The sequence below is a fragment of the Neomonachus schauinslandi genome, chromosome 7 (assembly GCF_002201575.2).
Source record: "Neomonachus schauinslandi chromosome 7, ASM220157v2, whole genome shotgun sequence".
Classification (NCBI taxonomy): domain Eukaryota; kingdom Metazoa; phylum Chordata; class Mammalia; order Carnivora; family Phocidae; genus Neomonachus; species Neomonachus schauinslandi.
The window spans coordinates 93334810-93406898 of record NC_058409.1 but is presented as its reverse complement, the minus strand read 5'-3'; the positions used below and the strand labels follow the sequence as shown (position 1 = coordinate 93406898).

Genomic DNA, 72089 nt, shown 5'->3' with positions numbered 1-72089 from the left:
CCCTCTTGTTTCTCACGTTATAGCCATAAGACATTGTTACCTGAGCCCTTCAGTGACTATGTGGAGCAAACCTCCAATGGATCTTCAATGGACATGAAAAGTAAGCAAGAGGGCACCTGGGTGGCTCAGTCAGTTAAGTGTCTGCCTTAGGCTCAGGTCATAATCCTAGGGTCCTGAGATCGAATCCCATGTCAGGCTCCCTGCTCAGCAGGAGACTGCTTCTCCCTCTCCTCCCCACTCATGCTCTCTCTCTCTCCTTCGCTTATCTCTGTCGCTATCTCTGTCTGTCTGTCTCTCTCTCTCAAATAAATAAAATCCTTTTTAAAAAGCAAGAAATAAACATAGTTACACTAATCCATTGAGATTTGGCGGTCACATTGCTGCATAATAGCCCAGCCCATCTTGATCAAATACAGCTATGGCTGTCCCTGGGGATGGAGATGCAAATCTCTGGAGTCACCTTTGGAAGTGGACCATGGTTTTTAGAAAACAGGTTGGGGAAGCCATTCATGCATGACTGTTTAAATACTAATGAGACTGGGAATGAGGTTACACAGCCTTCCAGCTTGTTTTACCTTAATCATGGCTAGTCATTTGTTAGGCAATTTTCTGGAATGGTGTATGAGAGAAATAGAGCAAAATTGCTCATATATCTTTTTAAGTCTTTAAGTAGGGCTGGTGTACTCCATGTTAACTATTAAAGCCCCGTCACAGATGTAATTATGAACGTGACTATAAGAAGTATCTTATGGAATAATAAGTCAACTGTAAACACAAGTTTAAAGTGGCTGTAGTTGTTCTTATTGGCTGTCAGAGAGAAATGTCTGGATCATAATGACAAATTACCTGGAGCTCCTGGGTGGCTCAGTAGGTTAAGCGTCTGCCTTTGGCTCAGCTCATGATCCTGGGGTCCTGGGATTGAGCCTCGCATCGGGCTCCCTGCTCAGCGGGGAGCCTGCTTCTCCCTCCCACTCCCCCTGCTTCTCCCTCTCTCTCTTTCTCTCTCTGTCAAATAAATAAATAAATAATCTTTAAAAATATAATGACAAATTATCACTTTAGGAAGCATTTTGAGTAGGTAGGACCCACTGCTCATGAAACTTTGGGAATGAGACAGATTTCAATGTTACCAGTGGCTCCAGATGAAAATTTTAGTGGAAGAGTTTTTTGACACCTTAAGATGCCAATACTTGGCATGAGTCCTTGCCTCGGTAGCATTCTAGGCTCATGCACAGGTAGAACATGTTCAACTGGACTGGAAGTCTTGCTGGTTGATGGGTGCTCCCAGGCCATAGCATCTCAACAGACAGGCTATAAAAAAATGGCTTTGCCAGGTAGGAATCAAAGCCAGGAGACAGAAAAGTTCTCTGGGAGTCATCAAACCCTATTCTGGGTAAGGATGCCTCTGGTGAAAAGCAAAATTTGAAAACTAAGTTTTTAGCAGTCCTAAGGCTGTCACCAGCAGTGGGACAGAGACCTAAGAAAGCTGCCAAGGTTTGCATACATAAAGGAGGGTGGCTCTGGAACCCTTAGCAGATTGTTGAAAATGACAGCAGTAACATAATGAAACTGATGGGGGATGGGGGAGGGGGAGAAGATATCTGGAGAAATTGTCTGCTAGAGTGTAGTAGAGGCTGCCTCAAGCCCTGGTATGAAATCTAGTGAGAAGAGTGGGCCACCAAAACCTCACCACCAGTGAGGTAGCCCACTGCTATTGCCAGTTGACAGAAATTACTCCCAAAGAACGACTCTAAATTCATGAAGATGTGGCTCATTAGATTTAGAGTTTGAAATCACTAACCACCCCTCCCAGCAGATTCCATGAAATAAATCACATGGAAATGCATGACATTCTTGAATATGTCAGTTCTGAAATGAACCGCAAGTGCACTGGGAAAGCCACCTCAGTCCATTTAAAACAGGCTAGGAACAGGGGCCTGAGAGATACTTACTTGTATTGTGGTGAAGGAATGTTAATAATAGCATAACAGAAAGTGATAAGACAAAGGTTGGAAAGTGTCAGTAGCTGTGCCCTCAAAGGCTTATACCTGCAATATTGTACAGAATTATCTAAACTAACTTAGGTAAAAGTTGGATCTCTTGGTGTTGGATATGGATCCTCTTCAGTGGTCTGGAGGCATAATGGAGAGGGTTCGTTGTGGAGGATTGTGCTTTAATACCCTGAATAAAAACAACGAAGGAATAAACTATTCAAATACAACTGCAGACCTCCATGATACTGTCTACTAGAGTGAAAAATACTGAGGAGAGGGTTCCTGGGTGGCTCAGTCGGTTAAGCATCTGCCTTCAGCTCAGGTCATGATCTCAGGGTCCTGGGATCGAGCCCTGTATCGGGCTCCCTGCTCAGCGGGAAGCCTGCTTCTCCCTCTTCCTCTGCCCCTCTCCCAACTCATGCACGCCTGCTCTCTCTCTCTCTCTCACAAATAAATAAATAAATAAATCTTAAAGAAAAAAAAAGAATAAGGAGAGTTTTGTATTGCTAGGTTGAATACCCGTATTACAGGTATTGTTAGTGTATTTATGGTATGACTTTCTTTCCCGATATAATAAGCTATTTTCCCCCCCGATGTAATAAGCTTTATGAGCTCATGCACATTTTCTAAGTTACAAAGTTCTGGTTGTACATGGGATGGAGTAGCCAAGTGAAGCATGCACTGTTGGTGCCTTATCCAATATCCCTTGGGCCCAGCTCTGAGTTCATCTGCAGCTGTGATAAACAGATTCCACCATGAGAGCATCTCCCTCCCCCAAGTGCCTGCCTCTCTGCCTTATGGCTTTCTGCAGCATCAGAGGAGTTTCCTGAGCCACACACGGGAGCAACTCAAAGGGCAAGAGAGTTAATGCCCCCGAAACAACTCCCAACAATAGAGAAAGGGGGAATGGTGAATTAATGCCCTAGTGTCCCAGCCTGTGGTAGAACAATTCTGAGATGCCCTCCACACAGTTTCATAGAGGGTGCTCAGGACATTTGAGCCCTCATCTCCCACTGTGGTAATCTTCTAATTAATGTACCCTATCTTAGCCTTTCTATCTTCCTGTCTCATTTCCCCATCCCCTATGTGTGCTTCCTGGGATCACCTCTCAAAAAAACCACCTGGACCCATGTTCTTCTCTGAGGGTCTGTCCTCCAGATAAATAGAAACAACAGGATAAATAGATTGATCTGTATCTGTACCTAGATCTATATCCACATCTACATCTATATATATATAGAGAGAGATTACAAGGAAATTGTTCATACAATAATAGAGACTGGTGAGTTCAAAATCTGTAGAGCCAATGTTGCAGTTTAAGTCTGTAGCCAGGCAGCTGCTATAGAACCAGGAAGTCAATGTGCCAGTTCAAAGGCTGTCAGGCAGGAGAATTCTCTCTTACTCTTAGAAAGGTCAGCCCTTTGTTCTATTTAGGCCTCCAACGGATTGAATAAGGCCCACCCACATTATCGGGGGCAGACTGTTTTATGTAGTTTAGTTGGTAAAATGTTAATTTCATCCCAAAACACGCTCACAGACAGACCAGGATAAGTTTGGCCAAACAACCAGGCACTCCATGGTCCAGTCAAGTTGATCCATAAAATTAACCATTACAGGGTCTGATCTGGGGGAAATCCAAACCAAGGCACCAAGGGTAGTTCATCATTTTGGACAACACTCCTCAATTTGTAATGAGAGCAGAAATTTTTTTTTTAAAGATTTTATTTATTTATTTATTTGACAGAGAGAGACAGCGCGAGAGAGGAAACATAAGCAGGGGGAGTGGGAGAGGGAGAAGCAGGCTTCCCGCTGAGCAGGGAGCCCAATGTGGGGCTCGATCCCAGGACCCTGAGATCATGACCTGAGCCGAAGGTAGATGCTTAACGACTGAGCCACCCAGGTGCCCCGAGAGCAGAAATTTCTAAGGAGAATGTTTTATAACAATCATCCACCTCAGGAATTGTACATTGCACTCTTTAACTGCTTGTCCACATTCCAACACATAAGCTTATGGCCCCTATTAAGGAGGCATTTCGGCCCTCTGAGAAAACCACACCTGGTGTTGCTGTCTGTGAATTTGAAACAGGAAGAGTTCTGGTCCAGGATGAAATAAAAGCTTTGGTGGGTGCACATTCAGTACACCCTGCCTCACATTTGCCCTGCTCTTCAGGTACGTTTTGTCTTTCTCTGGAGCAGGCACTTTGTTCCACTAATAAGGAGGTCCACAGGTTGCTTATATCACCCACATACACCACCTTCCCCCGCTCATGGGCGGGTCCCAAGCCAATCACAGTAGCTAAAATGTCCCATTTGGTGTCGCTGTCCAAGGTTCTGATTGAATGCTCAAGCCTCCACATTATATCCGTTTTTCTGTCCTTTTGTGCTGTCCAGTGTTTTTTTTTAAATGCTCAAAAGATGCTGCAGACTGAAAGAGCAGGGTTTTTTGAAACATAGACTAGAATTCAGGAATAAACATGAGATTTTGGCTCCTGCTGAGGTGTGCTACAGGATTTAGGGCTCGAGCCCATGTGTTCCCATTTACACTGAAGAATCAACAATTTCTTGCTGTTGCATATTCCCAGAACAAATTCTGGGATTTAGCACAGTTGATGGAAGAAAGCAGAGCTAAATAGAGAACAACCAGGGCTGCACCTTGTAGAGTATTAACCAAAAAGGGGAGGCACGGGGGTGCCTGGTGGCTCAGTTAAGCATCTACCTTTGGCTCAGGTCATGATCCCGGGGTCCTGGAATCAAACCCTGTGTCAGGATCCCTGCTCATCAGGGAGTCTGCTTCTCCCTCTTCCTCTGCCCCCTCCCCACTCCCCCCCCTCACCCCCACTTGTGCACTCGCTCGCATGCTCTCTCAAACAAACAATTTTTTTTTAAGGGGAGGCACTATACTTTGGCAGTCTCTGGCTTGGAATTTTCCTCTTTCTGACTTCTTACATCCAGTTCATCAGAAAGCCCTGTGACTTCTGTCTTCTAAATATTTCCCTTGGATTGGTTGGTCTACTTCATCTCACCTCTGCCACTTCTCCGAAAATGATCATTATCACTACCATTGTCACCACTCCTGTTCTAGCAGTTCTAATTATCATCATTGGTGGGACTCCTGGGTGGCTGAGTCAGTTAAGCGTCTGCCTTCGGCTCAGGTCCTGATCCCGGGGTCCTGGGATCGAGCCCCACATGGGGCTCCCTGCTCGGCGGGAAGCCTGCTTCTCCCTCTCCCACTCCCCCTGCTTGTGTTCCCTCTCTCGCTGTGTCTCTCTCTGTCAAATAAATAAATAAAATCTTAAGAAAAAAAAAGAATATGTGTACCAATTTGCATTCTCATCAACATTGTATAAGGGTGCAGGAGCCACTCTTGCACGAGTGGCAAAAGTTCCAAGAGGCAGTACATTTACTTAAACAAAAATTGGTGCATTTTATTGTGTGTAAACTATACCTCAACAAAAGACCAAAGGAAATACATTAAAAAAAAAAAAAAACAGTAATTATCATGCGCCATGGCTGGAATAAGTGTATGTAGCACTTTAAAACAAACTTCTGAGGTAGGTTCTGTTTTACAGATGGGATGTTGAAACTCAGTTCAAAAAACTTGCCCAAGTTGAAACAAGAATTTCAGAGAGGGTCAGGTAACTTCCTAAGACCACACAGCGAGCAAGTGGCACAGCAAGGACTAAAGCCGTTGCTCTCATCCTCATCTGCAGCGGAGACGCTTCCTTCTCAGCGCCCCAGGAGAAGTGCAAAGGGTCCCTAAGAAAGCAGGAGGTGAGGAAGGGGAAGAGTTAAAAGGAAGCAGGTTGCGTCTGCTCGCGGGTTAGAAGGGGGGCTTCCGGAGCTGCAGGGTCCCGAAGCGGGTATGATGTAATCACGCCGGTCTCTGCGTCAAAGGGCGGCTCCAGGGCTGCGGGCACTGCGGTAAAGCTGTTCCCGACCGCCGCACACCTTGTCCCGGTCTCCTGCTGTGGCTGGCCAGGCCAGCAGCATCCGCTGTCGCCATTGTTCCACGCCAGGACTGCCATCCAGAACCACCTGTGACTCCTGACAACTCCAAGCCACTAGTAACCCCTGACAGCCGCCACCAGTTATCTGCGACACCTTTACAATCACCGCTAGCCACCCACCCGGGTGCCCAGGGCGCGCCATGAAGTCTGCCTCAAGCTCTCGCGGGGGTGGGTCGGGTGGCCGTGGGGGTGGCAGCTGGGGCGGCGGGTGGGGCGGGGGGCGGGGGGGCGGAGGCAAGGGAGGAGGAGGCGATGGCGGCCCTGGGGGCAAGGGCGGCTTTGGGGCGCGGGCGCGTGGCTTCGGCGGCGGCCGGGGCCGGGGGCGCGGAGGGGGGGACAGTAGGGACCGTGGTGGCAGCGGGCAGCGGCGCGGCGGTGTGGGCAAAAACAAAAACCGCCGCAGGAAGGGCGCCAATGCTGTGTCGGTGGAGCCACACAGGCATGAGGGTGTCTTCATCTACCGTGGAGCGGAAGACGCGCTGGTAACGCTGAATATGGTGCCAGGCCACTCGGTGTATGGCGAGCGGCGGGTCACTGTGACCGAGGGCGGTGTGAAACAAGAGTACCGCACATGGAACCCCTTCCGCTCCAAGCTGGCAGCGGCCATCCTGGGCGGGGTCGACCAGATCCACATCAAGCCCAAGTCCAAAGTGCTGTACCTGGGCGCTGCCTCAGGGACCACTGTCTCTCATGTCTCCGACATCATCGGCCCGGACGGCCTGGTCTACGCAGTTGAATTCTCCCACCGCGCTGGCCGTGATCTGGTTAACGTGGCCAAGAAGCGAACCAACATCATCCCGGTTCTCGAAGATGCCCGGCACCCGCTCAAGTACCGCATGCTTATAGGGATGGTGGATGTGATCTTTGCGGATGTGGCCCAGCCTGACCAGTCCCGGATAGTAGCTCTGAATGCCCACACCTTCCTGCGCAACGGGGGCCACTTTCTCATTTCCATCAAGGCCAACTGCATCGACTCCACTGCATCTGCTGAGGCAGTGTTTGCTTCTGAGGTGAGGAAGTTGCAGCAGGAGAACTTAAAGCCTCAAGAGCAACTGACCCTGGAGCCCTATGAGCGGGACCACGCTGTGGTCGTGGGGGTCTACCGGCCCCTTCCCAAGAGCGGCGGCAAGTAGCACCCAGCAAGGGCTGTCCCTGGGCTCTCCCCAATCTGTGCTGTGTTCAGTATAACTGTGTATGTGTTTTCTTTGTGTGTTGTTTTTCTTTTGTCTATTAAATGGCATAAAGAAACAGTACCCAGGTGTATTAGTGAGGCCAGTTTTCCTGCAATAACAGTCAATCCCTAAATCTCCAAATCTTCAAATCCCTAAAAGAGCTAAAACAGCTGGTGATAGGAACCCATCAAGGAACAGCATGGGAGTTGTGCTTACTCTAATGACTTAGGGCCCTAATGTCCCAGGGCTCCTCCTCACACAAGCTTTCTCATCACAGGGGCAGGGGGAAGAGAGCTGGGGCATTGCTAATGAGCCTGAAAAGTCCCCCTTGGAATTGAGGGAGCACTTGGGTTTACATTGGCTAAGTCACATGACCGAGCCTGACTCCAGGGAGTGGCACTGGGTATTGACAATAGTGTAGTGTAACACACCCGATCTGTCTGACTCTAAGCCCGAGTTCTGGTAAATATATATATTTAATACTTTATTCTTCATCTAAGCCCTTTTGCATCCCCTAGTACTTATTCACCACACCCGCTGGAATGGCTTTGTTAACCATTTCCCTTTTACATGCAAAGCAACAGGGCTTCTGAAGGTAAACTGGTTGCCCAAGTTTGCATAACCAGTTAGGAGACAGAATTTAAATCCCAATCTTTTGGGCTCTAAATCCACAGCTATTTCCTCTACACCAGTGGAATCATACCTCTCCCCTACATGGCCCACATTGGACAGACTGCAAGTCCCCACGTGTAGACACACACAAAACAGAGTTCTGTGGTTTCATTGTGTTCTTTCACCTCCCTGTGCTGCCCTTAGATTTCAAAATAACAAAATAAGGCAGGGGGGTAGGATGCAGGTGTACTTTGCAACGTGTCCCCACTGCCAGGCATAACATACCCAAGATGGTATCACCAAGTGTGTGAGAAACAACCAGAAAAATGACTTCAGAAAGTATCTGTTTCTGAAGGGCATTTCCTGCAGACCCTGAGTTGCTGGACTCATTACATTCAATTCTGACTCTCTAAACCAGCCCAAAGGGAGTGGGAGAGTAAGCAATCCCAGGGGAGCTGGGAATGTTCCAAAACCAGGCCTTTAAGAAGACATTTATTCATTCACTCACACATTAAAAAAAAAAAAAAAAAATCCCCATTGCCAAGGTCATTGATATTGAGTCTGGGGATGATTGCTCCCTAATGCATTATTTGGAGAATGGTTCTGCCTTCCTAAAGATGTGCTGGGGTTGATATTGCAGTTAGTCTGCATTTTCTGAGAGGATATTTCCTGAACAAAATACAATAAATCAGATTTTTTAAGAGGCATCTATCCCTCCACCCCTCCCCTCACTCGCCACCACACCACACAAACGCTATATGCAAGGTGAGAACTACCGCTCAGGTTTGTTGGCCAGACGGACTCAGGAAGAATAGGGTGAATGGAATAAATGCCTATAAAAACCCCAACCAGCCATTTCCAAAAAGAATGTGAAATCTTCATTACAATCCTGCAAAGCAAGGTTCATTATTTCCATTTAACAGATGAGAAAACTGCAGTTCAGGAAGATGTTAATAACTTGCTTATGATCCTCCAGTAGGGTTCACAGCCAGAAGTCAAACCCACAGGAATCTGACTTCAAAATCTGTGGCCCTTCCATGGAGGTCTATACTGGCTCCTTTGCTTTGAAAACCCTTTCTTCAATCCTAGGCTTATTAACTTGATGCTGGGATGAATCCCTGAGGCTGGGGATGGACTCCCAGGAAACTTCCAGAATGTGACAGGATCCAGCCCTTCTCAGAGTCAGCTCAGCCTCAAAAAGGAGCACTTGGTTCTTTACAGGGAAAACCCCGTCTCCTTCCTTGGCATGAGAACTCCCACATATGCCCACAGGGACAATTTATAGTCCATGTCTGAAGCTGCTTGAAGTGGGAACATTAATGGAGAAATGACGCAAAACAACCTCCTAAAGAGTATCTCTGAGTAGTGGATGGGTTCCTGGGCCAATGAACAACACGGTAAGTACCAAAAGAAATATGGGAATAAGACTGAGGGAATAAAGGAAGGAAGCTGGAATCTGATTGGAGAATAAAGGCAGGGAAAAGCATGGGACTGTAACCAGTGGGCAGCGAGGCCCAGGAAGTAAGCCGTAGTGACCCGGGGCACCTGACATGCTCAGAGCCAAGAATGCTTGGGTTCCTAGAAGGTATTACATTGTGATTTCTAGGTGTCTTAGGCTGCTTGGGCCATCATCACAAAATACCACAGTCTGGGTTGCTTAAGCAATAGATACTTTCTCACAGTTCTGGTGGCTGGAAGGAAGTCCAGGGTCAAGGTGCCAGCAGGATTGGTTTCTGGTGAAGCCTCTCTCCTTTGCTTGTTGATGGCTGCCTTCTCCCTGTGTCCTTACATGGCCTTTTCCTCTTTGTGTTTGGTGGGGGTGGAGGCGATAGAGAGAGCTAGCTTTGGTATCTCTTCCTCTTCTTATAGGACACCAGTCCTATCAAATTAGGGCCTCACCTTTATGACCTCATTTAACTTTAACTACCTCTTAAAGGCCCCATCTCTAAATACAGTCACACTGAGGGTTAGGGCTTCAACACTTGACTTTGGGGGGGAACAGGTTCAGCCTATAACACTAGGGTGGGACAGGAAACTTCAGCTAAAATGCCTGTCTTACTGGCTTGTGAGAACTGACTGAGGAAACCAACGTGCAATGTGAAATACCTCTACCGAGCTCTGTGTACTGTTTCTCCCTCCCATTTTTCCTCTCATTGTCCATATAAGATGACAAGGTAGCTGAGAATTCAGGAGTAGCATGAAGGCCTGGGGTTACGCTGGAGTTGGGGTAACTTAGCAGGGCTTTCAGAGGGGCCTGATGTTCAAGCTGAAAGGTGGATGGAAGTTGCTGCTGAGTTTCAGAGAATCAGCAGCCTGACAAGAGCCACAGTGGAGCCTGGCCCAAGCGTCAGTGTGTGACCAGCTGTAGGCACCTCTGCAGCAGGTGCAGGGAGGTAAGAGGCTGATACTCAAAAATCAGGAGTGGTGAACTCTGTGCCAGAGCAAGTCAGCAGAAGCGGGGGTGGGGAGGGGCGGTGGAGAACACACAGATCCAATCTCACCTACCCTCACCATCACTGTAATGTCTGTTAGCCTCCTCCTGCCCAGAGGCCTCTAGGGATGCAGGGAGACGACTAGGGAGGGAGAAGACCCAAGAGAATGGACCTTTATCCAAAAGGGACTGGTTTAAACTGGAAGAAATTGGCAGTCTCCTTCCTAGCTGCGATCCAGCTACGAAGCGAGATGCTCATCTGAGCTGTGGTGAGTATGTTTGGGTTCTGTGTCACTCATATTTTTCAAGCACTTATGAGGTCTCAGGCTGGGAGCTAAGCACCGTTTGATTTTTTTTTTTTTAAGATTTTATTTATTTATTTGACACAGAGAGAGAGAGCACAAGCAGGGGGAGCAGCAGACAGAGGGAGAGGGAGAAGCAGACTGCCCGCCGTGCAGGGAGCCCAGTGCGATCGAGCAGGGAGCAGGATCCCAGGGTCCTGGGATCATGACCTGCGCTGAAGGCAGACGCTTAACCGACTGAGCCACCCAGGTGCCCCTGATTTTTTAAAATATTTTAAATTCAATAATGAGAACAAACATACCAGAAAAATACTAAAACGTAAATGTTCAGTTTAATGGAGTGCTATAAAATGAACACTGGTGTTAGAGCTACTTCTAACATTTGTGTGGTCTGGAGCAAGAGAACGCATGCAAGCCCCTGGCCTGTGGCCTGCCCCTGCCCCTTCCCACCCCCGGTCTGCCTACACCCTGAAAGGCCTCATGCACATGTCTGTAGAATTCCAGCCTTCAAGTCCAGGGTCTGTCCCCATGCCTTTTAATAAATAGCCTCCTTTAAGGCACCCCCTGGGGCTAGAGTGGCAAACTGGAAGTGTGGTCCCCTCTCAGGAGGACTGGATTGGTGAATACAAAAGAAGCAGACCCAGGCTGCTCAGGCTGGTTTCTGGTGCGTGACCTATGAACTAGAAGATGGGAACATGGGCTCTTGGGGCGGGGGATGGCACTCGTTCCTTATGGCCTCCTTGCCCTGGGGGGCAAGGTGCAGACAGAGGAAAGCCTGGGCAAAGTCCTGTAAAGTCAGGGCCCAGGGCAGGGGTCCTGATTGCTTATGTCTTAGAGTGGTCCCTTCGCCTCTCTACCCACCCAAGTGTCAACATTCCTTCTTAAGGAGGCAAATCCAACTCTTCCAAATAGTCTTCCAGGCCTTTGGGCTCACAGGAAATCCCTCTTCCGAAGGCTCTTGATTCACATTCCAATTGAGACAGCATTTACTAGGCTTCCAGACACCTTGCTTAACTTAACCACCCCCTGGGAGGCAAGTGTTATCACCCCCACATCATAGATAAGGAAACTGAGGCCTCGGAAAGTCATATGAATCACCCAATGTGGCTTAGTTAGAAAGTGGGAGAACAGGGTCACCTGGGTGACTCAGTCAGTTGAGTGTCCCACTCTTTCAGCTCCGGTCATTATCTCATGGGTTGTGAGATGGAGCCCATATGGGGCTCTGCGCTCGGCGAGGGGGGTCTGCTTGAGGATTCTCTCCCTCTTCCCCTCCCCTCCACTCTCAAATAAATCTTTAAAAAAATAGAAAGTGGAAGAGCAGGATTGTGTTGCCTCTTTAAGTTAATGAAATGAAAATCAGATGCTCTAGGGAAAGACGTGGCTTCAATGTTTTTCATCCATCCCGCAGGTGATTCTAATGTGCACCCAGGACTGACACCCACTATTTACAATCTCATACCACTCTTGTCATTGATTGGGAAAGGCAGATTTAGTACAGTATTTTGGATAAGTGGAAGACAATAGCTGAGCTTTTCTTTGGTGCCTGTGGCTACTTGGGGCCTGTGTGACAGCCCAGGGTACTCCCCAAGATTCCAAAGAGGAGGAGGAGTGAAGTCTGTGCATGAAAACAAAGTTATTAATGTTTCTGGGCATTTGGCCCCTGAGAGCTGCATGCAGATCATGTTTGTCAGGGGTTCAGCTGAGCTGGGAGAGCGCTGAGCTGCCAGGTGTCAGAGTTAAGTCTTTAATTACTGCCATGGAATAAGCAGGTGGCTAAAACTAGAGAAAGTGCCGACTCCCCCTGTTTCCCCCCCCCCCCCCGGTGCAATGGCCCTGACTGAGGGTCAGGGGGCTGAGAGCTACATGGGGTGTGGGGGTCATCTTGTTGTTTCCAGCACCTGGAACAAAAGGCTTCAGCAGTTTTATGGACCCTGAGGTGGGCAATGGGGGGGTGAGCGGGAAGGCGAGGAGTGGAGAAGTTTTGAGTTCTGAGTCGGAAAGGGGAAGAGCGTTTTCATTTTCCCCTGCTGCCTCCAACAGGTGCCAGAGCTGCCCGCAGGAGGCCTCCAAGGCCTCAGATAAGGAGACCTAGAAACGGAGGAGACAGAGTAGAAATGTGAATTTACCTGTGGGGGGCCCTGAGTCCTTCCGAGACTGCAGGGTGCAGGCTGTGCTCCAAGTCCGGCAGAGGGAGGCACCTTCTCCCTTCCGCCACACCAGGTCTGCCAAGTGGAGCCTTTGCGATCACCTCTGATCAGACATGAGACCGCACACCGATATTTAATCAGTAGCCAGATTCTGCCACGTTTATCTCCTCATCAGACTCTAAGAGTTCTCAATACATAAGTTGTTTTGAATGGGCTTTTCTGTCTCTTGAGCAAAAACATTTATAGATTTCTTCCCAAAATGTTGCCTTTTTTCTCATGCTTGCCATTTCCATTCCCTGGTGGCCATCCAGCCTCCCATCCAATATGGCTCCATGTCCACTGTCCATTAGACACTTCTCCACCTACTGCTTCCAGCCAAGCCTCTTCCTGGAGGACTTGTGCCTGAAAACATCACCCAGGAATTCTGGGGCTCCTCTGACTCATAGCCAGTCAGAAGCACAGGTAATAACCCGGGCCTGTTGTTGGCATCTGAAGTTGGGAGGGTGGGCATCTCGTGGGACTGAGCCCTCAGCCTGTGGGATCAGAAGCTCTCTCCAGGTGGAGCATGTCAGAATTGAGTTGCATTACAGGACAGCCAGCTGGTGTTGGAGAATTGGTGGTGTGATGGAGAACAGGCCCCGTTTTCACATGGTGGAGTGGGGCACAGAACCAACTCAGGAAGTGATTAGGTCATGGGGGCAGAGCCCTGTCAAATGGGACTAGTGCCTTATAAGAGAGATGCCCAAAAGATCTCCTCCCCTTCCGCCATGTGAGGGCATAGCAAGAAGCTGCCATTCTGCAAGCTGGAAGAGGACCTGCACCAGCGCCCAACTGTGCTGGTGTCCTGATCTCAGACTTCCAGCCTCTAGCACTGGGAGAAATAGGAATCTGTTGTCTATAAACTACCCTGTCTCTGTCATCTTGTTAAGTCGCCTGAGGGACTAAAACAGCATGGCATTCAAAGCCATCCAAAGGCCAACTTCTGACTACTTCTTCAATCTCGTTTCACATCACTCTGTTTGGGTAATTCAGAATTGCTGTCTCCTCTTGTGTTTCAGACGCGTGGGCCTTGCTCATGATTATTTCTTCCTATAGTACTTCCTTCTCCACATCACCTGTTTGACTTACTCCTTCCCCATGCTCTCAGACTTAGCTCAGACATGTCCTGTAGACAGTTTTCCCTGCCTCCTGTTTCGTTCATCCATCCCTCCTGTGCTTAGGCGAGAATAAATGCCTCTCCTCCCTGTTCCTCTTGTTCTGCCTCTCATCTGGTTAGGGAATTTAAATCTTATTAAAGTTAAAAAAAAATAAATAAATAAATAAATAAATCTTATTAAAGTTGTTGTTTACGGTAAAAAAAAAAAAAATCTGGCTACATGCGGTAGCCATTGTGTGTGGCAGAGTGTTCCATGTCTGCCACACAGGATGGCTTCCAGAAACGCTGGACAAGAAGAGCTAAGGAAGAAACCGGAAGTTGTTTTTATGGAGAACCATGTCTTTCTAATCTCCTCCTATGATTCTAATATTCTCTCATCCAAACCTCCTTCCTTCCCACTTATTTGTCTACCTCACTGCCTTTAGGAATGGTAGATCCAGCAATCATTCAAACCCCAAAGGCCCCCAACACTCTGATCCACCATCTTTTTACCACTCCTTCAACTCTCTGCTTCCTGTCCCCAAGTTCTCACTTCCTTCCTTACCTGGCTAAGATCTCATGGTCCATTATAGTTATTTCCCGGCTGAATTCCTTGTCCAATTCTCTTCTGAACCCACCTGTTTCTTGGAGCACATAATCAAATGGAAATAAAGCTGCCAAAATAATGCTACTAACACTCTTTTTCAACTTCTCCTAAGGTCCCAAGTTCACTGGCACATTACCTACCTTCCACGTTATTAGGTGACTAAAGCTTCACTTCCTCATAACATGAATCACCACCCTTCCATCCTCACCTAGCTGCCGGCCCTTAATCCAATGCCATGTATTTTAGGTTTTTGGTATTCAGTGGCATTCCATTTCTCATCCAACTTCTGTATCAGTTGGGATAGGTATATCAGATGGATTACGCTGTGAGCCAAGCCTCAAAGTCTGTGCCTAAATGAACAGTTTATTTTCTCCCTCACACTGCAGCACCTTCATTATTTGGTGAGTGAGTGAGGAGATGGGGCCACTGTTAATTTTAGTCACTTAGTGTCTGCCCTGTTAGCTTGATCTCTACCTTGAATAATGCTGGTTGTTACACTAGAGGGAAAAGGTGGCGCTGGAAGGTCTCAAAAAGGTGATTAAGTGATTTAGCTGAGAAGTAGTGCATATCCTTTGCAATCACAATTCACTCACTAGTTGGCCAGAACCAGTCATATGAACCGACCCAACCACAAGGAAACCAGGAAGTGCAATCCTACTATGTGTCTGAAAGGCAGAATACTGAAAATTTCTGCTAAACAACATTAATGATGACCACAGGAAGATAGAATTATTAACCTTATCCTGCATGTGGTGAGGCACATGGAGTTAAGAAATTTGCCTGATATCGTGTGCCTGTAAGAGCAGGATTGATTGATTGATTGATTGATTTAAAGATTTTATTTATTTGACACAGAGAGAGAGAGACAGCTAGAGAGGGAACACAAGCAGGGGGAACGGGAGAGGGAGAAGCAGGCTCCTGGCTGAGCAGGGAGCCCGATGTGGTGCTCCATCCCAGGACCCTGGGATCATGACCTGAGCTGAAGGCAGATGCTTAACGACTGAGCCACCCAGGCGCCCCCAGAGCAGGATTTAAATCTATGCTCCAGAATAGCTGCTTTTAACCACTTTTAACCACTGCTCTACACTTTCTCTCAAGCCATCGGCAAATATGTAGCTTTTGTTATTATCGTGTAATTTAATTGTGATGTGCTCAGAGAATGTGGTCTTATATTTTGAAATTTATTGAGACTCTGTGGTCTTGCACATGATCAATTTTTGTAAAGAATGTGTACCCTCCTGTTGGCTGATAATTCAATGTTATGACCTTTAGGTCAAGCTTGACTGCAGTGTTCAAACTTATATTTTGCTGACTTTTTGTTTACCTGAACTGTCAATAATTGAAGTGTTGAAATAATCCCCCTGTGATGGCAGTTTCATGACTTAACATTTCATCAATTTTAGCTTTATTTTTGTGGATATTTTATTACTTGCATTTATATTTTAAATTATTATGTCTTATTTTAACTTTTTATGGTCCTATAATGGCCTTATTCCTAATGATGGCCTTTGTCTTCACGTTTATTTTCTTGCCTTAATATAACTACATAGGCTTTCTGTTAATGTTTGCCTGATCATTTTTTTATTTTATTTATCTCAAAATTGAAGTATAGTTGACATACAATATTATATTAATTTCAGGTGTACAGCATAGTGACTATCTACATAACAAAATGCTCACTATGATAAGTGTAGTTACTATTTGTCACCATACAAATTTATTACAATATTATTGACTGTATTCCCTCTGCCATACTTTACATTACTATGACTTATTTATTTTATAACTGGAATTTTATACTTCTTTTTTAAAAAAGATTTTATTTATTTGAGAGAGAGTGAGAGGGCGAGAGAGAGACAGCACAAGCACATACAGAGGGAGAGGGAGAAGCAGACTCCCTGCTGAGCAGGGAGCCTGACGTGGGGCTTGATCCCAGGACCCTGGGATCATGACCTGAGCCTAAGGCAGATGCTTAACCGCCTTAGCCACCCAGGTGCCCTGGAATTTTATACTTCTAAGTCCTCTTTTATTTTGCCCGCTTTCCCATTCACCTCCCCTCTGACAGCTACCAGTTTGTTCTCTGTATTTATGAGTCTATTTCTGTTTTGTTCAGTCATTTGTTTTGATTTTTAGATTCCACGTATAAGTGAAACCATACAGCATTTGTCTTTGAGTTATTTCACTTAGCATAATACTGTCTAGCTCCATCCATGTCATTGCAAATGGCAAGATTTCATTCTTTTTGATGGCTGAATAATACTCCATTGTGTGTGTGCATGCACAGACCACATCTTCTTCATCCATCAATCGATGGATGCTTGGGCTGCTTCCATATCTTGGCTTTTGTAAATAACGCTGCTAAAAACACAGGGGTGCATATATCCCTTTGAATTAGTGTTCTTGTATTCTTTGGGTAAATACCCAGTAGTGTGATTGCTGGATCATAAGGTAATTCTATTTTTAACTTTTTGAGGAACCTCCATACTCTTTTCCACAGTGGCTGCACCAGTTTGCATTCCTGCCAATAGTGCACAAAGGTTCCTTTTTCTCCACATCCTCACCAATATGTGTTGTTTCTTCTGTTGTTGATTTTAGCCATTCTGGGAGGTGTGAGGTAGTATCTCACTGTAGTTTTGATTTGCATTTCCCTGATGATGGAGTGATGTTGAGCATCTTTTCATGTGTCTGTTGGCCATCTCTGTCTTTGGAGAAATGTCTATTCATGTCTTCTGCCCATTTTTAAGTTGGATTATTTGCTTTTTGGTGTTGAGTTGTGTAAGATATTTATATATTTTGGATACTAACCCTTTATCAGGTATGTCATTTGCAAATATCTTCTCCAATTCAGTAGGTTGCCTTTTTTTTTTTTTAAGATTTATTTATTTTTTAGAGAGAGAGAGAGAGAGCTGGAGGATGGGCAGAGAGAGAGGGAATGGGAGAAAAGCAGACTCCATGCTAAGAGCAGAGCCTGACATGGGGCTGATCCTACAACCCTGAGATCATGACTGAGCCAGTATCAAGAGCTGGAGGCTCAACCAACTGAGCCACCCAGGCACCCCTCAGTAGGCTTTTAGTTTTGTTGATCATTTCCTTCGTTGTACAGAAGCTTTTTATTTTGATGTAGTCCCAATAGTTCATTTTTGCTTTTGTTTCCCTCGACTCAGGAGACCTATCTAGAAAGATTTTGCTATGGTTGATGTCAAAGAGGTTACTGCCTATGTTCTCTTCTAGGATTTTTATGGTTTCAGGTATCACATTTAGTTCTTTAATCTATTTTGAATTTACTTTTGTGTATGGTGTAAGAAAGTGGTTCAGTTTCATTCGTTTGCAAGTTGCTGTCCAGATTTCCCAACACCATTTGTTGAAGATATATTCTTTTTCCCGGGGCGCCTGGGTGGCTCAGTTGGTTAAGCGACTGCCTTCGGCTCGGGTCATGATCCTGGAGTCCCGGGATCGAGTCCCGCATCGGGCTCCCAGCTCAGCGGGGAGTCTGCTTCTCCCTCTGACCCTCCTCCCTCTCATGCTCTCTGTCTCTCATTCTCTCTCTCTCAAATAAATAAATAAAATCTTTAAAAAAAAAATATATATATATATATTCTTTTTCCCATTGGATATTCTTTCCTGCTTTGTCAAAGATTCATTGGCCATATAATTGTAGGTTTATTTCTGGATTTTCTATTCTGTTCCATTGATCTATGTGTCTGTTTTTGTGCCAGTACCATACTGCTTTAATTACTACAGCTTTGTAATATAGCTTGAAGTCTGGAATTGTGATGCCTCCAGCTTTGCTTTTCTTTTTCAAGATGGCTTTACTATTAGTTAGGGGTCCTTTGTGGCTCCATACAAATTTTAGTATTGTTCTAGTTCTGTGAAAAATGCTGGTGGTATTTTGATAGAGATCACATTAAATGTGTAGATTGTTTTGGGTAGTATAGACATTTTTTTAAAAGATTTTATTTATTTATTTGACAGAGAGAGACACAGTGAGAGAGGGAACACAAGCAGGGGGAGAGGAGGAGGGAGAAGCAGGCTTCCCCCTGAGCAGGGAGCCCAATGCGGGGCTTGATCCCAGGACCCAGAGATTATGACCTGAGCTGAAGGCAAACGCTTAACCAACTGAGCCACCCAGGCGCTCCAGTTACCCAATTTTTTTAAAAGATTTTATTTTATTTATTTGTCAGAGAGAGAGAGAGAGTGCACACACAAGCAAGGGGAGCGGCAGGCTTCCCACTGAGCAGGGAGCCCGATATGGGGCTCGATCCCAGGACCCTGAGATCATGACCTGAGCCGAAGGCAGACACTTAACGACTGAGCCACTCAGGTGCCCCGACATTTTTAACAATATTTGTTCTTCCAATCCATGAGCATGGAATGTCTTTCCATTTCTTTGTGTTGTCTTCATTTTCTTTCATCAGTGTTTTATAGTTTCCAGATACAGATCTTTCACCTCTTTGGTTAGGTTTATCCCTAGATATCTTACTATTTTGGGTACAATTGTAGATGGGATTGTTTTCTTAATTTCTCTTTCTGCTGCTCCATTATTGACATAGAAATGCAACAGATTCCTGTACATTGATTTTTGTATCCTGTGACTTTACTGAATTCATTTATCATTTCTAGCAGTTGTTTTGGTGAAGTCTTTGTGGGTTTTCTATATAGAGTATCATGTTATCTACAAAGAGTGAAAGTTTTACTTCTTACCAATTTGTTTTTTGGGGGGTTTTTTTTGTAAATTTTTAAAAAAGATTTTATTTATTTATTTGACAGAGAGAGACACAGCAAGAGAGGGAACACAAGCAGGGGGAGTGGGAGAGGGAGAAGCAGGCCTCCTGCTGAGCAGGGAGCCCGATGCGGGGCTCGATCCCAGGACCCTGGGATCATGACCTGAGCCTTAGGCAGACGCTTAATGACTGAGCCACCCAGGCACCCCCTTCCTTACCAATTTGGATGCCTTTTATTTCTTTTTATTGTCTGATTGCTGAGGTTAAGACTTCCAGTTCTATGTTGAATAAAAGTGGTGCAAGTGTGCATCCTTTTCTTGTTCCTGATCTTAGAGGAAAAGATTTCAGTTTTTCATCATTGAATATGGCATTATCTGTGGGCTTGTCATTTATGGCCTTTATTATGTTGAGGTATATTCCTTCTATACCCACTTTATTGAGAGTTTTTATCATGAATGGAAGTTGAATTTTGTCAAATGCTTTTTGTGTCTATTGAGATGACTATGATTTTCATCTTTCATTTTGTTAATGTGGTATATCATGATTGATTTGTGGATATTGAACCATTTTTGCATCCCTGGAATAAATCCCACCTGCTCATGATGAGCAGGAGACACTTTAAGATGTTTATAGATAATAGCCCTTAGCCACTGCAGTTGGATGTAGTAGGGCCATTTGACAAAGTGGGTGAGGTCCCTTTGGGGTTGGATGTCCTGACTGATGCCAAAATTCTTGGGCCTTTTCTCAAACAGGGGATTGACCACATTCTTGGCCTCCTGCTTCTTCACAACAGCTGGGGCTGGGGACGTCTTCCCCTTAGCCTTCTTTCCTTTCAGCATCTTGGATGGCTGGAGGAGAGAGCTGAAAGTAAATATTGATAGGTATTTATTTGTTACCATTTTGTTAATTGGTTTCTGGTTGTTCTTGTAATTCTTCTCTGTTCCTTTCTTCTTTTGCTCTCTTCCCTTGTGATTTGTTGACTTTCTCTGGTGTTATGCTTGGATTTATTTTTATTTTTTGTGCTTCTGTTTTAGGTTTTTGTTTTGTGGTTACCATGAGGTTCATATATAACACTCCATGTGTATAATAGTCTGTTTAAGTTGATAGTCACTTTGGTTTTGTTTTTTTTTTAAGATTTTATTTATTTATTTGAGAGAGAGAGAGAGAGCACACAAGCATAAGCAGGGGGAACAGCAGGCAGAGGGAGAGGGAGAAGCAGGCTCGCTGCTGAGCAAGGAGCCCAATGTGGGGCTCAATCCCAGGACCTGAGCCGAAGGCAGACACTTTAATTGACTGAGCCACCCAGGCGCCCCCGTCACTTAACTTTGAACACATTCTAAAGATTTTATTTATTGATTGATTGATTAGAGAGCGAGCAAGAGAGAAACAGCATGAGAGGGGAGAGGGTCAGAGGGAGAAGTAGGCTCCCTGCTGAGCTGGGAGCCCTATGTGGGACTCGATCCCAGGACTCCGGGATCATGACCTGAGCCGAAGGCAGATGCTTAACCAACTGAGCCAGCCAGGCGCCCAACTTTGAACACATTCTAAAAGCACTATATTTTTCTCTGCCCTGCCCCACAAGATTTATGTATTTTACATCATCTTATTTTGAGTATCCCTTAATTAATTATTGTAGATATTTTACTACTTTTATCTTTTAACCATCATACTAGCTTGATAATGATTGATCTACTTCCTTTACTATATGTTTGCTTTTACCAATGAATTTTTTCTTTCATAATTTCCTTACTTGTGGCCTTTTATTTTCCACTTAAATCCTTTTAACATTTCTTATAAGTCTGGTTTAGTGGTGATGAACTCCTTTACCTTTTCTTTGTCTCTGAAATTCTTTCTCTTTCAATTCTGAATGATACCCTTACTAGGTAGACTATTCTTCATCGTAGGTGTTTTAATTTCAGCACTTTAAATATATTATGCCACTCTCTTCTGGCCTGAAAAATTCCTGAAAACTCAGTTGATAGTCTTATGGGTATTCCCTTGTATGTTATTCGTTTCTTTTCTCTCTCACTGTTTTAAGATTCTCTGTTTGGGGTGCCTGGGTGGCTCAGTTGGTTGAGCATCTGACTCTTGATTTTGGCTCAGGTCATGATCTTGGGGTTGTGAGATGGAGCCCTGCATCAGGCTCCACACTCAGTGTGGAGTCTGCTTGTCCCCCTCCCTCTGTTTCTCCCCCTCCCCCCTCCAATAAATAAATAAACCTTTTTAAAAATTCTCTCTTTGTGTTTAATTTTTGACATTTTAATTACTGTGTCTTAGTAACCCTCTTTGGGTTCATCTTGTTGGGGCTCTCTCTGCTTCCTGGACCTGGATGTCTGTTTCCTTCCCCAGTTTAGAGAAGTTTTCAGCTATTATTTCTTTAAATAAGTTTCTTGACCCTATCTCTCTCTTTCCCTTCTGGGACATCTATAATGTGTATGTTGGTACACTTGATGTTTTGCTGGAGATCCCTTAACCTATCATCATTTTTTTTTTTAATCTTTCTTCCTTTTGCATTCAGCTTGGATGATTTTCACTACCCCATCTTCCAGACGACTGATCCATTCTTCTGCATCCTCTAATCTGCTGTTGATTTCTGCTAGTGTATTTTTCATTTCAGTTATTGTATTCTTCAGCTTCATTGGTTTTTGTATTTTCTATCTCTTTGTTGAAGTTCTCACTGAGTTTTACTCTTCTCCCAAATTCACTGACCATTTTTACGCCCATCACTTTGAGTTGCTTATCAGGTAGATTGTTTATCTTCATTGTTTAGTTCTTTTTATGAGGTTTTGTCTTGTTATTTCACTTGGGACATATTCCTCTGTCTCCTCATTTTGTCTGATTCTCTGTTTTTCTATGTATTAGTAGATCAACTTCCTCTCCTGGTCTTGAAGGTAGTGGTATTCTGTGTGCCCAGAAGCACAATTCCCTCTAGTTACCAGAACCAGATGCTCCTGTGGTATCCTGTTTGTGGGCTTTGTGCACACTCCTGTTATGACTGGGAGGTGACTGTTGTGGGGCTGTTGGTAGGTGGCCCTGGACCCAGCACTGCTGGCTGAGGGGCCTGACAGCAACAATTATGTGCCAGCTGGTGGACAGGGCTGCCTCCCTTCCTCCCCAGGGCAGGCATTGCTTTGGAGGGGTGCTGGTCCCAATGGAGGTTGCCTATTGGTGGAGCAGGGCAGGAACTGCTTTGGAGGGACACCTGTCTGGATTGGTGGATTGAGTGTGGTATGTCCACAGGGGGATACCAGGGTAGGTTGAATGGTGCTAGCAATGTAGTTGGAGAGTGTCAGAACTTTGCCTGCCAACATTGGGCCAGCTAGGCTGAAAAACGTCAAGAAAAATGGTGCACAGCAGCACTTCTGTTCCCAGAGAAAGTTCCTACAAATCTCTGCCCCTCTGGCATGCACCCTAAAATTAGTCAATAGATCTCCTACACATATGGCCCAGGTGCTTTTCAAACTGCTGACTCTGTTGTGGGCCTCAGAGTGAGTAAGATTGTGCATGGGCCCTTTAAGAGCAGAGTTTTAGTAACCTATAGCCCTCTGGCTCTCCCGGAGTTAAACCCCACTGATACTCAAAGCCCCTGGAGTTAAGCCCTACCAATTTTCAAAGCCAGCTCTTCCCAGGGCAGATCTCCAGGCAGGAGGCACCCAATTTGGGTCTTGAATCCCTCACTCCTGAGGAAGGGCCTCTGTGCCTGTGGTAGTCCTTATGTTTGTGGGTTGCTGCTAGCCATTTTTCCAACTTTTTTTCTTTTCTTTTTCTTTTTTTTTTTTTTGCTCAGTCTTGGGGTTAGTGAGACTGATTATGAACCCTCCAGGAGAGGAACCTGTTTCCAGAGCACTTTGGGATACCTGGATATCAGCTCAGCCCTGTTGGTTTTCTTTTCTTTTTTTTTTTTTTTTTATGATTTTATTTTTAAGTAATCTCTACACCCAATGTGGGGCTCGAATTTAACAGTCCCTAGATCAAGAGTCACATGTTCTACCGAGTGTGCCAGGCAGGTGCCCCCCTCTTTTAATTATTATTTTTTGGTTAGCTTTCTAAGCCAGATATTCTGGGGGCTTGTCTCTCTGGTACAGATCCTAGGGGCTGGGGTACCTGATGTGGGGCCCTAAATTGGGTACCTCCTGCCCTGGAGATCTGCCCTGGGAAGAATGCTCATCGATATGCTTTTTCACTTCTAGAGAAGTGTCTATCTGGTGAGATCCTTCCCTAATGTATTGCACTGGGTGTTGGGTTGTTTTTGCTTTATTTTTGTAAAATGGTTATTCTGCCTCTCCCACCTTTTACTTTAGTTAACATTCTATATTATAAAAGCATAAAGATGTTTTTCTCCTTTTAAACCCAGACTACCCCTGGAATTGGCAAATTCAGTACACTTATATTTATTGTGTTTATGAAGATACTTTTTCTTTGGTTTTTCTTTTGTACTCTAGTTGTTCTGATTTTTCTATATTGATTGTTCTATCTTTCTTGGATGTTCTAACCTAATTCTTTTTAATTTGAATAACATTCTGTTCCTATATGCTACTTGCCCAACAGGGAGAGGGTTAAAAAAAAAAAAAAGAAAAACAACACTGAATGAGTTGAGAAAAGCTAGAGTTGAATTTCAGTTCTGTTAATAACCTGCTGTGTGACCTGGGACAGTACAATTGACTTCTCTGAGCTTTATAATTCCCTGTAAAATCCTGGGTTTGATTCAGCAGTCTGTGAGATTCTAACTCATGGATTCTCTATGCCCAAACTTGGCTGGTAACTGGCTCCTGGTGTGTGAGAGATACTAGGTCATCTATAATTTGAAGTGTACTCTTAGATGAAGAGTATTTTTTTATTTTAATTTAAATTTTATTTTAATATAAATATATTATTTATGTTTATTTTAATTTTTTGCCCAGTTTCATTGAGGTAAGACTCTTGAATTCAAGAGAGCCTTCCTTTCTTTACAGCATTGGGAAGATTTCAGACTAAAGTAGCATTATGGAAAGGAACCCAAGAAAAAACCAGAATGTTAGTAATATAGTTTTCTTACATGTCTAGAATTGGTTGAACCATAAATTTCATAATCAGAAGCAGGAGAAAAAAAAAGAATCAGGAGAGAGAACTGGGTGCGTTGACACAAATGTGAACAGTTATTCTGTGTCTTTTTTAAAAAAGGCTTTATTGGGGTATAATCTATGTACAATAAACAACAAATTTAAAATAAACAATATGATGAGCTTTGACATAGGTATACACCTGTGGAACCATCATCACAATGACAATAATGAACATATCCATCACTCCCACAACTTTCCTCCTGATGCTTTGTAATTGCTATCTCCCTCCAATCCCAGGACTCACACAATCACAAAACAAGTCTTTTTGACACACGATGCTGACACAACTAGATACCCATATGCTTAAGACCCCCAAAGACACACCCCTTCAACCCTTACCTCATGGATTCATAGATCTAAACATAAAAGCTACACAAAATGCCTAGAATAAACCAGCAGAAAATATTCAAGACGTTGGGTAGGCCAAGATTTCTTAGGACCTAACAAGTGGGAACCATAAAGGAAAAAAATGAGAAACGGACTTCAACAAAATAAAAAACTCTGCTTTTCAAAATAATCTAAGAAAATAAAAAGACAAGCCACAAACTTGGAGAAAATATCCAAACATATATCCAACAAAGTGCTTCTAACTGGAATAAAGAACTCTTGTGGGCGCCTGGGTGGCTCAGTTGGTTAAGCAACTGCCTTCGGCTCAGGTCATGAACCTGGAGTCCCAGGATCGAGTCCCACATTGGGCTCCCTGATGAGCAGGGAGTCTGCTTCTCCCTCTGACCCTCCCCCATCATGTGCTCTCTCTCAAATAAATAAATAAAATCTTTTTAAAGAACTCTTGTAACTCAGTAAGACAATTAAGAAAGGGTAAGATTTGGTCAGTCTTTACAAAAACATATATTAAAGACCAATGAGCTTCAGAAAAGATGCTCATTGTTATCAGTAATTAAGGATGTGCAAATTAAAATCATAGTAGATACCAGCACATACATAAGAATGGCTAAAATTAAGGAGCCAACACTTAGTGTTGACAAAGATGCAGAGTAAGTGGAACTCTCATATTGCCAGTGGGAATGTAAAAATGGAAATTTTGGAAATTTTTCCAGTTTCTTATAGAAATAAACATAGTTACACAAGCAATTCCACTCCTATTTAACCCAAAGAAAAAATATGTCCATCCAAAGGCTTGTATATAACTGTACAAGTGAATGGAGAAATTGTGGTATATCCATCCAATGGAATATTACTCAGCAGTAAAAAGGAATGAACTACTGATACAACATACATTAATTTCAAAAAACATGCTGAGAAAGCAGTCAGATATGAGTACGTATTATAGGTAAATCTGTAGACAGAAAGCAGAGCACAACCCTAGAAAGCATAAAGTAGGAAGGGATGGGGTATTAGGAGGTGAAAAAAAGGGTTAATATCATATGAGCCCACTTATCTGAAAACTTTAGAAAAGATAAATTGAATCTCCTATCATAGAGCATGTATCAGTTGCCATGGGATGAGGATGGGAGGGGACTAAGATGAGATGCCAGGGGAACTGTTTGGAATGATGGAAGTATCTTGGGAGTGGTAGTCACGTGGGTACATAAATTTATCAAGCTTACTTAAATATATAATTAACTACTGTACTAGAACTATACTTCAGTAAGTGGATTTTAAAAAATAGGTCCCAGGGGCACTCAGTGGTTCAGTTGGTTAAGTGTCTGACTCTTTTTTTTTTTTTTTTAAAGATTTTATTTATTTATTTGATACAGAATGAGAGAGAGAGAGAGCTCATGAGAGCGGGGAGGGTCAGAGGGAGAAGCAGGTTCCCCGCCGAGCAGGGAGCCCGATGCGGGACTTGATCCCGGGACTCCAGGATCATGACCTGAGCCGAAGGCAGTCGCTTAACCGACTGAGCCACCCAGGCGCCCCAAGTGTCTGACTCTTGATCTCAGCTCAGGTCTTGATCTCATGGTCGTGAGTTCAAGCCCTGCATTGGGTTCCATGCTGGGCATGGAGCCTACTTTAAAAAAGAAAAGTCTCAAACCAAAACCAAAAATAAACAAAAGCCAATATAGTAGTTACAAATGTACTGAAATCACTTTTGAAGTATTAGTTGTCCTGAAAACCTGAAGAAATGTTCTGGAAATCTGAAAACATAAGGTATTGGGATTTTTTAATTTCAACTCTTAGGATATTTAAAAACAACAGAAACAAAACAAGTCAAATCCTACATTATATTCACTTAATTTTTTTCAAGTTGAGAGCCTTGAGTTTTCTGAATGATGTAGTTAACATTTTTTTTTTTCCCCCAAGAAATCGGGTAGCTGACTCCAAACTCTTGCTAGAGAAAAATGAGCAAATTGGGCTCTTCACTCCAAAAGAATATGCCATCATGGTTTCCATAATCTTTATTACTATTTCCAGAATAAAAAGACCAGTTTTTTATGTAAAAGAGGTACAGTCCCAGAGATGAGTTAGGTTTCCCAAGTTTTAGAGGAGAGCCCAAAGCAGAACTTTTTAAAAAGACCCTCAAGGATGGGGTGCCTGAGTGGCTCATTAAGCATCTGCCTTCGGCTCAGGTCATGATCCCAGGGTCCTGGGATCGAGCCCCGCATCGGGGTTCCTGCTCAGCGGAAAGCCTGCTTCTCCCTCTCACACTCCCCCTGCTTGTGTCCCCTCTGTGTCAAATAAATAAAATCTTAAAAACCAAAAAACCTCAAATCCCAGAAGCATAGGAATATCTTAACATAGAAATAAACAAAGCTTTTATAATAGGAAGTATCTGGCTGGCTTGGTTGGTAGAATGTGATTCTTGGTCTTGGTCTTGGTTTCGGGTTTGTGAGCTTGAGCCCCATATTGGGTGTAGGGGTTAATTAAAAATAGTTTGAAAATCTTAAAAAAAAAATAGGAAGTGATCAACAGACTTTAGATGCAGAAACATTGTTTGCTCAATACACAATACCCTTAATTGAGGAACAGGTGAACAGAGAAGAGGCATCTTGCTTTCAAAATGTATAAGCTCTGTGTATAGAATCCAATATGAACTCTTTCCCTCCTGGAATAAGTGAATTTTGAATGAAGCACTTAGATACTCACTTATGTGTGTAGCCTTGAACTACTTTTGCTCTTCAGTGGCTTATTTCCAATTGCTTGTGGTACTTCTATCCTTGGAGCTAAACTACACCTCAAATCTGTATTTCCACACCAAACTCATCATCTTCCCCCTTAGTCACCATCTCACACTTTTTTCATCCTAGTTGCTATTTACTGGATTTTTCTTCTTTTAAAGGTTTAATTATTTCAGAGAGAGAGAGAGAGAAGGGTGGGGAGGGACAGGGAGAGAGAATCTCAAATAGACTCAGCGCTTAATGAGGAGCCCAATGCAGGGCTTGATCTTACAACCCTGAGCTGAAACCAAGAGTCTGACACTTAACCACTTAAATGACTGCACCACCCAGGCATCCAGATTTTTTTTCTTCCCTTAAACACAAAGGATATGTACTTCCCAGAGTCATATTGGTAGTCTTCATGTTGTCAACCATTCCTGTATGCCTGGAATCAACAATCATTCAATTTGAAAATAGAGATGAACTTTCCAAATTAATTCCTCACATATTAAGATCATCTCTTTACCTTTTTTTTTCTTTAAACAAAGCTAACAGTCATTGTCTATTAAAAATAAGTAAATGAAGTTTTGGTTTAGAGGAAGCATGTATGAAATAACACGTCCAAAGTACCACAAAGTTCTGGCATCTCCTGTGGAGCATATCCAAGAGTTTGGAAAAACCCCTCTGTTGTTGACATTCATTACTGGTGTAGGGTAACATGGCCTCATTTTGAGAAAAAGTTAAGTTTAAACATTTTAATAAATGAAAGTCCTACCAGAATATGATGGGAAGAGGAAGGTGGGGAAAAACTGTAATTTTATCTTATAGAGGCAGACTAGGTAAGGACATTTTCTCTACAGTGAATTTTCTCAGCAAGTATTTATTTACTGAACGCCTTCTCTGTGCCAACTACTGGGGAGAGAGCTAAGACTGTGCCATGTCCTCGCTCTCAGAGTTTACATTCTATTATAGGTAATTTCAATTACAACTTTAATTCAGAGTGAAAATGAGGGAGTACAATATATAAAATGAAATAATAAAAAGATACACATATTAAACAACTTAGAGAATTTATTTGGAAAGTAGGAAGTAAGAATGACTTTAACATTTATTTAGAATATGAACAAAACTAGAAAAAGTTAAACTACAGGAAAGAAGGCAGAGAGTACCAAAGTTGGCTTAATGGCCATCCAATATAAACAAGCAAAACCTAAGTTTCTTTCATGCAAATAAGCATTAAGAAGAGCACAGGAATGTTTATACAACAGGCCACAACAAGTGTTTTAAAAATTTACAAAAGAAAATGTACATAAATCAAAAAATAAACTGGACAATTTACAAGAAATGTTTTATAGGTTACAATAAGCTATAAGTTAATTATGAATAAAATTTGTAGCACATCATACATTTTTACATCACAGATTCAGTGTTAAAAGAATTCCAACAAGACAAAGCTTAGACGTGACAAGAACAATGCGACAGAATAAGGCAACTTAAACTGAAATGGCTCGTGTAAGTAAAATTAAAACATACAAACATCTAGATATGATTTGGTCAATAACTGGGCAGGATTAAGACAAATGCCATTCAACTTCAGTCAAAAAGTCAGTCTCAATGTAGTTCAAATAAAAAGGAAAGCATACAATATATAAAAATAAAATAAAACTCTTAATAGGACTTACATCCTAATTCCATTAATTATATATGGGACAAAGAGACTAAGATACTGATGTTAGGTGTATAAAGTTACCTTTTGTTTCTAAACATTGCAAACTAAAAAGGGCATCTCAGAAAAAAATTATAAATTTAAAAACGGTTTACTTAGTATCTGCAATAACTACTGATTACACCAGGTATGATGTCCATGATTCAGAGATACAACATAAAGCTAAAATAATTTCAAACTATTTGCATTACTTACGTATACTTTACAAATTATGTAAAAACTCAAATGTTTTCTTTGGAAGCTACTGAAACTGTAAGCAATGCAATGAATGAAAGATGTTAATAGCAAAAAAAGTCAGCAATATCTTAGAAATCCAGTTGCATATTAACTTCATTTACTCCTTTGAAAAATATATTCATTAGTTCTTTTAAACACAAAATTAGTGGCAGCTGCAGCAAAATGACTGAAAATTTCAAAGAAAAATAATCTCTTAACAACTCAAAGAGCCAGAATATAAAGATTTCTTTAAGAAAAAAAATTATTTCCCCTCACACACATCATTCGGCACAACTATTTAGTACTTGGAAGTCCCAGTATCAACTCACTGCTATATTTATTTTAAATAATAAGCTGGGACCATGTACAGTCTGATTATTCTCAGACAATTCTAAGGATAAAAGCATTTTGGGTCTTCATATTTGATGTAAATGGCTAGAACACATGATATTTTAACTCACTTGGAGGTAATTAAAATTGTTTTATAAATTTTGCTACAAAATGTGTCTGACAAAAGCAGTAAGTAATTCCTAGAGGGGGTTTATCCCGCATCTGTTCCTACTCATAATGATCAGAAAGAAGAAACAGCTTAAAGGGCCACTAAAAATCCCAAATATATCTAATATTCAAACATTCATGAATCTAGCAGGATGTTTCCTTTTGTACAATGGAAAAACTATAATAATGTCCACATAATTTAAAAGTTAACACAATAAAAATTCCAGATACTCCCACAGATTAAAGTGTGCAACCATGCGTGTGCACATACACACACCCACTTTAATAATATATATATAAAACCCCTCATAATACTTTATCTACTAGGCTATTACAGACAAGAACATAACCTTATGAGAGAGTAACTAATACCATTCTACTGGCTTGGTGAGAATCCAGAATCTAGTGCCTCTATCAACATATACAAATCAAATTAACTCCAAAACAGGACACAACATACCTGAACAAATTATTTTAGTCTTTCCAAATGCTGCCATGAATGGAGCAACTTTTTTCAGGATCCTGACGATAACTGAGTTGTTTCCCATTGTATCAAATCAATTCCCTCATTTTACAATGAAATAAAATAACATGCAAAGAATTTAGACCAGTGGCTGGCACTATTTCTAATATAATACCAAGTTAAGATCCCACATCCACTGAATACACAAGCGATAACACAAGCAATAGAGACTGCATTGAGAAGACTTTTTGGAAGTGGCAATTACTCAGAATTTTAGATATGGTCAAAAAGGTGGGGTGATTTACTTTTTATACCACCATCATTTTTATTAGGCTATTAAAAATACCTTAAAGGAAGAAAAAAATTACCTCTTTTGGTCTTTGATTATTACTAGGCTCAGTAGAAAATATAAGACCACTACTGTCTCAAATATGGAAAACAGACAGTAATATAGATAAAGCACATTATTTTCTGAGGTTATCTGATGACAGAAACAAAGTTGGCTGAATTCCTTCAGTATTAGAATAAAACCCACATTTAATAAACTCATTAGGAAAATAGGGCATCAGGGACATTTCCTGGCAAATCATCTTAAATAAGGTCAAAGAGTATTACAAAAAGACAATATATTTCTAATATTTTGCTTATATATACCACAAAACAATGAGTTAAATGCAAAATAATGCACACTCATTTTTTCTGGTTATTACCCTTTGAACGGTTTTTACATGGCTTTAAACAAGGATTTCTAAACTATATTTTCTCAAATGCAATAGACTAAAAAGCATAAAGTGCTCAACAGAAAAAAAATATACACTATACAAAATATGAACATTTTTGCATCTAACAAACAAGCAGAGTGGTTATAAAGGGTATCTGGAAACTACTGCCTTGCTAAGCTTTCCACCCAAGAATGCAACCTTAGAAATCAAGGCAAGATGTGAGAGAGACTGCTCTTACAAGGCAAGAGTTCCATCAGACATAGAGGAAAACCTTTCCCTTTAGCTGCATCATTTTTCTTATAGAAATGGGACTTTCAGGAACTGGTACCTACAATAATCACATTTGCATGCAAAGGTAAAAAACTCAGGAATCTTTACAGAACCTACTATTTGGCAAAGAATCTGAACCTCTTGAAAGACTGTCAATGGCCATGTATATTATTGGCAATGGCACTGACTTAACCCAAATGAAGAGCCCACCCATTTAGACTTAACCCAAATGAAGAGCCCACCTATTTAGAGTAGCTGAGCAAGGAATGCCCCCGTTGACAGGCAAGCAAGTCTAATACTATGTCTTTGGAGAAACTGGGTATAGAACTGAAGGCCATTATTTCTAAACATCTCTAGTTAAAAGGCAATCTTTTTTGGGGGGGGGGGGTGGCTGGTGGTGGAAAGTTCTAGACCTTGTCAAGCCCCAAAACAACCTGATAGTGCTCTTTGTATTTGAAAATATTTTACCATTTTTTAAGAATGGAAATTAAATCCAAAAATTGTAAAGAACTTGTGTGTACAGAACTCAAGAATTAAAAGGGTCTCTTTTTAGTCCTTTAAAATTGTCTTCTCAAAGTTCAATTACATAAGGTTGGGTGGATTTAAGTCACTGGAATCATCAAATTTGCTTCAGTGAAGGAAACTGACATTTTGGAGATTGTTGAGGCCAGTCAGGATGGGTCTTGGGCAACTTATCAGTATCACTAGAAAAATGATATACAGTATGATAAAATGGCAGGATCCAATGTAAGACATTTTTGGATTGGTCAGAAATACAGCTAGTCTGTAAAATAAACTAACCCAAATGAGCTACTCCTTAACCTCCTTCTGTATTTAAAAAAAAAAGTTCCCGTATTTTTTTCCATAAAAAATAGTATTTCCCATATCCCCTCTCAAACAGTCTTTAAAAAGCCTTTATTCATAAAGTTTTAATGGATACATGATAGTGTTCATTTTTTTTTTTTTTAAGAGCTAGTTCTGGAACTGCACTGTCTAGTACAGAAGCCACTATCCAAATGTGGCTTGAGAACCCGGAATGTGGTTAGCCTAAACTGAAGTGTGCCCAAAGTATAAATATACACTGGTTTTAAAGACAGAGTTAAAAAACAATACATTATTTCCTAAATAACGTTTTATAGTGATTATATGTTGAAATGGTGACATACCAGGTATACTGGGTTAAATAGAAATGATTTTCACCAGTTTCTTTTTACCTTTTAAATATGCTTATTAGAAAACGTAAAATTACGTATGGCTTACACTTCATGTTCTTAAATTGTACAGTCTAATAGAAATAGAGCTTTGAGGCATTATGCTGATCGGGCTAAGAACTAAACCTATTTACCACTGTATGCTTATAAAGAATTTTGAGATAATAATAAAAAACTAGAATCTTGTCAGTCTTTATCACAACTTTGTGTTCATGCTTATTGCTCCAGTAATTCCTGATTATACATGAGAATAGCCAAGAGCAACAGTGGTGAAATGGCTGTTCACTGTATATGCATTTTAACAGGTAACTTCAGTTTCAAAGGACAACAGTATGAATCACAGTCCCAAATTAACCAAAACATTGATCAAATTAATTTACATGGACTCTGACCATTCCATTCCTTTCTTAAAGACAGTCCCAGATCTATAGGTGCTAATACAGTTTGCCATGAACTTGAAATTATCATTTAAAAATAAAAACTTTTTGTACAAATGTCCAAATCACAAAATTTTAAAATAAATTGAACACATGGCTTTTTGTAGTGACAGAAATATCTTGCCATAACAATGGAAACATTAAAGAAACATTTAGTCATTGTAGGTTTTCAAAGTGACTTATTGACTCGACGTGAATTCAAACTTCCAAATATTCTAAATTCTAAAAAATTACCTTACATGCTTTTCCCTCTGAATAGTCACTCCTATTATTCATATGTTCATGTCTTTAGATTAAATAAAACTGAATTTTAAATATTTGAGCACAAAACTTGAGAACTGTAAGGAGAAATGTCTTTATCAAGCACCTCTACTGCAAATTGTTCCTTATGGAGGAAAATTATGTTCCGTAAAAACATACTAATACTTCTTTCTTCCTATAATGTAAACAATTTTTAAGCTCTTCAAAGTATATCCACATTTACTGGTAATTTAAGGAAGTGAATATTTTCCCCAAGTCTACTTCTTAAACCAATTAATTAACAGGCTTGAACAACTTTGCTGAACTACTGGACCTCCAAAAATGTTACTGCCAAAGTATCTGAAAAAATTAGTAACATTATAAAAAATGACTTCAAAATAGAGAATAAATTCCAAGGGAAAAGGATTTACAAATTTTGGAACTATAATGTCTTTATTACCAGAATGTACAAAACACTGATCCTTTTCTAATTTTGCAATACTGCCTCAGACCCCTACAGTTTCAAAACAACTCATCTTTTAGATTTCCATGACATCTCTTTAGAATAAATGTGATTTTGTTGCTGTTCATAATAGATTAAAGTCTCTAGCTTTGAAGTTTCAGACCTTATTAAACAGAAATGACTAAGTTCAGGTCCGAGATAAATGCGGTATAGAGAGAGCACAGGTCTCTATCAATGCACACAAGCCATATTCTATTAGTGTAGTCCTGGGACCTCATTAAGTGGATTTTCAAATATGTAATTAAGTCTCTATAAAATACAAAACATTTTTTAAATATAATGATTAACATAAAATACAGAAAGTGCAATTATCACCAATTATGTGATTTTCTAGGATTCATCTTAAAATTCAGGCTAATATTTAACAACAGTATCTCAATCAAATTATGGCATTTGAAAAAGCTTGTACTTCTGGGAAAAGATCATATAAACATGCTTTTTTGGTGGGAGAAATGTTGAGAAAACTACAATCATGAATAATTCATATTGCCTTAACATTTCTAAAATCACATCAAAACGATCATCTTTGATAGCCATTTCAGTAAGTTTGATATAGGGTATGTTACTGCCCACTTACTAGTAACCAAGACACACAGAACGCACTTGCAACAAATATCCAGATCCAATTATCTTCAGGAGCTTAACATTTCAGAGACTTTAAGATTTGTGTCTGAGCATACAGTACTGCAAGAGTTGGCTACATAAAATAAATAGAAAATCTTCTGAGAGGAAGCTCAATAATCAGAGGCTGTATTGCATTTTAAGGATTTAACACTGGATATATACAGAAGGGAAAGCATTTCAATTAGAAATACTTCACATGTTACCGAGCTCCCTCTTTTAATATGGCAACTTTTAGCAGCTTACCATTGTGACATTTAAAAATCAACAGGAATAGTGCTACTGTGTTATCCTTTGGTTCCCAGTGACAATAATGCAGTAATAATGCCTCTGGTTTTCAGTTCCTCATGGATGACATTTATTAGCAGAGAAAAACCTGATGCTTTTTAGCTGAAATTTGGCAGCCCAAGAAGTGCACCAACTGCTCCAAAGTATCCCTGTGTAATTTTAAAACAATTATTAGTGAAGTTCAGCTTTTAAATTAGCATACAGTATTAACTATTAGGAACAGATACTTATGTATAATCTATTTAAGAACTTTTATTCAGAAACCTACCAACTTCTGTGTTGTCAGCTAATATTTGAAAAATATGAAATACATTTTTTTTTTAAAGATTTTATTTATTTGAGAGAGAAAAAGAGAGAGAAAGAGCATGAGGGGTGAGGGCCAGAGGGAGAAGCAGACTCCCTGCCGAGCAGCGAGCCTGACGGGGGGACTCGATCCCGGGACTCCAGGATCATGACCTGAGCCGAAGGCAGTCGCTTAACCAACTCAGCATCCCAGGCACTCTGAAATACACATTTTTTAAAGTGTGGCTTGTAGACACTGAAAAGCTTCTAGGGCTGTTACTACAATTCTGAGCCCCTCTCCTCTTTCCTCAATACAAACCCTTTGTTCCACCTGCCACTCTCCCCGCACACAGCACGCCATGTGGAGCCTGCATAGCAGTACACCACAGTGAGAGCAGTGACAGCGAAACAAACGCAAGAGAATACTCTGAATCTGTGTTATTAAATTATTATGTCCATTTGACTAGAAACAAAACAATTCAAGGTAAATTTACTTAATCCAAAACATTGTATGAACTGATAATTTCAGATCAGAGTAACTGGATGTAGTGAATGAATAGGAAAAAAATCTTGAAGAAGAATCTTCAAAATTTTAACAGTGGTCCCTGTGGAGGTGGGGGATGAGGTTGTGGTGGGGGGATTCAGAAGAATTTTCATTGCTAAATTATTTATTTTTGTGGTGTTCACATTTAATATTTGTTATCTCAGGGGAGAAAAAAAAGAAAAACAAAAAAATACAATTTAAGTACACAAGCAGCCCCAATATTTAAGGAGCTCACAAGACCTAATATCCCTCTCTCTCTTGGTCAGAGGAAATGGGAAACTCCATCTTAATGGGGTGCCTACCAGGTTATAGTTAACGCCTATCCCCCCAACTCAAATTGAAATGGGGGACTCAATATACTATTTAGGTAAAACAGTTTTATACTTAAGAGTACACAGTAAGAAGCAATGTATGAATCTGTATATAAAAGCATGCTATTAAAATTTGCAAAGCATTACTTTCCTATCATACCTCATGCTCTAGAAACAATGCTTTCAGTTGACCTTTTGACCAATAATCCAGTGCATATGCCAAAAGTTTCATTGAGAGAGTATTGACACGTAAAAAGTTCCCAACAAAGACAACTCGGTTTATTTTCTAAAAGAAGAGAACAAAGAAAATAAGTTGAAGTAAGAATTATCAAGTAGAATTTATAATACAGTAGGGTTTAGAAAATCTCTACTTAAAAATGTAAACAACTACTACCCTATTTTTTAGTGTCTATTACATTCCTAGTACATATATCTCCACAATCCTGAATATTTAAAATTTAGTTCAGGATATGACACTACACATTTGTGAAAACCCAAAGAATGTACACAAGAGTGAGCCCAAATGTAAACTATGGGCTTTGGGTGATAGTGATGTGTCACTGCAAGTTCAGTGACTAACAAAGGTACCAATCTGGTTCTGGATGTTGACAGTGGGGGAAGCTGTGTAGGTGTGGGGTTCAAGTGTATATATGGGAACTCTGTATTTTCTATTCAATTTTGCTGTGAACCTAAAACTTCTCTAAAAAATATAGTCTATTTTTTAAAAAAGTTCTGGAAAGACTTTAGTAAATGATTTTAGGTGAGACTTGTTTTTGAAAATGGCCAGTAAATAATCTATGAAGAAAGTAATTTGGAGAAACAGTATTGAGATCAAAGGAGACAAACCAAAGAAGAGTATTTTAAATGGGCTTAGGATTAAAACACTGTAAACTTGAGGCTTCCAGCATCTCCGGCCCCAGCCTACCCTATCAAGTCACTCTCCAAGATGCCACTCACTAATTTGGTTCCATATATACCTTGAAGGAAGTCTTATATGGAGGAGCTGGTGTTTCAGTCTCCAGAAAACCTTTCTACTCTCACAATAATATACTGAACTTTGAGTATACATTTTTGCACACTGAGTTTGGGTAGTGTAAACTATGGCCTTAGTTACTGTTAAGTCAAGTGGCCAGTGAAAATCTAGATCTATAGGGCTAAGAAAAAAGGTCCCAGATTATTGTCAGCCCCCCAGTGTGAAATATTCCCTAAACCTGGGTTAGAACATCTGTTAGTGGCTCTCTCAACCAACTTACTACGCTGTTATTGAGAAACTTAGAATTCTGGATTTAAACAGAATAATTCAAATAATTAATTTGGGCCTTTTCACAGTTGTTCTCTGCTGGAGCTTCTCTTTCCCCAAATATCTGCATGCTGATTATCTCACCTCCTTTCAATATTTATCCAAGGATTACATTTTCAATAAAGCCTTCCTTCAACAATCCAATTACTCAACCATTTGTCTTCTGCTGGTCTACTCTCAATTCTCTTCATCTTGTTTGATTTTTTTTTTTAAATTGCATTTATCACCAAATACATACTAAAAATTTGTTAAATCACTAGAATGGATGAAGTTGCATAAAGTCAGGGATCTTTGTTTTTTTCGCTAATGTATCCCAAGTGCCTAGAACAATGCCTGGCACATGGTACTCTGTAAATACTTCATGAATAAATGAATGAACAAATGCAGGATTCCCTCAAAAAGTAAAATTCCCACTTCATTTAAAGTATTTGATATTTACAAAAATTAAGTGGGAAATACATCTATTACATGAAGGCAGAATTGTATATATAATCTCCTTCAAATAAAAATAACCCAACAATGAGGGTAAATATAGGAGTACATGCTTTTTCTAAGTATACATCATTCAAAGTTCAGGTGAAGAACAAGTCTCAATGCCTTCATAGCCCTGTACAATGCTGCTTGATCCATATGCAACAAGGCAGCACTGTAAAGAAGCCGAAGGCAGTAAGAAAACTTCTAAGCACCTCGCTAATCAAATGCAACATTAACAGCAAAAAATACCCCTTTCAATAATTAGTTACTTCAAAAACGTCCTACGTTTGGAAAGAATTTTCTATCTTCAAGAAATTTAGGTTGTGTATTTCTGGAAAAGTTTCTAGATAAATTTGAAATATAAGTATCTCTTTGTTCTATTTCCAACTTGAATTATCTGCTACTTTCCTTAAAGGTAACATAACAATTAGGTACACATGGCATATACAGCTAATGAGCCTTGGGATTTAATGGAGGAGATCTCAATCCTACAGGTCTCTAAGGAACACAAAGAAGCCCTGCTACATGTACATAAAGCTCCAATCCACATTTTTCAAATAGTTAATTTTTTTTACCTCATTAACAGCACACATTCGTGCCACAGAACCAATGTTATTGGTGATAGTAACTAAAGTAGCTCTTGCTAGATCTTCTTTACTAACAGATTCTCGCTTCTCCTTATAAATCATATTCCCAAAACTGCAGAGAAATGAAAAACAAAATTCTGTTGATAATTAAGCAACACTTCATACATTTTTGGAATTTATCCTACAGATAAATTTACACAAGTACAAAATAAGGTATGTGGTAGCAAGGTTACTGACTGACCCACTGAACTATACAAAGCAGAATACCGGAAACCACCATCAAACTCTGATAAATCCACACAATAAAATACCAAGAGGCTGTTAATAAGGGAGGGAGGGTAGGAGGGGGGAAGGTAAAGGAAGAGAAGGGGGAAAGAAGAAGGGGGGAGAAAGAGAGAAAGGGAGGGAGGGAGGGCGGCACACAGACTAGGATATATTGCCTACTGAAGAGTACATATAGTAGTATGCTGTATAATGGTATATTAATGTTACCTTCTGAAAGCTACCTTCTGTATAAGGGGAGGATAAGGATATGTATTTATACTTGCATGAAGAAATACTGAAAGGATATTCAAGAATTAATAAAAATGGTTTCCTATGGGGTACACCAGAGGAGACTTCTTAATGTATATAAACATTAAGAATAGCAAAAGCGTGGGGCACCTGGGTGGCTCAGTCGTTAAGCGTCTGCCTTCAGCTCAGGTCACGATCCCAGAGTCCTGGGATCGAGCCCCGCATCGGGCTCCCTGCTCAGCCCGATTTAAGTATCAGCAGGAGGCCTGCTTTTCCCTCTCCCACTCCCCCTGCTTGTGTTCCCTCTCTTGCTGTGTCTCTGTCAAATAAATAAACAAAATCTTTAAAAAAAAAAAAAAAATAGCAAAAGCGAGAGAGATCACAGAAGGAGAGGGAGAAGCAGACTCACTGGTGATAGGACAGCCCAATGCAGAGCTCGATCCCAAGACCCTGAGATCATGATCTGAGTTGAACGCAGATGCTCAACTGACTGAGACACCCAGGTGCCCCCTTAATGTGTATCTTATTTTTAAACTACATGCGTGTTCACAACTTGGAACCTAAACTGGGTAACAGTAAGCCCCCTAACAACTTCCTGATATGTTGCTTTCTAAAAACTAAATAAGCAACTTTAATTACAATATAAATATTAAACTTACCTAGATGCTACAGCCCAACCTGGCAGACCAAATCTTTCATAATCTCCTCCGTAAATATCACGGACCAGCTTGTCAGCTTGGGTGCTGTCACCTTTGGATGCCATTTCAAGAGCCTCTTCAAAACTTTCACAGCCAGTCAATAAACAGCATAAACCCAGAAAAGTACCCCCTCCAAGGCTGAAAAAAAAAAGGAAAGAAAACTGGGTAAGTTACATTAACACTGTATTCTTTCTCCAGAGTAAAAAGATGGAATATCCATGTAATTAATAAACACAAAGAAAGAACACATTGCTAATACCAAGTGCTGAAATAGCAACATAATGAAGAAAAATGCCAAACTAAACTTGTCAGATGAAAGAATAAACCAAAGGGGGAAAAATCAGTTGGTGATAGCAACATGAAGGCAGGAAGAGATGTTGAATATCTTCTAATATCTTTACCCAATTCCTTACACTTTGTAATTGCTAAAAATAAATGCTTTTACATGGGGGGGGGAAGCAGTAAGTGTAAAAAATTAGTACCATATGAATTAAAAGGAGAAAGCTTGCAACTCTAAATGGTTTCCAGGAAATGATTTAGTGAAAGGTCTATTTACTTGGTCTGACAAGGCTGAAATCAATTCAGTGTGACACATTAGCATTTAAAATGACCCAGAAATGAATATGGTGAGAAAATTTATGTCAGGCTGGTCAGTACGTTAATGATAAAAATTTACTTGGTTCTATTATTTTTTTGGATATACTGATAAAATGAAATCATGCCTCTCTAATCCCTAAAATCAAAACCTTTGCTCCCCAGTCTCACCTAAATTTCTAACAGACTCCATGTATCCCTGATCACTGCTAGAATTTAGTTAACAGACTGAATTTCTTTTAGAATGAAATAGGTAATATTTCCCTGTAAGTCTTTGGCATAGAGTCACAATGGAGGTAGATTTTTAGCCACCAGAGAGATAAAATACTAATTAAATTTAAGTATCACTTAGAGGTGCCTGGCCAGCTGAGCACTGACTCTTGATCTCAGGGTCATGAGTCTGAGCCCCACATGGGGGTAGAGTTTACTTGCAACAAAAAATTTAAGTATCACTTTAGTAATAAGAGCACTACTTTAAAATGGCAATGAGTTCTTTTTCATAAACCCCCATCTTTCTTCCTCAAATAATTAGGAGCTTCTATCCTTAAAAGCTGATGAAGTATCAGAATCATAAGAACAATTTTTAAAAATTTTATTTCACAATATTTCAGGCATCATAGAAAATCTTATGGGATATTTAGAACATCAATGTTATCCCATAATGAGCTCATGTTAAATTCATCTTACAAGAATTATTACAGGGGCACCTGGGTGGCTCAGTTGGTTGAGCATCTGATTCTTGATTTCGGCTCAGGTCATGATCTCAGGCTCATGAGATTAAGCCCTGCATGGGGCTCCGTGCTCAACTGAGAGTCTGCTTGAGATTCTCTCTCTCTCTGCCCCTCCCCCTACTCTCTCTCAAATAAATAAAATAAATCTTAAAGCAAAAAGAATTATTACAATGTTGCCCAATAGGACACTTAAAATGTGAATCTAATCCAACCAGCATGCAAGCTGACCAGTGGCAAACTTCAGGCTTAAATAGATCATACAACACTGGAGAAACAAGGAGAGGAATGCTTTGGAAAATAGAAAGTTATGGGACACAAATGAATCATGAACACTATCATCAAAAACTAATGATGTACTATATGGTGACTAACATAATAAAAAAAAAAGTTACTGGAATCAGTCCAGATAAAAATTCCCTTTTACGATTATGGAAATTTTGATGCCAATTGATGTCAAGCAAATATAAATATTTAATTATTTTAGTTTGAGTCTTTATACACATACCTTATAAACAGTATTATTTGCAACACTTTAACTTATACTTGCACAGCTACATTTTTTGCTACTGCACAAATGCATGTTAGAGGCTAGCATTAAGATGATTTCACAACTTGTGTGTATAAAACAACATGAATGCTGCAATAAGAACAGAAAGGTCACTACCTTGTCCCGGTTACTCGTTTATAGTTGTCTTTGGAATGGACTGCTAAAATACTGACTCCTGAACCAATGTTCACTATCAGCAGTGGATAGGGATCATCCAGGTTAAAAGGCATCTTTTGGCATCGCTCAGGTTCTGAGGCATTAGCAAAATAATAGCACTCTGCTTGTCCATTGAAACTGACAGAATCTATATACAGCAAGCCCTTTACAAGGCAGTCAAGTTCATCCAGTTTGTGCAGGTGGAGGTTTCCAATCTATAAAAAACACCACAGAAGTTTTATAAAGTGAACAAGGGACAGTATTCAAAATATGACTCAACTGCACTGTATAATTTTCATGAACTTTATAAAACTTCAAAATCATCTATGACCCGTACATTTTCCCTTTTTTTGTTTCGTGTCAGAATCTTAGTCCAATGGTTCTCAGTGATAGTGGTATTACCTCTGGATGCATTCTGAAAATTTTTAGGGATATTTCAGTTTTCACAAAGATGGAGTGGAGAAGAGGACCAAACTAACATTTAGTGGGCAGGGATTTGGGATGCCGGATATCTGCAATGGGTAGGGCAGTTGTGCAAAAACAAAGTTATTATCCTATTCCTGTCTTATCTTTGAGCCTTCTGACAGACATTTTTTTAGGGAGCAGTAAGAAAATTTGTTTGTAAGGGTGCCTGGGTGGCTCAGTTGGTTAAGTGTCTGCCTTCAGCTCAGGTCATGATCCCAGCGTCCTGGGATCAAGTTCCACATTGGGCTTCCTGCTCAGCGGGGAGCCTGCTTCTCCCTCTGCCCATTCTCCTGCTTGTGCTCTGTCTCAAATAAATTAAGAAAAAAAAAAAATTTCTTTATAATTATCTGAGCCTATGTAAGCACAAAGTATTCTTTATATATATGCTAAATTTGCTAGGAATGCAACCACCATATAAACTGAGGAAATATTGGGACTTTTTTATTGTTTGGAATTTTCCCAAGTGTTATTTAGCATCTTAAGAGTGTTATGTCACAAACAGCAACACCACTTATGGTACAAGATTCTCCAATAAAACATACCGTATCAATCTACTAGCATTTGTGCCTTTAAAATTCATGGTGAATTTATGTTGAAGTGCCAGCATCTAACTCTCTCATTTTGCCTTCTCATGTGATCATACCAGAGAATCTACCAATTTCTATATTATAGTTTGGCTACTAGTCTGAAATTATTAAATTCATTTCAGGTTAGTAAAGAATGTATTATAAACTATTTGTAAAAAAGATCTCAGCTTAGAGATCACTTCCTCTGGGAAGCTTTCATTCTCCAGAACTTGTTAGGTAATACTACTCTGGTGTTCCCATGGCACTGCTTTTCGTATCAATACTTGAGGCGTTGTACTTTTACTTATAACTCACTTATCTGTGTGGTCTAGAATACTGCACTCTTTCAAGGCTAAGACTGGGTCTTATTCCCAGCTGAGTTCTGTGTCTAGCATGATACCTGACACATATTACCTGAGACATATTAAGCTCAAATATTTAGCTTAATAAATGGTTGACCATCAACATAAAGTTATTACAGAACTTCATCACTAGAAATTATTGATACTTCTGGGTCGCCTGGGTGGTTCAGTCAGTTAAGCCTTGGCCTTCAGCTAGGGTCATGATCCCAGGGTCCTGGGATTGAGCTCCGCAGGGCTCCTGCTCAGTGGGGAGTCAGCTTCATCCTCTGCCCCTCCCCCAGTTCATGCTAATATAGGAATAAAAATCATAAAAAAAAAAGAAAATAATTGATACTTCAATGTCAGGTGAAAGCTGGCTTCAAGGATACTGCTTCTGGTAAGAATTCTGGCAAACACTAAATATCACATGTTCAAGCAAACTAGTCTCAAATCTATGAAATTTATGTTCAATTACTCAATAAATTGAATACAAATCAGTATTATCCATCAAAAGAAAAAAATTAGTAACAATTTAGACTTTTAAACTATCCCAAAGTTTAAGGGGCTCACTTATGTCAGCCATAAGCGATAACTTATCTTCTATTAACAGACTTTTCTTATATGAATTTAAGAAATTAAATGGTTCACATGCATATTTTCAAAGAAAACAAATTTCAGTACTTCCAAATGCTAACTTTCTAATCTTTATTCTACAGGAAAGGATTAGAAGCTTGGCAAACCCCCACTAGCACTTAATAAATCAGTGTTTACGTAGACCTCTTGCTATATCCAAATGACCCCCTTTGAGATAGGAACATGGTAAGGTTGGTGGATAAAACCAGAAAAAAGGCCTAACATGGCTCTCATTCAGATGTCTACTTAATCAAAAGACGCGGGCTTCAGCTGATTTTTTTGGGGGGGGGGGCAAGGAAAGAGATGGCCCTGGGAGACAGGACTATATGAATAATACATAAAAACAATGCACACATAGGACAGTAATAGAGAAAATAATTCAAACGTCACTTATATTTGGCTTTGTATGCTGCCAAATTCATTGAAATCCCCTTTTATTGTAGCTTTATAGCAGTCCCTGAACTTAGCAGGTTTTACCAAATATTATGTACAATAAGCCCAAATCTGGGCAATTTTTTACACAGTCTATAAAAGCTATTTAAGTGCCCCAAATGAAAAGCTGGTCATGAATACATACTTCCTCCATATCCAGCATGGGGAACTAATCTAGGAAACAGCCTCGTATTTTAAAAATTGAAGAGGGGGTGCCTGGGTAGCTCAGTGGGTTGAGAGTCTGACTCCTGGTTTCGGCTCAGGCCACAATCTCAAGGTTTTGAGACTGAGCCCCATAACGGGCTCTGTGCTCAGTGCAGAGCCTGCTAGTCCCTCTCTCCCTCTGCTCCTGGCCACCACCGCCGCCGCCCCCCACCCCCGCCGCCTCTTGCTCCCACACTCTCTCTCATAAATGAATCTTTAAAAAAAAAGAGAAAATGGGTATCAATTTTTGGTTTTGAGTAAGATACCTACTGTGCGAAAATCTTCTTCAAACTTGTAAGCACCACCTCCTGTAGCACATAGCACCGTGTGTAACGTTGAGAAGTTTTTATCTCTTCCCATTTGAATAAAAGTAGGCAGGTCGTGGGTTGGAAATCTGATAAAGTGCAAGTTCCCTCTTCGCCCAAAAAGTGTTAAATCCTTCAGTTCAAGGTGTACATCCCGAATACCAGTGGATCCATATGCTACATTAGAAGTCAAATATTTCCGGATACTTTTTAAGCTCTCAACTTCTTCTTGTTCTTCCTCTGCTGTGATATCAATAGGTTCAAAATATGAGAGCTTTACTAGAGTCCCCCCAATGTCCATGCCAAACCATGGGAAAGCTGTGGATTAAAAAAAAATACATATATATCAACTTTAGAAATGCAATTTAGGAGCTACTTAGCCACAAACTTCATATATCCTGAATCATGCAGTCAGTATTTTTGGGGTAAGATGCTTCTTCTATGGGCAACTCAACTTTTTCCCTTCGAAGTATTACTTTATACATTTTCTAAAAACCTGTAACATAGGATGCTTAGAGCTGGCCCAGGGCCTTTTAATTCCTGGTCAGGTAGGTATTCCTTTTCATTTATTAAATACTTGTCATATGCCCCAGGGGATCAGGAAAAATTTGGACCAATTCTGTTTTAATAAATAGGTCATCACCTACGGCTTGATAATGTTTCTAATCAGATTTTAATGCAATAAAACTGGCCTATAATTACTTCAAGTAACCCAAGGGAAAAAGTACCTCCTTAAAAAGAAATCTTATTCTTTGCTCATTGAACAATGTATTTCTTTGGTACATCTGGTTAATAAAATTAGCTGTTAACGTTGAAGATAAAGTCTATCTGGGAACATTTGGGCAGGCAGTTATATCATTTGGGTTTGGAACTTGGTGCTCTCTCACTAACTGGACTTATATGACTTTGGAAAAGCCATTAACTTCTCTGAATCTTAGTTTATTTAACGTCTGTTTCTATTCTCTGGGATCTTAAACAAAATGATAGAGACTCAAGAATAATTTAATACTTAAGATATACGTATTACAGAATGCTTCAGAATAAATTGTATTTAACAGTTTATGTGTAAGTTGTCAAGGAAAACTAGTTCCCTCCAAAATCTGTTTCTTAAATATTAATATTTTATTTGATATATCTGCCTATTAGAAACCAGGTACAGGGGCGCCTGGGTGGCTCAGATGGTTAGGCGTCTGCCTTCGGCTCGGGTCATGATCCCAGGGTCCTGGGATCGAGTCCCGCATCGGGCTCCCTGCTAGGCGGGGAGCCTGCTTCTTCCTCTGCCTCTGCCTCTCTCTCTCTCTTTAAAAAAAAATTAAAAAAAAAGAAAAAAAGAAAAAGAAACCAGGTACATACAATTCAACAAGAAAGGATTCTATACATTTCTCCATTTCAGAATTTATGTTTACTGAAATTAGTAAGTAATATTAAATGAGGAAGGAGTAATTCTCATTCTCTTCTCCTGGAGAAATAGTTCACTCTTTTTTTTTTTTTTTTAGCTCACTTGTTTTTGTATTTGAAACCCAAGTTCCAGATACAGATCTACACTAAAGACAGTGTTAAAAAAGAAACTTAAAAAAAAAAAAAAGTGAAATGACTTAAGACCATAACCTGGGGGGCGGTAAGACCCCAAACAGGCACAACACTTTTGTGTCACCTATAGATTTTTATAACTAAAACGTAAAAGAAACAAGACTAAATTTTCTCAATTTTTAAATCCCTAGTAGCAAGCCCCAATACTAACAGTTACAGAGAGAAAATTCACAGCAACTGTTTGCTTGGACAACACACTGAAAGAAAAAACAATATGGAGTAGCTCTAGTGATCCAATAAATCAGAGATAACTTCAGAATTTTCCCAATCTGTTAAACAGGTATGTAATTAGGGCACTTTTCAATGGACATTAGATAAAACATAGGAATGCTTCTGATATTATATAACTAAAATGATTTTTAAGGGGCGCCTGGATGGCTCAGTCAGTTAAGCGTCTGCCTTTGGCTCAGGTCATGATCCCAGGGTTCTGGGATCAAGTCGGCATGGCATTGGGCTCCTTGCTCAGCCGGGAGCCTGCTTCTCCCATGCGTGCTCTGCCTGCCGCTCCCCCGCTTGTGCTCTCTCTCTCTCTGATAAATAAATAAATAAAATCGGGGGGGGGGGGGAGGCTTTTGTTGATATATTTGCATCAAACAACCAAACTTGTCCTATCTGAAAAAGAAAACTCCACACAGAAAGTAAAAAGAATTTGTGAACAAAACTATGTTTTATTATTACAGTATATCAAATCCCTCATTTCTTTTAAATTACATTAATTACTAAAGAATATTTTAAGATATATACGACATGGGGCGCCTGGGTGGCTCAGATGGTTAAGCGTCTGCCTTCGGCTCAGGTCATGATCCCAGGGTCCTGGGATCGAGTCCCACATCGGGCTCCCGGCTCAGCGGGGAGCCTGCTTCTCCCTCTGACCCTCTCCCCTCTCATGCTGTTTCTCTCTCGCTCGCTCTCTAAAAAATAAATAAAATCTTTAAAAAAAAAAAAAAAGATATGTATGACATGTAACACATAAAGAATAACAACCACCAGGGGTGCCTGGGTGGCTCGGTCAGTTAACTGACTCTTGGTTTCAGCTTAGGTTGTGAGTTCAAGCCCCTCACTGGGCTCTGCGCTCAGTGGGGAATCTGCTTGAAGATTCTCTCTCTCCCTCTCTCAAATAAATAAATCTTAAAAAAAAAAAAGAAAAGAAAAAGAACAACCAACAACAACCACAAACTCATGAAACAATTACTACCATTCAATTTTAAATCTTTGTGTGACCCACTTTTGTACACTGGACTAGAGGAACAGAAGGTTCTATGAAAAAACTGCAAATTAAATTGGAAAATTGTTTGATTTATTTAAGTTATTGCCTACAGAGGTAGGTTTTTAAAATTAAGAATGCAAAAAGCCCAAGACTCATTTCACATCTAGCCTATGAGATACATCTGTTCTTTTAGTGCTACCTGTTCTTAAGGGAAGGGTAACTAGAGATGCTATATTGTAGACAATGAATACCTCAGTAATCATGTGCAAACGAGAACATTACATGTCCTTTCTATTTCTTACTAAATCTCAATTATGACAGTTTTCTTCTTAAAATCAGGAAGGTAGGGACTGAAAGAACTCAGCCTTGCCAGTGACTCCAAAGAAAAAAAGCTGGTAACAGCCACCTTTGGCATAGTGAGCCTTTTAACTCAGCAGAGTTCTGGATTTCCTTTCCTTATGCCAGAGGGGGAGAAAAAAATCACATTAGAAAAGTATGGGGGCCTCTGCCGCGGGAGTCATGGAGGAGCAGCAGCCTCTCTGTGCTACCCTATGACCATGAGCCTCAACATGGGCCACAAGGTCACTTAGAACATGGGCAAGCTGAGGCAGAGCCGCCGCCAGGGGCGCCTCACCAAGCACACCAAGTTTGTGTGGGATATGATCCCAGAGGTGTACCACTTCCCACACGAGCAGCATGTGCAAGGTCTCCAAGGACAAGTGCACCCTCAAATTCATCAAGAAAAGGGTGGGGACACACATCCGTGCTGAGAGGAAACGAGCAACGTCCTGGCAGCCAGGGGGAAAAAAGCAGCAACCAAGAAGGACTGAACCCCCTCCCCTCTTTATGTAATAAAGCCTCTTTGGAACTTGAAAAAAGAAAAAAACAGTAATTTTTTAGAATTTTATTTTTAGGTAATCTCTACACCCAACGTGGGGCTCGATCGAACTCACAGCCCTGAGATCAAGAATCCCATGCTCTACCGACTGAGCCAGGAAGGTGTGTCCCACAGAAAACACAAATTCTTAATTATGATCCATTCCTATCATTTAGTAAGTGGTCTGATTACCGATCTTTACATTTTCCAGTACATTTTTTTTTTAAGAATTTAGATTGTATCTTTTTTTTTTTTTTAAGATTTATTTATTTATTTATTTGAGACAGAGAGAATGAGAGAGAGAGAGAGCACATGAGAGGGGGGAGCGTCAGAGGCAGAAGCGGGCTCCCTGCTCGGGACTCGATCCCAGGACTCCAGGATCATGACCTGAGCCGAAGGCAGTCGCTTAACCAACTGAGCCACCCAGGCGCCCAACATTTTCCAGTACATTTAAAAAAAAAATACATATTTTGTCACTGACCAAAACAGCAGGGGGAAAGGGACATGGAGCTCAAACTTTATTCGCAATTCTAAGTATGAGGCAAATAAATATAAGGTTATTAAGTACAACCACAGGTCCACTAATAGTTCATGAGGTAAGAAAAATAACGGTTTCCTAAAAAATCAGGCAAGTATCTATACCTATAGCTTTGTTGCTTCTAGCCAAGAGACAGGTTAAAGGTCGGTCACCAGTGCATGAGCAGGCTACTTACTGCATAAAACCTCAACATTTTTTATTCTTCGGTAATAAAACTCTCCTCTGCCAAGGTGAAAATAATGAACGAAAACACACATTTAAAAAATAAAACACACATTCCATAACTACAAATGAGTACTTTGATGATGGGAAATATGCACTGCCTTCTCCAGACTTTCCTAGAATCTATTTGGCCTTCAAAAATATAACTCCTGTTTCTCAGCTGAGCCTAAGAGAGCTGTCATTAGCTCCCCATCAGTAACAAAAATATCTAGAACTAGCATAAGCATAAAGTGCTACCAAGAATTATCTTTCTTACCAGGTAGATTGTGTATGAAGAAACCTGCCAAGTCCAATCCCTTTGATATCTAGCAGAAGATATCTTGCCACAAGGCAAACTGCTGATTTCTAACAAAATGTGTTTTAAGAGTTTGGTGTCTTGCTAGGTTTTGTAAAGGGGTGGGGGAGAAACATTAAAGAACTGTTTAATTGCTATTGGCTCCATGCAGATTTCAGCCCAAAGGGATCCTATGCCAAATTAGGATTTAATTGTTCTTTAGCAGAAAGAGGGACCAAATATTGAAAATGTTTAAAACATCAGTGGATTATTTTAAGAAACAAAATTCTAAAATGGGCATGTGCACTGGTAAATTCCAGGTATGCTTCAAGTTCTTGGATAAAAGAAGACATTCATTTTGCTCTTCCCAATAATCATTCCAAATAAAAATGTTGGTGTTTTGAAACAGACTAAGAAAATAACCATCTTCACACCTTTAGTATCGTAATTCCTTAGAAGAGTGTTAGGTAAATATTTTTTTTCCTTTGGTATATTAGTACATCCAAGGGAATATTAGAAACTATCATATTCAATTGTATCTTATTATCTATTGGAAGGGATTTTTTTTTAAAAAGTAGGCTCCACACCTAGCATGGAGCCCAACATGGGGCTTGAACCCACAATCCTGAGATCAAGACCTGAGCTGAGATCAAGAGTCAGATGTTCAACCAACTGAGCCACCCAGGCACCCATGGAAGGGATAATTCTTAAGTAATGATTCAATTTACAAACAGGCCAATCAAATTATATAGAAGCAAACTACACACATATGTCATATACTTCCCTCTGCTCTTGACAAAAGCTTCAGGTAACAGCTTGGATTAGCAAAGCAGAGACTCAAAAACCTTTATCTTATCAAATTAAAAATAAAAAATGTATCTTTTACTATCATCTTGTTAATTAGGCTACATGCCACAAAGGTAAGCAAAACAAAGGTTGAGGGGTGCCTGGGTGGCTCATATGCCTTTGGCTCAGGTCATGATCCGAGGTCCTGGGATGGAGCCCCACATCGGGCTCTGAGCTCAGCGGGGAGCCTGCTTCTCCTTCTCCCTCTCCCTCTGCCTGCCTGCCTACCTACTTGTGATCTCTCTGTCAAATAAATAATCAAAACAAAAACAAAAACAAAGGTTGAACATACCTTAAGACATCCTGTCAGCTGAGGTACAAAGGAACCCATGATTGTCTGGCTTTTTAATATCTAATATTTAAGCAATGTGAAATATTTAAGTAAAGGTAAAGCAAACAAACATTGCCATTTCTCAGGTTTCCATATTTTCACTAGCAAAAATTTTTCATTAGGTTAATGTTTGACTTCATCCTTTCCTTGGAGTTGAATTAACACATATTTCAGATTCTAACCTTTTACTCATACAATCCAGCAGATGAAACTAATTCCTTTTCTTATTTTCTGGTTAAATACATGCATTTGATTTATAATCTCCTAATATATTAGTGATGTATTTAAAAGCAATGTTTTCTAATACTTAGGTGTGCCCAAATCTAACAAATCAAATCACTACCACGGCAAAAAGAAAAAACCGTTAAGAGTCTGCATGAGCTTGTCATAGTTAAACTTATTTTACTAAATGGAAGTTCTAAGACAAGCAGGGAAAATGTATGTGTTAATGGAAGATGTCCAAGTGTTTTACATTACTGCATCTGTTCAAGATTAGTTTAATTCAGCAAATATAAAAAAAATTAGAAGTGGTTCTATAGTACTGTCACTTAAGCCTTCACATCACTATTTTATAGACTCCTTGAACAAGAACTCTAGTTACCACAAGAAATCATCATTAAAATATTTTTTTCTTCGGGGCGCCTGGGTGGCTCAGTTGGTTAAGCAACTGCCTTCGGCTCAGATCATGATCCTGGAGTCCCGGGATCGAGTCCTGCATCGGGCTCCCTGCTTGGCGGGGAGTCTGCTTCTCCCTCTGACCCTCCCCCCTCTCATGCTCTCTCTCTCTCATTCTCTCTCAAATAAATAAAGAAAATCTTTAAAAAAAAAAAAAATTTTTTTTTCTTCAGCAGGCAGATAAAACCACCAGATCTGAAAGGTTTCTCTAAGCATTTCAACTAAACTATACGCCTATGGGTGCAGAAGAAAGAACCCTGGACTATGAGTCAGTCGACTTAGGGGAACCTCATTAGCACAGGGTTGGTTGGTACAGCCTCGGAAAAGTTACTCTGGGGCTAGATAAATTCAATTTCCTCATCTGTAAAATTAAGACCAAATTATCTCACATTTAAATAGTGATTAGTCGTTTTCAGAGTGCTTTGGTATGTTGCCTTTCCGGTGAGGTTAAGAGAACCCTGAAGGGCCAGAAGGGAAGGTGTCAATGCTCCCTTTTATAGATTTCTTAGAACTCTAAGATCACATGAGACACTAAAAACTGTTAAATACCAATAGAATTCTAAGATAAGCATGCTTCCCCACATTCCTAGTTCCCCTGGGAGAATTACTTACAAAGTATGAAAATCGTGAGTGATTAAATAAACTATTTATAGGAGTAAAAGGTTTTTAAAAGGCTAAAAATAACAAGGAAATGAAAGTTGATCTGGCCTCTTAAAACATGTAAAGAATGTTTTATTAAAAAGTACGTACATACGTAGTCGTAGAAAAATCTCTAATAAGAGCATTCACCAAAATATTAATAGCGGTTAGCTCTGAGTGGCAGGAATACCCATGATTTTTATCAATTTTTTTTTTTTTAAGCAAACACGACCTAGTTGTTATTCTAAACAAAAGCCAAGGCAATTACCCACTGGTAAGTTACAGGCGTGTTTTAAAAAGACTAATTGTAACAGCAGTGACAACTCCCAGGAACACACCAATATTTCAAGGTCACAAGCGGGAAGCAGAGAAATTAGTGGGAAAAAAAAAGGGGGGGGGGGAAGGGTGGCAAATACCCCCACGCAAACGACACCCATTTTCAACCCGACTTCAGAGGAAGCTGGGGGAGTGGACTGGTAGCTCTAGTCTTGCCTGGCAAAAACCGAATCAAAAATTCCTCCAAGCGCGTCCCAGATCTCGAGGAGGAAGTGGGAGGAAAGGGCCAGGAGGCGGCAGGCGTTCGTCACGCGCGCACAGGAGGATGGAGAGGGAGCCTCCATCCCGATGCTGAAATGGTCCTTGCGCCCCCATGCCGTGCTAGGCGCCGGCGAGGAGCGACAGGCCGGGAACGAGGCCGCTCCGCTAAGGCGCTTCCACACGGCGCCCAAAGTGCTCTCCCAACCCGACGGGCCCAAACCCCATCTTACAGGGTTTCTTGGCATCCTTGATCTTCATGGCGTCTGCGGAAGGAACCAGGGGAAGCTTCGGGTCCGGACCACGCAGGGTAGTGGCTGCGACTCCGGAGCTGCCTGGGCCGCGCGGGAAGGCCCAGCCGGTTCCTCCCCTCAGGCCCGGCGGGGCGGGCCCAGGGCGGGGCGGCGGCGCCTGAGGCGAGGCCCGGCCCAGGGGGCGGCCTCCCCACCCCCGCGAGGGTGTGCCGGGACCGAGCGAGCTGGGGAAGGCCGCCGGCCTCGCCGCTCCGGGGCCGCCCCCCGCAGCCGCTCCAAACAAAAGGCCCCGGTCCCCCGAGCCGCCGCCGCCGCCGCCGCCGCCGCACTGAGAAATAGCCCGCCCAGGCCGAGAGCCCACGTGACGCGAGCTCCCCCTCTCTCCGCTCGCCGCCGGCTGCTGGGGATTGTAGTTCTCCGGGTCCTGACGCCCCGATCTTTGGCTGCAGCTGTAGGGTTGGACTACAAAGCCCAGGATGCGTCGCGGTCCCTCCTTTGAGGCCCCCTCCGCTTCCGGAGATCGCCTCAGCGTGGTCCCAGAGAGAAGGGGGAAGGGCCTTAATCACGCCAGCGACTAGGCGACCAATGGTGGCTGAGATGGGCGGGCTGTGGAAGTCGGGCTCAGGCCTCACCCGGCCTCTGAAAAATAAGGGAAAGGATACTCTCTGCAGGCACTGTCGTGGCTGTTCTGTAAGTCGCGGACTTTCCCCGGAGGGAGAAAACCTGGTCATTGTACCATGGAAAGCCCTAAATGAAGAACTGTAGACCCGCTGTTTGGGCAGACCATTGAATGCATTTGTAAATTCAAGTCATTCACATCGGGACCCCCTGGCTTAATAGAGACACCTCGAGTGTTGTTGGGGTTGGAATCATAAAAATAATGGCAATAGAAATAATAACCAACATTTATTGAATGCTTACCATGAACTAGGCACTCCGCTAAGCACATTTTGTGGAATTACTTAGTTCAGTTAAGCAACCGTGTAAACTGCCTTACAATCATTACCACTCATTTTGAAGATGGGGTGGGATCTGAGAAGTTAAATAACTTGCGGGACACGAGCTCTTTGCCACAGTTCCGTGGTCCCCTCAGGGGCCGTGCAGCCCAGCTCCGTCCTTACAAAGGGGAAAATTTCCAGAGGAGAAAATTAGATGCTCCAGTTCTCACAGCAAAGCCAGAGACCCCTTTCCCTATGCCTCCTAGATTCTGAGTTTTCTAGCTGGAACAGGAACCGATGGCATTGGGGATCTTCTCCTGGCCTCCCTTCCACCCCTCCACATCTGTCTCCCAGTAAGTTGACCAGGAATTCAGTGACTTTGGCCACCATTCAGATGGTTTGAGAGTTGGCCATGGACGATTGAGCCTTACTGTCCCTCCCTTGTGAAGGATGAGACAAGGATTGCGAATATAGACAGGAAGGGACACAAACTACCAGGGAGCATGTACTGAGAGCTGGCACTATGCAACGTGCTTTCCTTACTTTTGAAATTTTAATTTAGATTTAATCCTCACAACCACCCTTTGAAATATAATGATTAAGAACTCCAAATTTGAATTTACATCTTGGTCCTATAACTTGGCAATACATTTGGGCAAATTACTTCATCTCTCTGATTCTCATTGGAAATAAATGATGTCTACATTCCATGGGATTGGGATGGGGATTACAAGAAAGAAGGGATATAAAGTGGTTAACTCATTGCCTGTCATATGGGCAGTAAGTGATGACTACGTCTGTTATTGCTATTGTTATCCTTATTGTAAATATGAAGAATGGTTATCTATGCTGTTTGGCTAAGGTAATTATTTAGGACTGGACCTCAGGTCTAATTGGTACTTTGAGTTACCTTATTTTTTGTTACTTTGACCCCAGGTTCCACATTTATTGTTTAGAAATATATTTTTATTTATATCTTTTATAGAAATATTCTTTTGAGTTCTCAGATATGTAACCAGGTAACTCTGAACCATGACTGGTAGACTTAACCTTCTTTTCCTCTTTTTTCCCCTCTTGCCATTCTATCCCATACAGAACTGTAGATGTTCTCAAATGGTTCTGTTTGCCCATAGGTTTACTGGATGAGAGTCATGATTTCTGATCGGACATGGCTTCAAAGAGTGTTCAGTATCTAATATGGGTTCACCTGCTGTTTTTGTAAGTATCGTGTACACACTCTGTTCTCTAAGAGCATATATCTTTTGGTTATTTACTGCCTCTTTCTGATAGCATCTACTTGGAAATCAAAGGGGAAGTGATATGTGTGTCTTGTGATAGGCTGGCCATGGACTGAGAGGAAGGAGAGCTAGAAATGAGAAGTCATAAGAATTTGCGTGAGTTTTGGACACAGGCACTTGCTAGCTTCTGTGGCCACAGAAATGACTTAGCTTAATTTAGCTTAAAAGTTAGGTTTACACTGGAGATGTTATGTGCCAGAAAAATACTGAATTTTTTTTTAAAGATTTTATTTATTTATTTGAGAGAGACGAATGAGAGACAGAGAGAGCACATGAGAGGGGGGGAGCGTCAGAAGGAGAAACAGACTTACAGCTGAGCAGAGAGCCCGATGCGGGACTCGATCCTGGGACTCTGGGATCATGACCTTAGCTGAAGGCAGTCACTTAACCAACTGAGCCGCCCAGGGGCCCCCTGAATTTTGAATAATGAGAATTCTAGTCCTAGATCAGCCACAGAATTTCTGTGTGATCCTGAGAAAGTCCTTTCTTCTCTCTGGGTTTCAGATTACCCATCTTTAAAATGAAACAGTTGAGGTTTCTCCCCTTTCTGATTTTTGAGGTTCACTGTCTCTTTTTCAGGAACATTATGAGATGTATTCAACTGTGCTTTCCTTTAGGTTTTTTCCAGTGTTATTGAAACTGATAGGTTATCCTGCTTCAGTTTTTGACCAGAAAGTTTCTTCTGCAGCCCCTGTTGGCTGTCTGGGTAACTGCATTTTCTCTCTTCTCTAGCATGTCCTAAAAACCCCTCCCAGCAGAACCAGTGTGGGAGCTGGGGAGAATATCTGAAGGGGCCAAGAGACTATCTTCCTGTCTCAATATTTATAGTTTACAAGACACAATAAATTCAACCTGTCTTGCAAAGGAATAGAGGAGAACTGCCACATCCTCATTTTGCTTTTACCGAGTGGGTATCCATGGAGGCAGGTGGTAGATTGTACCTAATGACAATTATGAGGTCTCCTGGCATGAAGTAAAGACACACACACACCCTAGCTTCAAAGCGCAGACCAAGCTTGTGACAATGGATTCTGTCTCTAATTAGATGGTCGAGAATATGTTCCAGTCAGTCCTTGGATCCACAAACGCAAACCAGTATCTCACTGTGGGAGAGCATCATTTATATGAGCATCACCAGCATCACCATCATAATAGTGGAAGCACAATTGTGTCCAGAAATGTTAATTGAGCTATAACTATGTTCTGGGCACTGGAATACATGGTAGGAGAAGAGAGGGGTGAAAAAGAGAGAAATAATAATCAAGTCAACATATCAGCAAACAAGAATAGGCTGAGATAAGTGATGTAAAAGAATTAATCAGGTTGATGTGCTAGGGCAGAGAAGGAAGGCTCTATTTTAGTTTGGATAGTCAGAGAAGGCCTCTCTGAGAAGGTAGTATATGAGCTGGAATCCTTGCAAATTGCTGGGGAAGACAGAGGTGTGACTGACATTGGAGGTATATTTGGCTTTAGGAACAGAGCAAAGCATGGGCAGTTGAGAATAAAGTGTGTCGAAGAAAAGGAGATGAAGTTGGAGAAGTGGGCACGCTGGGCCGTGAGGACCCCCGGAAGACTTTAAGCAGGGCATTGACATGATCTATGATTTTAGAAAGCCACTCTGGCTGCTCTGTGGAGATTGGGTGGACCAGAGAGGTGCCATGACTTGGAAATGGAAAGACTGGTCACCCCCAGCTTCTCCCTCACCCTCCTGGCCTCCATGCAAGCAGGGGAGGCTCCAGGAGCACTCTGGGAAATGTGTGGGAACTTGAATCTGTGTGGTGGAGAGAAGAGATGGAGAGAAGTGCTGGGATGAGAACTTCATTTAACAACGGCTTACTGAGCTCCTACAATGTGCCAGGCACTATTATAGGTATTTGGGGTGTGGTGAAGAACAGAACAAAGTCCCACTCTCCTGGAGTTTACATTTCAAGGGGGGGCATAGAGAGTAAACAAGTAGACAGCATCCACACACTTGCCCAACACAGAAAGCTGGGAGTCATCCTGGACTCCTCTTGTCCCCTCCTAGCCCACATCTGACCAGTCACTAAGTCCTCTCGCTGCTGTCCTTGTGTCTCTTCCTTCCTGTCCAACCTCACTGCTTTCATCCAAGCACCAGCCTCCACATCTCCCATGTACATTCTTAAAGGCCCTTCCTGCCTCTTGACTGGCTTTTTTCCATCTACCCTCCTTACTGATACCAGAGTGAGTTTTTTCAAAAGCAAACTGGACTGTATCATTTCCAGGGCTCAGAAACATGTCTCTCCCCTCATGTTGTCTTCAGGATAAAATCCCAGCCCCTTAGCCTAGGATATAAGACCCATTATGACTGGCTGGTCTAAACTTCTTTAGCTGCATCCCTTGCATCCATGCACCCTCATTGTATGCTGTGATAAGACAAAAACTGCTTATAGCAAATGGAGTACATGCTATTGCCTGATGCCTTTATCCCTTTTGTATTTGTAAGGCTCTCTTCTTGACTTCCCATTGAACACCTATTCATACTTTAAGCCCAACCCAAAAATCCCCTCCTCTGGAAAGACTTCCTTTCCTCCATGCTACTTCTAGTCTCTGCACAAGCTTCTCTCTGCCTCTCTTTGCATAGTAATATGGTGATCCCTTCACTTGCCTGTCTCCTTCAATATCAGATGAATTCCTTGAAAGCTAGAATTGTGACATACTCTGCTTGGTCTTCCCAAGCTTAGCATGGGGTCTGACACAGAATGGTGGCTCACAAATAAGTAAATTGGATCGTTTGGGTCCAAGTCCTTCAAATACAACCTGGAAACTCTGAGCCTTCTAGAAACTTCCAACAACCAGTAATTATTGACAACAAAGGCAGCTTAGTAGCAGTGAATCATTGTACTTTATAGGGTTAATATTGAAGAGAGTATGGCCTGGGAGCCATCATGGGCTTCCTAACATTGCGTGTAATCAGGGGCACCTCTTATTACAGCTGGGCCTCTTGCTGGGCCTGAGATACCTACAGGAGTGTATTTATCAAGGCCTTGACCAGGTTAGAGTAGAGTTCAATGGTAAAAGCTAGGCATCAAATTAGGCAGGATTAGGTTTTGATCTTTCATTGGTTGTGCAACTTTGGAGTGGTAATTTATCTATGTCTTGGCCTCCTCATCTGTAGAAGGAGGATAAAAAAGGCTCCCACGCCATCCATCCTTTGTAAAAATGAAATGACTTCCTGTATCTAAAGTGCTTAACAAAGTAGCTGACATATGGGAGCAGAAGGGTGGCCTTGTTGGGGACTATTAGAAAGACAAAGCATTCTTGCTGATATTTGAGCCTCAGTGTAAAGGTCCCTTTTTCCCTCGCTAGTGCACACAAGCTGACTAGATTAGGGTGTCTGTTTGACTTTCTTGTAAAACTTGAATACTTTGTTCATAGCTTTCATCATGAGACTATTGGTGTCACATTTAGTCTGACTTCCTCACTCAGCTCAGAAAGCTCCCAGAGGGCAAGGACTCTGTTCTTTAACCCTCAACTCTTCTTCTTCTTCTTTTTTTTTTTTATAAAGACTTTATTTATTTGAGAGAGAGAAAGAGAGATAGCATGAGCAGGGGGAGAGGGAGAAGCAGACTCCCCGCTGAATGCGGAGCCTGATGTGGGGCTCAATCCCAGGACCCTAAAATCATGACCTGAGTCGAAACCAAGAGTCGGACGCTTAACCAACTATACCACCCAGGTGCCCCTATTCCTCAACTCTTAACACAGTTCCTGGCCCATAGAAAGCTCTCACTGACTATTGAATGAGTGAAGAAGCCTTTCCTACTGGCATGTTATGTTGACATGGGGTGTTTGTGTGTGTGTGTGTGTTTGTGTGTAGGGGGGCTGTTTGGTGGGATTAGAAGTAAAAGCACTGGTAGAAAGTCCATGGTAATGGAGAATGGTTAGGGACCTCTGCACCAATGAGACAAGAGACTAAGAGCACATAAGGACAGGCCCCGGCAGCATAGGATTTTTCAGGCTATCACTGCCTTAGGCTGTGAGGCCTGTGTGTAGGATAAGAATAGTTTGCACAGTTCTACTTTGTAAATCAGGGCTTTGACAGAGCTTAGCCAATTACCCAGCAAGAATAGCTAGTTTTCTGGAGCTTAGAGCCTTTTAAAAATTCCAAAACTGGGGAATAATAAAAAAAAAATATTTTTTTTTTTACTTACTTTGAAAAGCAGGATTAAAAAAACCCTACCCACCTTTTCAATATTCTCTTTATCTACAATATAAATTATCAGACACTTCCTGTGCACAAACCCACAGATGAGAGGAAGGAAGGAGCCAGGAATAAACCAAGTGCTTCACATGAAGTCATCAAATGAGGGATAAGGAAGAGTAAAGAGTATAGTGTGGTGGCCAGACTAGAGGAATGCTAGGCAAAGTGTGGCACACAGGTGGGTGCTGACCCCAGACTGTCATTAGTTCCCAGTGGGATATGGAGCTTGCAGCAGAATGTGCCTCACTGAGCACACTGTTTTTAGTTCAGCTGATAGTCTTTTCCATAGTGAGATATACTCCATGAAGGTAGCCCTTCTTTATTTTACATTTTGGCCCTATCTGTCACTGCCTTAGGCTTGGACCAGTAACAAATAGTTTACTGACCAGCTACTTTAGCAATATAGGTCTAGAGGATGGACTTTGAAATCAGTCAGACTTGACTGTACTACTTAAGCTTTGGATTCCAAATCTGGAAAATGGCAATTCATTCTTACCCACCAATGTTTTGAGCACAAACTATATTTTAGGTACTGTTCTACGAGTTGAGGATATTGCAGTGACCTTGGCTAATAGGATTCTTGCTTTCAAGGGCCTACTGACAAAGAAGTGAGATAATCACAGTTTACAATACATGCTGTTAAGAAAGTCAACTAATGGGGCACCTGGGTGGCTCAGTCCTTTAAGCGTCTATCTTCAGCTCAGGTCATGATCTTAGGGTCCTGGGATGAGCCCCATGTGGGGCTCCCTGCTTAGCAGGGAGTCTGCTTCTTCCTCTCCCTCTCCCCCTACTCCCTGCTTGTGCTCTCTCTTTTTTTTTTTAAACATTTTATTTATTTATTTGACACAGAGAGAGAGAGAGACAGCCAGAGAGGGAACACAAGCAGGGGGAGTGGAGGAGGGAGAAGCAGGCTTCCCGCCAAGCAGGGAGCCCGATGCGGGGCTCGATCCCAGGACCCCGGGATCATGACCTGAGCAAAGGCAGATGCTTAACGACCAAGTCACCCAGGTGCCCCTGCTTGCACTCTCTTGCTCTCTCTTTCTCAAATAAATAAATAAAATCTTAAAAAAAAAGAATAAAAAAAAAGTCAACTAACTTTGATGTGTAAGTAACAGATTGATTGATTAGGGAATGGTTGACTTGAGAAGTTTAAGAAGCAACCAGTTATGCAAAAAACTCGAGAATGAGGTTCCAGGCAGAGGGAAGAGCATGTACCAAGGCTCTGAGGCATTTTGGGGAAACAAGGTGACCAGTGTGTCTGAAGTGGAGTGAAGGAGGGAGGTAGAGGGTGGGGAGATGAGGTCAGAGAGGATCCAGTTCATGCAGGCCTAGTAGAACACAGAGAAAGGGTTTGGATTCCAATCTTTTTTTTTTTTTTTAAGATTCTATTTATTTGACAGAGCGGGACACAGCGAGAGAGGGAACACAAGCAGGGGGAGTGGGAGAGGGAGAAGCAGGCTTCCCACTGAGCAGGGAGCCTGATGCGGGACTCGATCCTAGGACACTGGGATCATGACCTGAGCTGAAGGCAGACGCTTAACGACTGAGCCACCCAGGTGCCCTTGGATTCCAATCTTAAAGCAAAGCAAAACCCTTGGAGGGTTTTAAACCAGGTCATAAAATTTCTTGGAAACCATGCTAAAGAGTTTGGATTTACTCCAGAGAACAACAGAGACCCATCAAAGCAGGGGAGTGTCAGGATTAGAACCAGGTTTTAGAAAGTTTACTTTGGCTGTGGTGAAGGTAACAGCTTAGATGGGGCTCAGGCAAAGAGACCAGCTAGGGGAAGACATTCTGGCCATGGAATGAGTGAATAAGTATAAGAGTGATTGAGTTAATATCATTAACTAGACCACAAGCTTCCTTATGTTGTGAGCCTCACCAACTCTTGCTTTGGATGTTTCACAACACAAACATTAGGTCTTTGTGAAAGTCAATGTTTAATTCATATCCAACTAGTTGAATTGACTAGCTAACAGAAAGTCAACCTAGCTTCTCCATCTCCTCTGCAGAAGCTGAGTCATTGCACAGAGCTCTGATCTTACTGTGATGTAGATGTCTGTCTCCTTTACCTTGTTCACTTCCTCTTCTTTTTTTTTTTTTAAGATTTTATTTATTTATTTGACAGAGAGAGAGATAGCGAGAGCAGGAACACAAGCAGGGGGAGTGGGAGAGGGAGAAGCAGGCTTCCCGCGGAGCAGGGAGTCCGACGCGGGGCTCAATCCCAGGACCCTGGGATCATGACCTGAGCCAGACGCTTAACGACTGAGCCACCCAGACGCCCCTACCTTGTTCACTTCTTACCTGTTTACATTTATGCCCACTGATGCTCAAGGCCACAGGTGAGTCAGTTTCCAGCAGCAACTGAACTGGGGCAATTAACATCTGGAACCAAATAAATGCCTAAACTCTGTTTGGAATGTCTGCTTCTAGAGTCATCCAGCCACAGAGTCTGTTGCACAAGGCAAACTGGCACTTGGCCTGCTTAATAGAATTGTCAGTGCTTCTACATGAGAGAAGACCTATTCATTACCAGAGGCTTTGCTAGCCAGCATTGGCTCAATCAATATCAAGTAACAATGATGAGTAATGTTTATTGAGCAGCTACTGTGTACCAGGCACTGGGCTAAGGATTTACATTTTTTTTTCTCATTTTAAACCTCACAACAATCTTATACAATAGGCATTCTTAACTCACTCCATTTTATTTTATTTATTTATTTAATTTTACATGTGTGAGGGTTTTTTTTTTTTTTAAGATTTTTTTTTTAAGTTATCTCTACACCCAACATGGGGCTCGAACTTACAACCTTGAGATCAAGAGTCACATGCTCTCCCAACTGAGCCAGGCAGGCACCTCTTAACACCATTTTAAAGAGAAAGAAATTGAGAATCAGAGAGACTAAGTAACTTATCTAATGTCATATAACTAATAGGATGCTGACCAGGATTTATACCTAGTTCTCTTTGATTCCAAAACCTTGTGTCATTTTAATAGTAATTTTTAATTTATTTTATTTTTATTTATTTATTTTTTTTAAGTTTTTTTTTTTTAATTTATTTATTTGACAGAGAGATAGAGAGCACAAGTAGGCAGAGCGGCAGGCAGAGGGAAAGGGAGAAGCAGGCTCTCCGCTGAGCAGGGAGCCTGATGTGGGGCTCCATCCCAGGACCCTGGGATCATGACCTGAGCCGAAGGCAGCTGCTTAACCGACTGAGCCACCCAGGCGCCCCTAATTTATTTTATATGTTAGTGACTCTTTATAATTATTGAGGTTATATATGCTTATTATCATAACTCAGGCAATTTAAGATTATATAGGGTAATTATGGGAACTATCTGTTCTGGTTATCTATTGCTGTGTAAAAAATCACTCCAATGCTTAGTGACTTTAAAAAAAATGGCAATGATTTAGGGGATGCTGCGGGCCATGGCTGCTGAGTAGCACATGACCCCAGGGGCGAGGTGTGAGGTGGCTGTGGGGACGTGGGGCTGGCTTGGAGGCCGTGGGGAGAAGGCAGGCTGCGGCTGGGGTTGGGGGCTGGCAGCACTTGAGCTTGGAGCCGGGGCCCAGGGCCACGCACTACCAGCTTGTCTACGCTTGCAAAGTCTGTTGGACATGGTCCTCCAAGCACATCTCCAAGCTGGCCTATCACCAGGGTGTGGTCACTGTGACATGCCCCAGCTGCCAGAAGCACTAATCATTATAGACAACCTGGGCTGGTTCTTGGACCTGGATAGGAAGAGGAATATTAAAGAAATCCTGGAGGTCAGAGGGGAGAAGGTGTGCTGAGTGGCTGGTGATGGGGCTGTAGAGCTGGTTTTAGAGGCTGCAGGGAACCCCAAATCCACCACTGCTCCAGAAGGGGGTGAGGACTAGGATCCCACTCATCCTGGCAAGATGGAGCCCAGCTGACCCTACCTTTTGCCTTTGAGAAGATGCTTGGGCCCCAGGCCCTTCTAGACTTGCCTGTTTACTATCAATAAACAGACAACACTTGGAAAAAGAAAGCAATAATTTAATTCTCTCTCATGGTTCTGGGGCCTGCCTGGGTTCATCTAGTCCTATCTCACTCATTGTCTCCTATGTGGTTATAGTTGGATATTGGCTGGGGCTAGAATCTTCTTAAAGTTTTCTTATTCCCATGCTGACTATAGACTGGGACTTTAGTGGGGCTGTCTACTGGAACACAATCCCTTGGCCTCTCCCTGTGGCCTGGGCTTTCCTCACAGCATGATGGGTGGGATCCAAAAGTGAGAATCCCAAGAAAGAGGAAATAGAAGCTGCTCATTTCTTTTTTTTTTTTTTAAAGATTTTATTTATTTATTTGACAGAGAGAGAGATAGCTAGAGCAGGAACACAAGCAGGGGGAGTGGGAGAGGGAGAGGCAGGCTTCCTGCCGAGCAGGGAGCCCAATGCGGGACTCCATCCCAGGACCCCAGGATCATGACCTGAGCTGAAGGCAGACGCTTAATGACTGAGCCACCCAGGTGCCCGAAGCTGCTCATTTCTTAAGGCCTGGGCCAGAAACTGACATAGTACCACTTCTGCTGTTTTCTGTTGATGAAGCAGTTGCAGAGCCAAGGTTGAAGGGAAGGAGACAGATCCCACTCTTACATGGTAGGAATATCAAAAAATTGGGAGGTCAGATTTTAAAACTGCCATACTCTGCATCTGACCACAAATTATGTTCTTCCTTCACTCAAAATGCAGTTGTCCTATCCAAAGACCCTCCCAAACATCTTGTGCCATCAGGGACATACATGAAGTCCAGGACCTTGTCTTCTGTATTACTTCTAGGTGTAGATGAGGTGCCTTGAGTATGGATCTTTAGTTACAGCTCTTCAAGAATGATACTTCTTAAAAAAAAAAAAAAAAAAGAATGATACTTCTTGATCTGAGTAGCTGTGAACAAAAAGACAGATTATTGGGACACCTGGGTGGCTCAGTTGGTTAAGCATCTGACTCTTGATTTCAGCTCAGGTCATGATCTCAGGGTTGTGAGATTGAATCCAGTGTCTGGGTGTCTCATGAAGTTGCAATTGTCTGGCTGGGGCCAGAATCATCTTGAAGGTTAGCCCAGGCTATACCGATCTCATCCCTCCTCGGAGAATGTATAATAACTGGGATATGGATAGACTAAGCTAGTTAACTAAGGAGAGCCAAGCTGAGAGGCCATGGGGACTTTCAGAGTCAAAATGTTGCTGAGGCTGGTATATGGGGATCATATGCAAGATAGTTAAACAAAGCAAGTCATCTGTTGGAAAAGAAAACCAAGATGTAAAGGTGACAGAGAGCACTGGGCACTCTGATTCCTGGTGGCTTTCCAAGCCCATAAGTCCTGGCTGTGCTTTGTTTCCATTATACCTCTGCATTCTTACCATAAACTTCCATTTTTGCTGTGTTGGCCTAGGGAGATTTCTGTTTCTGACATGCAACATATTGACCTGACTGGACCCCTAGAGGGATGTTGTGAGGATCTTTATTATTCTCAAGGAGTGGTGGGAAGAAATGAGTATGTACTTCAGGGCCATTGATTGAGATATTCATGTTATTACCCATTATGAATGCAAGGAAATCTCCATTGTACTTCCCTTAGGTACCAAATTCTGCTAGGAACTGGGTATGTGGAGGTAAACAAGGTTGGCAAGGTTCCTGTCCTCATGGAGCTCACAGTCTAGTGAGAATCACCCAGAACCAAGTTCAAATTCCTCCTGTGTCAGGTACTAGCTGGGTGAAGTCCCCACTTTTCACCTGGGAAATGGGCAGCACTTTGTGGACCCGGTGTGAAGATTAAATGACATCTGTGTATTTGCATGGAGATGTGGAGACCATATGGCACATGAAAGACCCTTAAATATTTGGGTTTATTTTTCCTTGTGTTGTTTTCTTAAACTGGGGGCTGGATAATACTTTGTTGTGGAAGGCTACCCTCTGCTCTGCAAGATGTTGAGCAGCATCCCTGGCCTCTACCCACAACATGGTGATAGCACTCCCTCTGACCCCAAGTTGTGATAACCAAAAATGTTTCCACATATTGCTAGATGGGCCAAGGGGTAGAGATTGGGTGGGCAAAATGGCTGCCTGTTGCAAACCATTACATCAGATAAAAGGCAGACATTTATGCCTAAAGCTACAAACTCTAACATGTACCTCTAAGTTTGACTTCCCAATCCACCTGACTCCCTTTCATGGTTTTGTTTTGTTTTTTTGTTTCTTTGTTTGTTTTTGCTTCCAAAACTAAATGGCATCAGGAGGAAAGTAGATACTAATGCCAATTTTGTAGTACTAATGCTGAAGAAAGGAAAATCTACATAGCCCCGTCCCTCCTTCCTTCTCTGAGGCCAAGCCCAGTTTTGCCTGTTTAATTACCTCCAGTGATTTCAACATTAACCAGGTCTGTTGATCCACCCTGGCATGAGAAATAACAGAGTTGGCCAGATCTGATAGTGCAGAGAAATTGGAGCCTTTCCCTAGCACTGTTTACACAGGCCTCATCTGGGGGTTGAGGGTCATAGCTTTGGTGGCTTATAGCTGGAACACACTTATCATTACCTGAGGGAGAGGAAAAGGGTTCTGTTTCGAGTGGTAAGCACAGAATTTCACAGTAGGGGGGGCATGGGCCTAGCAGTCTGATTTGTATAGAAACTAAATTTGCATGGCAAGAATATGAATTATCCATAGATTCTGTTTAAAAGAACTATACAAGTATCTTAGTTTTCTAAAAGGCCTTTATTTACACTCTACATAAGTTTGGGGAAAAAGTCAGTTCATTTTAAATATTATAGTGCTATGATAACAGTTTTGTTTGGGCTGGGGCTTTCTTTTGGCACGGTACTATTAGGGCCTATGGGGTAAGACTGGCGTGGCTCTCTGACTCTCTGTCTTACCACTTTCTCTCTTGTTCGTTTACTCGCCTTCTGCTGTTCCTGAACACCAAGTTCCCTTAAGGCCTTTGTACTTGATGTTCCCTTTTCTTAGAACTTGCCCTGTCTTAGCTGGTGTAGGCTGCCATAACAAAATGCCATAACAGGCTGGGTGGCTTAAACAACAGAAACTTATTTCTCACAGTTCTGGAGGTGAGGAAGTCCAAAGTCAAGGTGCTAACAAGGTAGTTTCATTCTGAAGCCTCCTCTCTTGGCTCACTGGTGGCCTCCATCTCTCTGTGTGCTCACACAGCCTTTCCTATGTGCATGTGCACAGACAGGTGAGAAGAGTAAGCTCTCTGATGTCTCTTCTTCTAAGGACACTGTTGGATCAGAGACCCACCCTTATGACTTCATGCAACCTTAATTTCTTCCTTAGTGGCCCCATCTCCAAATACAGCCACACTGAGGGTTAGGGCTTTACTATATGAATTTGAAGGGAGGGAAGACACAAACATTCAGTCCGTAACACTCCCCATTAGGTCTAAATTGGTTTAGTTCTTGGCTATCTACAATACATCTTCCCTCCCCTTTTTTTCTGTCACTCACTGTCCTTCTCTGCTTTGTTTTTCTTCCTGCACTTAATACCACCTAAAATTATTTTACATTAAATGAGTGGTGTTTATTTTCTGTCCCTATGTCTTAGATGAGTTAATGATTAAATGAGCTTGCTTAAATAAATTATTCATTCCACAAATTTTTATTTTGTGCCTACAGTGTGCAAGGCACTGGACTCAGTTCTAGGGTTGCAGTGATGAAGAAAAGTATGCATACTCCCTGCCCTCATATTGCTTATGGTGTTGTAAGAGCATTTATTGAATACTTACTAGGTACCAGGTATGGTGCTGAGAATTTAACTTAGATTATCTCACTTGATCTTTATAAAAATCCTATGATCTAGGTCCTATTGTTTCATTAATTTTATGAAAGGGACCATTAGGCCCCACATGGATAAGCCACTTTTTCAAAGTCATTCAACTAGTTGGAGCTGGGTTCTACAGTCTGGGGCCATAGTTGATGCTCTTGACCACTATCCTAAACTGCATATGGAAGACACAGTAGAATACAGAGCACATTTGAGGGGATGAACAAAATCACATACGGCTATAACCTTAATATCAAAAAGTATTCAATACTGATTATTCCCATTAACCAGCAGTTATATATCCAAAACAGGTTTGGGTATAAAAACCTACATGCACAAGATTGATATTCTGAGGCATTATTAAGAATGTTATAAAAAAAAAATCACTGCCCATGGGATTCCTTTCCTTTAGAGTGTGTGATAGAAAACCCAATGGGGCCTTTGGAGGCAGGCAGGGGGATTTGGGAGCAGACTTGGATTCATATCTTTGCTCTGTCATTTACTGCCCTTGGAACCTTGAGCAGGTTCTGAGACTGAGTTTTCTTAGCTAGGAAATGGGGATTATAATACCCACTTCATAAAGTGTTAAAATATCCCTGCAAATAGAGGATACTTAATGAACGGTAGTTAGCTTTTACTATATTATTTTCACAGTGCATTTAAACTATAATTTGAGGGGTGCCTGGGTAGCTCAGTCAGTTAAGCGTCTGTTTTGGCTCAGGTCATGATCCCGGGGTGCTGGGATGGAGCCCCACGTTGGGCTCCCTGCTCAGTGGAAAGTCTGCTTCTTGCTCTGCCCCTCCCCCTGCTCATGCTTTCTCTCTTTCTCTCTCAAATAAATAAATAAAATTTTTTAAAAAATAAACTATAATTTGATTTTTAAGCAATTAACCTGTTCAGAATCATGTGTGTTACATAAAGTGAGGCTAACCTGGAAGACTTGAGTTGTGTAACCTGATCACTTGGAAGCAGCTATTTCTCCATCAGTTTCCCTGAATGCCTCAAGATAATTTCATCAGTCCTAGATTCCCTTTTCCCTAGAAGGAGTATCTTTGGGACTGGCAGTCTTCCGAGGTTCTGGGAGGTCAAAGGAATCCAGGTCCCTTGGCATGTGTCTTTCTCTCTGCCTCTAGATTCAACAGGAAGGGGGCGCCTGGGTGGCTCAGTTGGTTAAGCGACTGCCTTCAGCTCAGGTCATGATCCCAGGGTCCTGGGATCGAGTCCCACATCGGGCTCCCTGCTCTGCGGGGAGCCTGAATCTCCCTCTCCTATTCCCCCTGCTTGTGTTCCTGTTCTCGCTGTCTCTCTGTCAAATAAATAAATAAAATCTTAAAAAAAAAAAAAAGATTCAACAGGAAGAAGTCTGGGTCAGTGTTAGTGGGTTGGATAAGGAAGAAGTGAGAGGAGGAAAAAGAAAAAAAATTGAACATGGGTCCAAGTTATACCCAGTTCCCAATGGAGCCCCAGAAACTATCTCTTTCCCTTGGGCAGGACAGAAAGAATTAGAATCTTGCCATCACTGGCTTGTCAGACCATGTGGTATCATGCTTTTGGCTGTGGGTGTTTAGAAGGCTGTGGGTTGTGCCTGCTGAATATTCATTCTCACTTCTTATAAAAATAACTTGACTGTTTTTTCTTTGGGAAACTAATCTCCCACTCTTAGTCCCTGTTCCAGGTCCAGGTAAGTCTGTAGCCAGGCCTAGCAATTAGTGTGTTCCATTCCTCTTTCCACAGTGATTGGTTCCAGGATGGCAGTATAATCCAAAGCTGGGCCAATGAGGCTCAATTTCTGTGCTTTTATTGGCCTTCTTTCCCCTCAGGTATGCTAAACTCTGGGCATGTAATCCTGCTTCTTCTGCCTCAACCCTCTAGAGAGAGTTCAGCTCAGAGTAGAGGCAATGAGGCAAGAGACCTCACAATATCATTCCAGTTCTTCCATCTTACCAGGCTTCCATTTTCAGTTACTTGAACGAATAAACCCAGTTCCTTCATTTTTTCTTTTCTTAAATGAAGTTGATTTTGGTTTTTGACACTTGGAGTCAAGAGAGTCCAAGAGAGTAATACATCTGACTTTGTGGAACTGGCATGAGCAGATGAGGCAGCCAAGATGTGAGGGGGGATGGGAAACCATGTCCTATAGAAATCATAGGGAGACCAGCAGTGTTCACCTCTGTCTGAGGGGCTGCTGCTGGTTGGGGCTGTTGTTTGTCTTACCTAGTTTGTGCTCTTGGGAGTAGAACTAGACCAAAGACAGGTGGTTAAGAAAGAACAGATGGTAAGTATGTTATTTCCAATAGTGATTGCTGAAGAAAATAGGTGGAAATTTCTAGTGGGGGAGTGAGTGCCCCATCACTAGAGCTGTCTGATTCCAGGAAGCTGGACTGACCCTGCTGGGAATGTTAAGCATGGCTGGTGGAGGGGAGACATATTGAGACTGACTTTGAGCCCCATTTCTATTTTGGGAGTTTCTGATTAGATGCAAATTGTTTGAATATATTATTTAGCCTGGAACATGTATAAATAAGCCAATATTTCACTAACAAGATGTGCTCTTGTGAGGACTGTGTCTTGCTTACCTCTCTAGCTTAGGGCAGATAGAGGGCAGGTAACTTGGTGATGAAAATCAAATGCCCTGCCGTCTAATCCTGAGTCTGTCACTTGTTTGATGAGTGACCTTGGGCAAGTGACTCCATACCAGTAAGGTTGTGTCCTCTATGTAACATGGGGATCCTATTATACCTACTGCTTAGGGTTGGCATGTGGGTTGGCCATAAGGCATCGTAAGCACTTGTCTGACAGCTGTTATTACTAATTGCTCAGCCCCTGCCTGTGGAGTGAATGAACAAAGGTGCTGGGAGAACCCCAGAGAAAACCCTGCCAACTGGTTTTAGAAAGGAACTCAGGGTGAATTTGGGAGGAAGAAAAAGTGTGACAGTCAAGGAGGGCTCAGTTCTGCTCTTGTTGATGGGACACAATGCCTGAATTCTAGTTTCTTCTTTCCTGGATAAATTGGCATGTATCTTATGTCAGGTTCTCTAGAACCTGAGTGGGAGGAGGATAGAGACACTGTTCAAGTGATTTATGAGGGACAGTGCTCCCAGGAGACGGAGAGTGAGCAGGACTGGCTACACAATTTTTTGGGTCCAGAGCAAAATGAAAATGAGGAGCCCCATTTTCAAAAGAACAGGGAAAAAGTGTTATTAAAGATACTAACATATAAAACCTTTTTCTTTCTTCTACCATTTTTCTTTCAACTTGCCATGGTATTTTTTTTTTTTTAAAGATTTTATTTATTTATTTGAGACAGAGAGAATGAGAGAGACAGAGAGCACATGAGAGGGGGGAGGGTCAGAGGGAGAAGCAGGCTCCCTGCCGAGCAGGGAGCCCGATGCGGGACTCGATCCAGGGACTCCAGGATCATGACCTGAGCCGAAGGCAGTCGCTTAACCAACTGAGCCACCCAGGCGCCCGCCATGGTATTTTTTATTTGTTATTTAATATAGTTCTAAGTAAAGCAAAAATAAAAATTTAAATTATTAGCATGAATTTTACCATTTATCTTCACTTTGTGCAATGCCAATTTTAATTGCAAATATCACCAAAATCATATTAATTAGTATTTTTGTGGTTCATCCCCAGAAGGTGCCTCTAGCTAGTCAGAAGACACAAACACAAGCCAGACCCAGGAAAGTTGGAAGGGAGGGTGTGCAAGGCAGAAAGATATACCAGCACCTGACATGCTGTGTCCTGGCTGAGGAATCTGAGCCAGGAATGTCCCCTTCCCATAGGTCACCCATTCTGACCCACAGTGGAAGGAGACCCTAAGCTTATTTCAGCCTCTGTCCCTTCACTGGGGGTAGGTGAGAGGCTTGTTCTTGCCACAGTGCTTGCCAAATGTGCTGTGGCATTGCCGGCCAGAGGCAGGGACAGCTACCACCTTGCCCAGCCCTACCTTTCCTTGTGTCTGCACTCAGGCCCTTGCTGGGGGCAGAGGGCTGCTGCTGTCACTGCACAGGGCAGGGAGGGAGAGGTGCGGCAGAAGGAAGGGTGTTAGGGGGTAGAGGAGGTGGGAAGGTGCTGGGAGGTGGCACTGCCTGTGAGCCAAGGCTCCAAGTCCCTGGTCGTCCTTATTAATTTCATAGGATTTCCCCTACAAAACAGATTTAAAGATAAACTTTTTAAGAATTTCAAGATGGCAGGTGCAGAGCAGTAAACTCCAAGCAAGGTGAGCATTGGACCCTGTGTGACTGCCTTGGTCTTAGGCTTGAGAATATCTCTGACCTCATTCTTTGGCTCACCAATTCTTGATCTCTTTTCATTGTGTATATTAAGCAGTACCCTAGTTGGATGTCCTAATTTGCTCCCAAGATTACTATGTTCGATGAGCCATCTATCTAGATCCTTGCAGGTCAGGGCCCCTGGCCACCATTCCACCCTTGTTGCCCTTTATGGTAATTGCACCCATCTTGTTTCTCATGGTTGAGTGCTTCTATTGGTCTTTGCTATTCTGGAATTTTATTATCCAGTTTTTTTCTAGGGAGCCCAGTTCTGTTACAGCACTTCCTATAGGAGACAGCCACTACAGAGCTTCGTGAGGAACTGTTGCCAACCTTACCAATACTTTTTTTTTTTTTTTAATTTTATTTATTTATTTGAGAGAGCAAGCAAGTGCGAGCTGGGGGAAGGGCAGAGGGAGAGGGAGAAGCAGGCTCCCTGCTGATCCAAGAGCATGACATCCCAAGACCCTGAGATCATGACCTGAGCCAGAGGCAGACACTTAACCGACTGTGCCACCCAGGTGCCCCTCACCAATACTTTCTTATCTCCCTGGTAAAGGGAGAGTCCTCCAGGCCTTCTCAAGGAACATGGTCAGCTGATGGGTTTTCCTGTCTTATATGGTAGGCCCATTCTAGCATGCCTACTACTCTGAGCCCGTCAAACCTTCCCTCCAGTTTGCAATGGCAGTTTTCTGGCATCTCTGCATTGTTGTTTGGCTCATTGCTTTTTCCAGTCTTTCAAGAGCCTCCCTTCAGCATATCGGAAACATCCCCTGGGGTCATCCTGTGACACTGGAGAGAGGGCCCCTCTTTATCAACAAACTCTACATTATCCAGCTAATATCTCACCTTCCTTGATCCATCACCCTTGGAATCCTCCACAGACATTTTCCCCTCCCCCAGTTGGGGCTTGTGCATGTTGGCCAGGTCTGATATATAATCCCTTTCTTTCCTCAGTAGGCCTAGCACTTTCTGAGTAGGTCCATGCTAAGGTTTTACCCTGATGATCAGTCTGATGTCCAGGAGTGGAGGTGGGGCAAATCTCTAGAAGGGCAAACATTGTTTTATAAAGCACCTGACTCATTTTTCAGCAAGGTAGAGTGGAGGTGAGGGCTTATCTTCCAGCAAGGGAACAGGGACACTGAACCCTCTGGGTTCAGGTGTATCTGGGTTTATCTCTTCAGATAGCCCCTCCCAAGAATCTGCATCCCCTCTTTCCCTGTCAGGGCCTTGTCTTTGGGGTAAAAGGATGTTCCTAGCAGAGAAATGGGCTGCTTGCTCTTCAGCTCTTTGTCAGCCTTCCAGCTGTGGGAGGTAAGGGTCCCTTTAAATGCTGCCAATCAGGCCCTCTGAAACTGTTTATCAATCAGTCTGTCAGCTTCTGTCTTCAACA

At 41.9% G+C, this 72089-nt stretch overlaps 2 protein-coding genes and 1 pseudogene across 4 annotated transcripts; 2 read left to right on the top strand and 1 right to left on the bottom strand.

The window, feature by feature from the left end:
* Positions 1–6141: 6141 nt before the first annotated feature.
* FBLL1 (fibrillarin like 1) lies at positions 6142–7243 on the top strand. Its single transcript, XM_021698127.1, has one exon. The coding sequence runs from the start codon at positions 6142–6144 to the stop codon at positions 7132–7134; it is 993 nt and encodes a 330-aa protein (XP_021553802.1). The 3' UTR covers positions 7135–7243.
* Positions 7244–33039: 25796 nt separating this feature from the next.
* On the bottom strand, positions 33040–52206 carry PANK3 (pantothenate kinase 3). 3 transcript variants are annotated; one of them, XM_044917115.1, is made up of 7 exons: positions 52151–52206; positions 44150–44502; positions 41200–41453; positions 39172–39348; positions 37988–38111; positions 35799–35924; positions 33040–34650 (listed from the first exon to the last, which is right to left on the bottom strand). In XM_044917115.1, the coding sequence occupies exons 1-7, from the start codon at positions 52176–52178 to the stop codon at positions 34600–34602; spliced, it is 1113 nt and encodes a 370-aa protein (XP_044773050.1). In that variant the 5' UTR covers positions 52179–52206; the 3' UTR covers positions 33040–34599. The 3 variants fall into 3 exon arrangements, with proteins under 3 accessions (XP_044773050.1, XP_044773051.1, XP_044773052.1); XM_044917116.1 differs by lacking the exon at positions 39172–39348; XM_044917117.1 differs by lacking the exons at positions 41200–41453; positions 52151–52206 and having other exon boundaries at positions 44150–44300.
* On the top strand, positions 47440–47811 carry LOC110584775 (annotated as a pseudogene).
* Positions 52207–72089: the final 19883 nt, after the last annotated feature.

Coding starts and splice junctions, on each gene's coding strand:
- FBLL1 (XM_021698127.1), top strand. CDS start 6,142: ATGAAGTCTGCCTCAAGCTCTCGCGGGGGTGGGTCGGGTGGCCGTGGG.
- PANK3 (XM_044917115.1), bottom strand. CDS start 52,178: ATGAAGATCAAGGATGCCAAGAAACCCT. Junction 41,454..44,149: donor TTGAAGAAGATTTTCGCACA/GTAGGTATCTTA, acceptor TGTTTTTTATAG/ATTGGAAACCTCCACCTGCA. Junction 34,651..35,798: donor CATTGTTTCTAGAGCATGAG/GTATGATAGGAA, acceptor AAAATTACACAG/GGATACTTTGGAGCAGTTGG.